At 48.1% G+C, this 69,162-nt stretch overlaps 3 protein-coding genes, 1 non-coding gene and 1 pseudogene across 4 annotated transcripts; 3 read left to right on the top strand and 2 right to left on the bottom strand.

Annotated features, from left to right (window-relative positions):
* The first annotated feature begins 8,551 nt into the window (after window positions 1-8,551).
* LOC136537738 (uncharacterized) lies at window positions 8,552-11,297 on the top strand. Its single transcript, XM_066529695.1, has 2 exons — window positions 8,552-8,683; window positions 9,344-11,297. Exon 2 carries the CDS (start codon window positions 9,353-9,355, stop codon window positions 10,685-10,687), a length of 1,335 nt encoding a protein of 444 aa, XP_066385792.1. The 5' UTR covers window positions 8,552-8,683; window positions 9,344-9,352; the 3' UTR covers window positions 10,688-11,297.
* Window positions 11,298-36,488: 25,191 nt separating this feature from the next.
* LOC136537737 (uncharacterized) lies at window positions 36,489-37,200 on the bottom strand (annotated as a pseudogene).
* Window positions 37,200-45,649, top strand: LOC136537736 (leucine aminopeptidase-like). The gene is made up of 4 exons (XM_066529694.1): window positions 37,200-38,319; window positions 40,447-40,680; window positions 40,804-41,130; window positions 45,161-45,649. The coding sequence occupies exons 1-4, from the start codon at window positions 37,336-37,338 to the stop codon at window positions 45,449-45,451; spliced, it is 1,836 nt and encodes a 611-aa protein (XP_066385791.1). The 5' UTR covers window positions 37,200-37,335; the 3' UTR covers window positions 45,452-45,649.
* Window positions 45,650-45,888: 239 nt separating this feature from the next.
* On the bottom strand, window positions 45,889-45,961 carry TRNAE-CUC (transfer RNA glutamic acid (anticodon CUC)). The gene has a single exon. It is a non-coding gene; the product is annotated as a tRNA-Glu (tRNA).
* Window positions 45,962-46,533: 572 nt separating this feature from the next.
* On the top strand, window positions 46,534-48,055 carry LOC136537734 (glycine-rich protein A3-like). Its single transcript, XM_066529693.1, has 2 exons — window positions 46,534-46,987; window positions 47,373-48,055. The coding sequence occupies exons 1-2, from the start codon at window positions 46,666-46,668 to the stop codon at window positions 47,606-47,608; spliced, it is 558 nt and encodes a 185-aa protein (XP_066385790.1). The 5' UTR covers window positions 46,534-46,665; the 3' UTR covers window positions 47,609-48,055.
* The last annotated feature ends 21,107 nt before the right edge of the window (window positions 48,056-69,162 follow it).

Below are 69,162 nucleotides of genomic sequence, written 5' to 3'. Positions count from 1 at the left end.
AATAAATGGTTGTGACTGAAACTGAAATGAACATTACTGGTACCTCATCTAGTAGTTGTGACAGCATGCGGTTCTCTACTTGGGACATTACTGGTACCTCAACTAGGTTAGTCACCTCCTAAACCAATAATAAAGTTAGATAGTTACATTTGCACATGTAAAATGTATGGTTGTGGCTGTGCACATACCTGGGAATGACTCACCTCATAACTTGGTTGTTGCTCTGGCTTAGTTGTAGTTGTAGTAGCAGTTCTAGTTGGTTTTTTTATTTTCTTAATAGCTGGTAGGCCTACCTTCTTTGCTTCACACCTAGCTGAGTTATGACCAGTTTGTCCACAATGGCTGTAGTGCATGATTACTCCATGTTTGGACAGCCTTGGTCCATTAGGACCTTGAACTTCATGTGCTGCCCTTTTTCTTGCCTTAGGTGGTCTGCCTACCCTCTTCTCATACTTAGGTGGCTGCACTTCTGGACCTCCAACATTCTCCTAGGAAGAATTTTCAAAACATGGATATATGTTGTAGCCATATGCATTTTTGAATGCATCAATGGAGTAACAATTTGGGAGCACTGAATCTTCTAGGATTCTTTCATGCTTCAGGCAAGAAATGGCATGGCTGCATGGTATGCCTGTCAACTACCACCTTCTGCATTCACAATTTTTGCCCATAAGATCAACCACATATTGCCACTCTCAGTCATGAACTTCAAAGATACCATTCCCACTTGGTATAGGATAGCATGTGTTGGAGAAATCAGCATGCCTAGCTAACTTTTTTTTGATCTTTGGGCATATGGCCATTCCTACCCATTTCTCAGTCACTTCTTTCTGTTTATTGTAATACCTGACCATTAGTTGGGACTTGATCTTCTGTATCATGGTCAAGATAGGCAGTTCTCTAGCTTCCAAGATGTAATTATTGAAAACTTCACAAGTGTTGTTTAACAGGATATCATATTTCAGGTACTCACTGAAAAAGGCTATAACCCAAGTGTTTGGTGGCATCTTCTCTAACCATGCATAGGCATCCTTGTTGAGCACTTTCATTTTCTCCATTTCCTGGTTCCACCTTGTTACTATACTTGCTCTAGCACATGCCCATAGTTCATTCTTCAAGTTTTCCCCTTTGAAGTGGCCTTGGAAGTTTGAGTATAGATGCCTAACACAGAACCTATGCTCAGAGTCAGGGAAAACTTGCTGGACAGCAGGGATTAGTCCTTTTTGTTTATCTGTCATTATGGTCCAAGGAGTGGTGTTGTCTATGCCAAGATCCTGTTTTAGTGTCTCTAGGAACCACTTCCATGATGCTAGACACTCTACCTCTACCACTGCCATGGCTATAGGAAAGATACAATCATTTGGGTCTATGCCTACAACAGTGAGTAGCTGCCCCCCAAATTTAGTCTTGATGTGGCAGCCATCTAGACATATCACTGGCCTACATCCACCGAGGAAACCCCTCTTACAAGCATCGAAAGACACATAAAGTGAACTGAAGTAGCCATCAAGCAAGTTCAGAAAGAAGCTACTACCTGGATTTGACTTCCTGAGTTCGTGACCATAGTTCCAAAGAAGATTGAATTACTCCACTTCATCTCCATAAATGATGTTCCATGCCATCCTTCTTGCCCTACTCAACTTCATCCTAGAGGGGGTCAAGTTCAACTCCAACTGAACTGTCCTTCCAAAATTGGTCAGGCTTATCTTCTCATTAGCCCTAAACTTGTCCAAGTACTTGTTAGCTAGCCATTTTGCAGTGCACCTCTTAAGCACCCATTTCTTCTGACAATGGTGATCACCAACATAAGATTTGATCAAGAAACATTCCATCCTAGAATCAAATGAAGCATACAAGTACCATGGACAACCAACATCACAATGAGCTTTGATTCTGGTCTTGTTATTCCATGGCATCTTTATCTCCACCCTATGTTTGATACTGTATTCTATAATAGCCTTTCTTAGCAGTTGTACTGATGCAAACTTCATTCCAATTTTGAAAATAGGGTTCTGTAGGTCCTCTGGCCTGAAGGTCTTCAAATTCATCCCAACCTGGCCCTCTTCCTCAGCTGGTAACTCCAACTCATCCTCATCAGATGATAGCTCATCCCATTCCCTAACCGTTGCCATCTTCTCTTTGCCATATGGAGCATTTCTCTTCTTCCCTTGGCTGACTACAATGCCTTTGGCTACACCCTCATCAACCACCCCATCATCAACATTGTCATAGAATAGGTCATCATCATCATCATCAACTTCATAGTCACTGTCTAAGAAGTACCCATCTATACTACCATCATTGTCACTATTGTTGTTGTTGCCCACATCATCTCTTTCAGGTGGCGCCTTCCTAGGACTTAACATTTTGGGTAGTGTATCAATTGGATTCAACACAATGTCTTTGTCAAATGAATTATAGATATCAAAGTACATCACAAATTTTTTGATCTTATATGCAAATTGGTTCATGATTTGTGTATCTGCATCTGAGTCTACAATTCTCAAACTAGTAGGCACAACCATCTTAGGCAACAACCAGTACACCTCCACATTGTCAAGTCCATAACCTAACATCACACTAATCTCATCAACTGCGAAAAAACGCCAATACTTCTCTTTGATATGGTCAAACCAATCAACCTTGCTATCAAGATAAATCTGATATTTACCAGACCCACAGAAAAATCCCCCATGATGTATTTCCACAGAGAACTCATCATCATCAGGCCCTAAACATTCAGATAAACCTAAAGTTCAGTGTTTTGCCCTGACAACCCAATCTATGCATCAAATCCATGTACTACCACACCAAGTTTGCGGCACTTACCATAAACAGGTGCTGGTTCCCCTTCCAATCGCCGGCGACCGGCCATGGTGCCGTGTCGCGCCGCGCCACACCTCCCACGGCTTCAACCAAACCTCTTTATTTTCCTTATTACTACCAGAATCTTGTTGTCCATGGAGGGAGGCACACGGACACACCTGATTCTTGTGATGGCGACGACGTCCTTGGCCTCAGCCTGCTCGCGGCACCCGCTCGCGAAGCGTGGCGACCGCGCCCCTCACGAGGCCGCTCTCGCCCCCATCTGACCCCCGTCGAGCACACCCCTCATGAGCACGCGGTGAGATGGGGAGGCAGGCAACGGCGAGACTAGAGGGAGGCGGGTGGTGATGAGATTGTGGGGGAGGGGGGTGGCGAGAATGGAGGGGCCAGCGGCGGCAAGACTGGGAGGGCCGGGCGGCGGTGATTTCATGGGCGGTGGTGGTGTATCAAGAGAATACGAGAGAGAGAGAAGACCGGCATGGGAGACTTTAGGGATGGGAGGGGTTTCAGCCGTACTGCACCTAGGGACCAAGAAGTGACCGTCCACGTTCGTCGGGGGGGGGGGTTCAGCAAAAATCCCATGATGATTGCGATGCTGGTGCCTACGTGGCTTGTCCACCTAAGCTGTTGTTGCCTACGTGGCCTAATCTTGTGCTGTTGGTGACAAAAAATATAGATTCAGTACCTAGTTGGTAGGTTTTTCAGTTTGAGTACCTATTTGAGAACCACATAATAGTTTGAGTACCTGTGGTGCATTTTACTCATGAAATAAATACCACTTATGATCAAGTGCAATTTTTTGTTGTGGTTGACTTACTTCATCCTTTGATCAATGCTTGCATGAGAGCATCAATGTGAGAATAGCACTTGAAATACCACGATTAGCTCTCTTTTTGGGTGTTGTTTATTTTTCTTGATCAATTCTTTTGATTGCTTCAACTGAGCATCTCAAATGTCCCTTGAATCACCACTTTCATGTTAGCCTTCCAAGTACGACACTTGGTTTACCTACTCATAGGCGACAAGCCCCTATACTAGGGAGAAGTGACCTCTCTTCAAGAACCATCCTTGACACTCACTTGAAATAACTTGATTGATTGATCAAAGTGATGGACTTAACTTGATGAGTAACCCTGATTCCTTCTTTAAATCCTTTTCTTTCTACCAAATGATCTCCAATCATATCTAGAACTTAAACTTCATCTTCAACTTGAGTTTGATCTTGATCTTCATCTTGAGTACCAAAAGTGTGCAAAGTACACTCCACAATCAAATGGCATTGTACTCTTTGCTGATCATGCTTCTAGATCATCTCAAAACCAAACTTAGGTGCCTCAATTACTTATAAACATATTTCTAATTTGAGGACCTTTCAATGGGCCATACATGGGTATTCACATCAAGAACAATGTCGGATGTGCCGGTACTGTTCTGCCTAACCCTCGTACGGACGCTGACAGGCGCGTCAGTTCACCACGACGTCCGCCGGGACGGGGTGAAACGCTACGACCGACAGATGATGCCTGCGCATGGCGCTAGTGGCGAACAGGGCTGCGACGTGGAGCCGTCCTTGTTGACATCTATAGGATCGACAGGACCCGCATGAAGGAGAAGAAGGACCCGACGACCCTGAAAGCCTTTTTCTCTCTCTGTCTCGTTCCTCTCCTCTTCCTCTGCTGTAACTCGCGCTTTTCCTTAGCCTATAAAAAGGGAAGCAAGACGTCACATGAAGGGGAGATCGAGATCCGCACGAAATCGAAACACAAGAGCGCGACACGAGCTCACGGCTGAGCGGTAAGCGAGCTCTCAGCATCCGTTCACTCCTTCCACTAGAGACATGAGATCCTCTTCATCTCTCGCTTATTTGTAACCCCTAGTACAAACTAAGTGCCGTTAACACGAGCAGCAGCGAACTGGACGTAGGGACGTTCCGCCCGATCCAATATAAACCCTTATGTCCTCTGAGCACCCATCCGAGTCAGACGCGTAAATACAAATTTACTCGTCGGTGGTCTGAAAACACCAACAATTTCAATTTCTAAATAAACTTGTTAAAAAACTAGATTCAAAGATATTTCTCATGATACTAATTATATAACATAAATATTAATATTTTTTAATATATATTTAGTCAAAGTTATTTCTCGAAAAACGAAAACGATAATTATTTTTGCACGGAGGCAGGCAGTATATACATGCTAGCATAGTAGCGTCCTTCCATATGTACAAAGACCACGTTTTACATGCATGTGCCGCCAACAGTATATTATTGGAGCATCAGTGCTGCTAGCATGACCGATCCATGCTTGGCATGGCAGCACAGGATACATGCATAGCGAGCCGACCGGCGTGCGTGTGACATCGAAAAGGAGGGGGTGCATGCGTCGCCATTTTTGCCCGGCGACGAGAGCTAGAGGACAGGACGGACTAGGGAGCGTGGATAGATAGACTATGCCGCTCTGGTAATATAAGCCAGTAATACAGTAATTTTACAATTGTTTTCAATATAAGCAGGATATATCCTTTCTTTCAAGTAGCTTGGCATCAGTTGAGACTCCTTTAGAACGTGGAGTTTTTATAAAAAATATATATAATACTTTTACAGAAATCAGTTTTTTGCACATAAAAAATAGAAAAAAAATCATGCTAACGGGACTCTATGACTATGAGGCCTATGACTATGGGAGATCAAGGGAGACGGGCGTTTCGTTTGGTGGAGGCGTTAGGATCGCAGGTGCGGCGACATGGGGCGGCTTGCATAGTTGCATTGGCTTTATACAAAGGAGAAGAAGAAGAAGAAGAAGAAGAAGAAGAAGAAGAAGAAGAAGAAGAGAACCCAACTGGCGTACGTACGTAGGAGTGGGATCCATTCCAACCAGATAGAACAGAGGGATGTATGTGGGTACCTGTGGCCACTGCTCACTCGTCGTCTCGTCGTCGTCCTTGCATGCATAGGCATTGCAGCAGTTGTATTTGTATATGGATGGATGGGCATGGCTCATCTTTTCTGTTGCTGGGACATGAGGGGTGCCCGTTTACTTCCTGGGGATGCTTGATGCTGTAGCGGACTAGTGGCCCTGTGCCCTGTGTCTGCGTCGAAGTGGGGAATCGTACGTCCTGTGGGAACTTTAGAGTGGGAAATCGATATTTTTGTATTTTATCTTATCTTGTGCCTGTAGGGCATGAGTCTCCCGTGGACAAGAAAGTTTTTAACAGTGTCCCACTTATAATTAGGAGACTCTTTTGTGTGTGTCTCGTGTACACAAATTGAACTTTCTACTAAAATATAACTAATTTGTTGTGATTTTATTTACGTGGACTATATTAGTTGTTTTGCATTTACAATAACCTTCTCATCGAAAGAATGCATTCTTGCATAGTATTGAGTCGAAAGATCTTGAATTCGACTAACTTCATATAAAAAAATTATAAATATTTATATCACCGGATTTTTTTTTCATTGAATATATTTTAGTAGTATATACCTATTTTTCGATTATAATTATTGATAATTCTTCTAAGAATTTCCCAAACTTTAGATGCTCCGACTGATGGGAGAACTATAATTGCTCCCTTTTTAGGACAAAGGCAATAATTGCTCTCTTTTTAGGACAAAGGCAATATGTGGTGACGCTTCTCATACAGTTGTACTGGTTGTCATGTTTGCCTCAGTTACGTTTCATTCTCCTCTTCACCGACGAGTCAAAAATTCTTGAGGCAGTTTGGATCCTATGAATTGAAATCAATATCTACAAAGTGGTTCTCATTTTACTATAAGATTACTTTCCAAATCCTCTTCCAGTGAACCAAACAAAGTCTTAGTTAATTTGGCCTATCCACTACGTACGTTTTTTTTTTGCTACTCTCTTTGTAAAAAAAATACCTTATAGGTTTAGTCGTCTAAGTTAAATTATCATAAGAGTTTATAGAGTAAACTATTAATATTTATGACACCAACTAAATATAGTTGGTAACATGAATATCATTTTTTATATAACTTTGGTAAAAAATAACAGTTTGACTTTGACTAATAAACCTATAAAATATTTCATTTTGATATGGATGGCACAAGGAGAGGATATTTTTTGGGTTGCACTTGCACGTGAGACGCGGCCGATCCGATGGCGCGGAGCATTTTGGCTTTGGTTTGGGCTTGGTGCAGTGTGTGTTATAGAGGTAGACTCGCAGGCATAGTCTAGTAGCTAGTAGGGTAAGAGATGGGACTATTCATGGGCCAGGCCGTCCTCGGTGCAACCTGCAAGCGCACGCTGCTACTCTAATTCGGCTCGTGCCTACGTGGGCCTATGACGGATCGGCGACACTGAAGAGTGAGAGGTCGATCGATTCCTGACTGCACCGCACGCCCGAGTTCTCACTTCTCTCACCTTTGTGGACAGGCGGCGGTCAAGTTGCATGTGACCATTCTTTTCAGCTTTCACGTCACACTACCAAGTTCAGAAGGAAAAAAGGGAAACGCTTGGCTCCAAATCACAAGCAAAGCAAAAAAAAAAAAAAAAAAAAGCTTCCGACACGTGCTGCTCTCCACTGGCGGAGCGTGGTCATAGTGGGCCATGGCCCCCCTTCCTCCGTGATTTGCAGAGGCCCTGTCCGTGAGCCGTAAGTCTTACATTCGCCCTAAGTCTGCATACATTGTAAGCCGGTGGCCAGAGTCAGACAAGAATGTCTTTATATAGACATAGAAATCGTGTAACATTTCCTCCATCTAAAAAATAAAAAAAACAATTATGTAGCAGTGATCCCACCCGCTCGGCTCAGCCGTTACTCCATTAGCATGTGTTTATTTGCTTCTGTTGCTATGCGCCGTTTTGAGTCTCATTGATTTTTCTATCTTTTTTTCCTTCCTACCTTTTCAATCGAAAAATTCTACATGTGTATTAGAATTGCTAATTGAGTAATATATATTGGGGTTGTCAATCGATATCTTATGTTGCCTTTTTATAGAATTTTTTATGCTCAGCTATTGTGTTGTCAAATGTATTTTGTATACTGTGGCTTAATTATAAGTACTTTCATTAATTTTGTTCACTACTTATGTACATATAGATTCAATTGACAAATGCCCCCCCTCCTTATTTTACTTCAGGCTCCGCCACTGCTGCTCTCCATCTCAAATCACAGTCCATTTTAGTTTCACTCATTCTAAGTCAAACTCATCAAAATTGACTAAATTTGTAGAAAAATACGTTAGCATCTATTACAACAAATTAGCTCCCTTGAATTCTAAAAAACATGTCTTGATGATTTATTTATCTGAACTTGTACATGTGAATATATTTTTTCTAAAATCTTAGTTAAACTTAGAGAAGTTTTACTTAAGATAAATCAAATTGAATCGTAATTTAGAACGGATCACTCTCGAGACAAACAAAACTAATTCAATAGCATGCTGCAGGGTTTCCGGATAAATTAATTAGATTTTTTTTACAAAAGAATAGATGATCTACCAGAAGGGTAAACGTACTATCATTTGAGAAGTAGGGTGAAGAAATATATTATTATTATTGAAGGAAAGGGAGGAAATGTAAATATGCCCCGTACACGAGACCCATCGCACGTCACCCACCGAGCGCGAGGTGTACATGGGCCGAATCCTCGTAGCAAGCGTGAGAGACTCAGAAACTTTGATTCGGGCATGCGGCCCACGAAGAGAGAGCCAGCTTTAGAGGGCCCGAGACCCGAATGGCCATCCGACACCTGTCCTGCATCGACTTTCTCCAGACTCCAGTCTCCCCCGCTTCGCACACCTTTCCTCCCCTCGGGCGGCCGGTGGAGCGCCGACGGGCGACGGCCACGCGCCCACGCCCTCCCTACTGCGGCGAGGACTCGATCTTCTAAGGTCTGTCTTTCCGCCCCCTCAATTTGCACGCTCTACTTATACCTAGTCATCGTAGTATCGATGGGTTCGGCCTTGTAGATTAGGCCGCTCTGGTTCCTGTCCCAGACCTAGTTCCAGAGACCGGCTGGTTCGCCGGATTAGGTGGTGTGCTGCTGGTGCGCTAGAAGATTTTGGTTACCTTGATTGGTTTGGCGCTTGGGGTTGAGGGCCGTTAAGGAATCGTCGTTTTCTGGTGTTTTGATCTAGGACAGATCAGTAAGGGATTGTGCGGAGAAATTAGCTCTAACCCCTGTCGAACAGTGTGGGGTATGTTATTTATTGCTAAATTTCTTGAATCATGGGGAACATGGTTGAGCACCATGACAATGTTTCAGGTACAACATTACCGTGAATTCCTGGCTCCTACAGATGCTGTAAGATTGTATAGGATTGTTTAGGTTATATTGAATTGTTGTATAGGATTATTCCGGGTGCATACATATGTACAGTTTCATTACAGTGTGTCTCTATTGGGATTTATCTTCTTATTCGGGTTGCATACAGATGTACAGTTTCATTGCAGTGTGTCTCTGTTGGGATTTGGGACCTAGCATTAGATTGCATTGGTGGAACCATTTTTTTTGGGACTTGACGTAGTACTGCATTTTTTTTTATTTGCAGGAATCGGTAATGGAGGAAGAAGAGGAACCACATCTTCCACTAGACATCATCTACAAGATCCCAGAATACATATCCGATCCAGTCTCACTAGCGCGTGTTGCTTCATCCTCCAAGTTATGGCGCTCAATCATAAAAGAGACTGCCTTTCTTGATGGCCTCATGACACGGCACCTCGACCATGGTTTCACCTCGTCCCTCCTCCTTGGCTTCTTCTACCAGGACAGCGCCGAGGCTCCCGACCACTTGTGGCAGCATCACAGGGACAAAAATCGCTGTTTGGCTCCGAGCTTCATGCCCACATCTGAATTGTTACCATTTGCTGGCTGCAAAGAGGGTTACAATCCAACCAGTCCACTGTCCCTTGGCAACTTCATTCAGGGTATTAATTCAAGCCTCAATTTTTATGAGCCTGTTGCATCCCAAGACAGCTTCCTGGTCCTCTGCCATCACTCGAAAGACGCCGAAGGTGATCCCAAGCCAGATGTGGTATGCGTATGCAATCCTCTCACCGGTAAAGTGTTTCATCTTCCTGGCCTTCCATACAAGCCACCACACCACTATGCTTTGCTTGTCACTGATGATATCAACCTCGATGGGCGGATGGCCCAATCCTTCCGACTGGTCGCCATTTGGAACATAGGAAAAAAGTTTATCTATGTGTACTACTGTTCAAAGAGTAGAGCATGGTGGAGGCCTGCAGACTTCCCTGATCTAATGGCTGGCCTGTTCCTAGCGTCATCATCCCCAGCTGCTGCTTCCCATGGTGCCATCCATTGGATCTGCGGGTGCTGGAAAAGCTTGGCGCCCAGTCATGTTGTGACGCTACATGTCGACGGGGAAGAGCTGTTATACCTGGAGCTCCCATCTGAAGCAAAGCGCAACAAGACACCGTTGCTGGCAAATTCTGTGGATGGGGGGCTTCTGTTGCTGCTCATGAAAGGTCTTCACATGTCGGTGTGGAAGCATAAAGGTACTGGTACTGGCAATTGGGTTCGTTCTGAGATGGTCAATATGACAAGTTCCTTGCCGATGCGGGTGCGTAAGATGCATGCCAGCGCAAAGATCAGATTAGAGATTTTCCGAGGGAAGAGTGGTGTGGTGGTGCTATGGATCGAGGGGGAAGGTCTCTTCACGTTCAGCCTTGGTAATCGGTCAATGAGGAAGATTGACAACGAGCATGTCACAAAGAAGTACCGGTTCTGCCCATATGAGATTGATTGGCTATCCTGTCTTGCAGTCACAAACCTCATCAGCGATGGCTCACTGTCGCTTGACACAGAAAGGGAAAAAGCTCAATGCAAATGGAGGTCTTTGTTGGCAAACAATATTCCGAAAAGCAGATGACCATATAATGTCAAGGTATGAGTTACATATGGTCTGTCAGTGGCATGTCAATGATGGCTTCTGCATTACATTTCTAGTTCCAAGACAAGAGTCTACTGATTGGAGGACAAGATGGGGTTACCATATGATGTGTGAAAAAGAGATTGCTGCAACGGTTGATGTATTTGCGGGTATTGGCGGGTGTGGTCACTTTGTTCTAGTAGTGGACTTAGTTTTGTGCTATTCCTTTTAGTATTATACCTATATGTCAGCTCGAAGCTTTTGTAAAATAAAAGGCGGTTAAAGTTGATAACTAGTGAAGGGCGGGCCTGGTGCAAGCGGTAGAGTCTTACCGCCTGTGACTGGAAGGTCCCGGGTTCGAGTCGCGGTCTCCTCGCATTGCACAGGCGAGGGTTAGGCTTGCCACTGACACCCTTCCTCAGACCCCGCACAGAGCGGGAGCTCTCTGCACTGGGTACGTCCTTTTAAAGTTGATAGCTGGTGGTTAGGTTGGTTTGTTCTGCCGAGCTAAGGCCTAGTGCTTTGTGAAAATCAGTTTGGAACTGAATTAGAACAGGTGGTGACTTCTGTAATTTTGTTGCAATTAAGTAATGATGAAATACGTTTTACCTGTCCAGGGAATTACGTTTGCAGTTGTTTGTTACGATTGTTGTTAGCACCAACTGTTTGAAACTTAAATCTTGTGGTACTCTCGGTATCATTAGATTCTTTCACAGCACTGCGACTGTGATTGGCTGATTGCATGTACCGAGGTAAGTTCTGTGCTGCATCGTCGTTGTGCTTGGTTAACTCTTGACTCTGCATCCTGGTTAATGATGTCAAACCTTGGTTAAATATGGCCTGTTATCAGTGGCATGTCAATGGTGGCTTCTGAATTACGTTCCCAGTTCCAGGTAAGAGTCCACTGATTAGAGAATGTTTGCTCCAATACAAGGGTAGATTTCTTCAGCCTGTTCCGGAGGCCGTATCGTATCGTGGATTATTTACTGCTGGCTGGTTTGGTGTGAGAGAAAAACACTGTTTCTGGCTGGAAATTTACGATCGTTTACGAGCAAGCGAACAGGCTGCTTATTTTTAGATCAGTGCAATTGAGTACCTCAGTCAGAGTCGTATTGTTAACTCTTCTTTTGTAGCTAGGCTGTTATAAATTTGTCTTCCTTTTATAGCTAGGTTGCTATAATTTTGTCATTGGCATGAGGAATTCTAAAACTTTATATATGTTAACCGTTTTAATATGGATGGTAAATTTCTTACACCCATACTTTTTTCCCTTGTCTCTCACTCCCACTCTTATCCTCTTCATGGGTGGCAAACATCAATCCACAGCACAGTTTGAGGCCTTAGAGCTACAATATCTTCGTTGGCGCCATATGTCACTCATAATATGGAACTGTGTCTGAACTCTTCGGTAATACTTACTACATCTGTCCACGAAAGAATGCAATTATGAAACCGTGTCAGTCAAATTAGTTTAAGTTTGACTAAGCTTATAATAAGTAGTATTAACAATTATGTCTCCAAATAAATTTATTACGAAAGTATATTCTATAACTAATCTAATGGTACTTATTTTATCTCACAAGTGTTAGTACTTTTTCATATAATTTTAGTTAAAGTTTGAATTGTTTGACTTCTCGAAATGTGAGAATTGCATTCTTATGTAGACGGAGGGAGTACAGACTATTTCTCTAAAAAAATAGTTACCGACATAATTGTTGAAAATTGTGACCCACAGCAGTAAACTGGCGTATAGCAGTACAGCCATGAAACTAAGTTGCTAATTGATGTACTGTGTCTCCTCTTTGGTCTCATGCATTGCGCTTCTGTTATTAATTGTTGATTGTTGATGCCTTGCGCTTTTGGGCTTTTGTTTGTTGAATGAATACACACCAAAGTTAGAATCTTGGGTCGGCATACCCTAAGCTAAAATTCTAGATACGCCTTCGAGGTACATCTAGCAGCGTTCATGATATGCTATATTTCTAATTTATTTTGTGATCCTACCATGGAGTTTTGCTGACGTGTTGATTACCATATCTGCTTGCAACTTTGCTAGTTGCTGGGAGTGTGTTGTCCGAGCTGTCTTTCCTGTTTTGCCGGGGTTTTCTTTTCTTAGTTTCTTTTTTTTTCAGTCGGAGTTGTTTCAAGTCGGAGTGGTGGAGGTTTTCTCTGCCTGTAATTACTTTTGTACAGTTTTTTTCTTTTTTATCGTCTAATAAAATTTGCGGCAAAGTTTTTGCGTCTTTTCTAAAAAAAAACTTTGCTAGTGAAGGAGTTACCCTTTGAATTGAAATCCATGCACTTGTTCACTGGATGCAGGCCCCTCAACAGATGTGGATCTTCGTCATCACCCTCATCGGGGAGACCATCCGTCTCGAGGTTCTGGGTTCAGACACCATCAACGTGGTGAAAGCAAAGATTCAGGATCGGCACCGCCTCCTCTATGATGGGAAGTGGCTGGACGACAGGCATACTTTGGACCATTACGAAATCCACAGTGGATGCAGCCTCATCCTAGATCTCAACCGCTGAGGGATGCGAATGCCAATCTTCATCAAGATGATGACAGGCAGAAGAAGAACCATCACCCTTGATGTCCAGAACACAGATACCATCAGCACTGTCAAGGCTATGATCTATTATATGGATGACATTCCATTGGACCAGCAATGCCTCACGTTTGATGGCAAGCAGCTGAAGGACGGATGCTCTTTGGCTTATTACAACATTGGCAGGGAATCAACCATCTGTCTGGCACGGATGCAGGTGCAACTTATCGTGAAGAACCCCAGCGGCGGCAAGACGCTGAACCTCAAGGTCGCCCCATCAAAAACTGTTCGCAATGTCAACGCAAAAATTAAGCAGCAGATCCAACTCATCCTTGATGACCAGCTCACGGAGGACTCTCCTAGTTTAGCCGATTACAACACCGAGAACCAATCAACTCTGCACCTTGATCTCCACTTCCAGGGCGGCACGCCGATGCCGATTTCATCAAGATGGTGCACGGTAGCGAGAGAATCTGCCTTGTGGTCGCGAGCTCAGATAGCATTAAGGACGTCAAGGCAAAGATTCAAGATAGAATCGGGACTCCCTCTAACAGTCAGCTCCTCACCTATCATGGGAAGCAGCTGACGGATGACAGATTTACGTTGGCTGATTACCACGTTAGGAACGAATCAGAAATCGAACTTGAAGATCACTTGGGCACAGGGATGCATATTTTTGTGAAAACTCTTGCCGTCAAGATCTCGATCCCTCTCAATGTGGACACATTTGACACGATCAGTGTGAACAAGGCAAAGATTCAAGATCAGCAGCGTCTCATGATTTTCCGGAAACGGCTGGAGGACAACCGTACTTTCTCCGATTATAACATAAAGGATGGAAGCACTATCCAGCTCAAACTACGGTCATGGGGTAGCATGCAAGTGTTCGTCAAGGATGTTAGGGGCAACACCGCAACACCATCACTTCTGAGTTCGAGAGCTCAGATACCATTGCTGATATCAAGGAGAGGATTCATTATATGCAGCACATTCACCCTGGAGGGCAGCGTCTCATCTATGCAGGGAGGCAGCTGGCCGACGATCACACCCTTGCGGACTGCGGCATCTCAAAAGATTCCACGCTGCATCTACTACTACGCCTTCGTGGCGGTCAATGAGATTGACGCCAAATCGCTGCCCTTCTCTTTAATCAAGTTCTGCAACATGTGTGGTAGTAAAAATAGTCCAGAGTATTTGATAAGAAGCACTCTCCTGTGTAGTCGTGTGTTATACTTAATTGTAAGTGTTACATACAGTGATTCATACAATATTCCAGCTTGGTTTGCTTCGTTTATATATGCAGCAGGTCATGATTCTTGTCCCTAATCTAGTTGCTCATATGCTACTGCCGTACATGGTGCTGTTAGATTGATCTCCCGGCCAATAAGCCCAACGACCTATTGGGCCTTGGTCACGCGTCCTGATCGGGGGCGCCCAACCCTACATAGTTGGTGGGCCCCGTCGCACTGCGCTATATATAGAGGTGGGGGCCGACGGCTCGAGGTACGAGGTTCGCCGTGAGCCGCAAACCCCACCGACAAACCCTAGATCGATCTAAGAGGGCGCGCAGCCAGCGACGGGAAGCTCCGCTGACTTCGCCGTCGTCACTGCTACGCCGTCCGTCTGCACTGCATTGACGTCCGTGCAACCTCTACTCCACCCGTCACTGTCCGTGTGCTGCCTCCATCACCGAAGCTGAGATGGCCAGCTCAACCGCGACTCCCTCCGAGGGCTCAGGTTCAACACCAGCATCCCTCTCCTTTCTCTCACTCTCTGCTTGTTCTAGTTCATCATGTTCAACAGCACATCCGCCTAGATCTACCCTAGTCGATCCACAGAAATTAACAATGGTATCGGAGCCTTTCTAGCGGTAGATCTGGATCGGGGAAAGAAAGAAATCGAACCCTAACCCTCAATCGGGTACGGGAAAAATGTGAACAGATTGAGACATGGTCTCAACATCGAACCCTAACCCTAAATCAGATCAGGTACGGGAAAAGTGGACACGATTTCAACAAAAAAAAGGAAACCCTAACCCTAGCAGTTAGTTAGCCTAGGGTGTAGATCTCGGTTTTCCGAATCAAAAGCAACGAAAAATGAATGAAAAGAAAAGTGAATTCGAACTCGATTCGGATTCAATAGAAGCAAACCCTAACCCTAACTCTAGAGAGCTCGGGAAAAGGAAAGAAAGAACCGATTTCAAATCGGGGGAAAAAGAAAACAGTGGCCATCCCAACCCTAACCCTAACCCTAATCGGCAAATCGGGCCGAAAATCCGAACAAACGAATCAAAGAAAGGGGAAGAAAGGGAAGGGGGTGGCCTACCTCGCCGTCGCGTGGCACCGCAGTCACGCCAGCGCGCGGGAAAAAGAAAGGCTGGCCGGGGCTCCGCTCGCCGGGATCCGACCACAGGGGCGCCGCGGCCAGGCCGCTCGACGGCGGCACGCTCACCCGCTGGGGAGCGCGCACGCTGGCGAGGGGGCCGGCGACGGCGCCGGGACCTCGCTGCTTCGCCGTGGTCGCTCGCTCGGTGATTGACTGAGGAGAGAAGGGGAGAGCAGTGAGGCAAAGAGAGAGAGTGTGCGAATGAAAATGGTCGCTAGGGTTGGCTGACTGCGGCCAGGGGGGTTTGATCCTCCGAGATCGATGCCTGGTCGTCGGATTCAGATCGACGGCCAGCGTCGCTCCAGGCCGAATAGAGCCCAGGCGGGCGATGCTGCTCGGCCGGAATCCCGGCCCAGGCCTAGGTTGCGGCCTGGGCGCGGGGAGGCGCCGCGCGCGTCCGCGGGATCATAGGCTTTTTGGCTCTGGGCCGCGCGCATTGACATGGGCTTTTTGGCTCTGGGCTGCGCGCATTGACATGGGCTTTTTGGCTGGGCCACGCGCACTGTTGCTGGATCGGGCCGAAATGGCCAAACAAATAGTACAGTCACAGTTTTTTGATTTTCTTATTTTCCAGAAAACAATTTGAACAATTTGAATTGAATTTTTATGATAATTTTCTGTATAAAATTTATCCAATGATATTTTTTTGTTCAGTACATAGTAAAGTTGTTTCTGAAAAATAGGAAAATGATTATTGAATGTTAATGTTTTCGCTGCGTATTTAAAGTAATTATGGACTTTTAATTAAATTTGAACCAACGGGAGAATTTGATTTTAAGAGCCAAGAGATAAATATGAGTTGATTATGATATTGTTATTTTCTGACCAACGTTGTTAATAGCAATATTATAATTTTAATGATTATGCATTATTTCTATTTCTGCCCAACGGTGATATAGATTTAATGTATAAAATAATTGTATGTTTTAATTTTGACCAACGTTAAACTAAGGCATGCAATTATTGTTGTTATTATTTATGTTCTTATACTATTTGAATTGTGTTTTCAGGAGGATATAACTTGATGAGTTGTATCAAAGAGATCCCCACTCTAAAAGGTGATAACTATATTGAGTGGAAGAAAAAGATAGACCTGGTTTTTATCCTCGCTAAGGTGGATCCACTGGGTTGTCACCACACCATGCCCCAGAGAACCTGTGGCACCGATGAGGGAGACAGATGAGACTGATGCTGCATGGCAGAACAGAGAGCAGGATTTTGCTCCCATAAAGATGTCCTATGACCTTGAGCATAGGAAATGGGTCACTACCAACAAGAAGTGTTTGGCAGTGATAAAGAATACGATTGAGCCTGCTATTGTGGGCTCAATTCCAGACTGTGACACGGTCACAGAGTACCTAGAAAGAATAAAGAGTCGGTTTACTGGCTCTTCAAAGACATATGCAACCCAGCTAATCAAGCAGCTGGTAACAAAAAGGTACTTTGGTGGCGACAGTGATATTAGAGAGCACATACTGAGAATGAGCAATCTGGCATCTAAGCTTAAACCAATGGATTTGGCACTCAAGGATGAGTTTCTTATTCATTTGATTTTTGCTTCTTTGCCCAAAGAATTTGACACCTTTGTTGTTAATTACAACATACAGCCTGAAAAATGGGATTTAGAAAAGCTCATAGCCATGTGTGTGCAGGAGGAGGAAAGAATAAAAGTTTCACAAGGTGGTACTGTCAACTACCTAAAAGATAAGAAAAAAACTATAATAATAATTCTTCCTCCAAGTCATCTAGAAAGGGTCCCATACAACAGTCTCAGAACAAGCAATTCCCAGTGGATAAAGACCAGTGTCTCTACTGTAAGAAGATGGGATATTATAAAAAGAATTGTTCCGATTTCTTAAAGATAATTATAAAAAATAAAGGTGAGAACATCATTACATTTATAAATGAATCCTTGTATGTAAAGTTTTCAAAATCTACTTGGTGGATTGATTCAGGTGCAACTATTCATGTTGCTAATTCATTACAGGGATTTCGTTCGATGAGAACTTTGCAAAGAAGCGAAAGTTTCATTAAAGTTGCAAATGGAGTACAAGCAGATGTTGAGGCTGTTGGCGATCTTCCACTAGAGCTTGCTGATGGCTTCATACTTATTCTTAGAGATGTTCTTTATGTACCTTCTTTGCAAAGAAACTTGATTAGTGTATCAAAGTTGGACCATGATGGTTATGATTGCTATTTTGGAAATGGCAAATGTCAGATATTGTTTAATAATAGATGTATTGGTCTTGCCTTCCGACAAGACGAACTTTATTTGTTATCACTTCATGAAAATGTGAATTTTGTATGTGATGTGAATGAAAATGTATCCTCATCGAACAATGCAAATAGAAAACGAAAAAGAGCTCACGATGCGTTGTCGAAATTATGGCACATCGTTTAGGCCATATTTCGAGAAAGAGAATAGAAAGACTAGTTAAGAATAATATTCTTCCTCCATTAGAGCTCTCAGATTTAGAACAATATAGAGATTGCATAAAAGGAAAGTATGTAAAGAAAATTAAGAAAGATGCTAAACGAAGCGTAGGAATTCTACAGATTATTCACACAGACATATGTGGTCCTTTTCCTGTGAAAAGTGTAGATGGTTATGATTCATTCATAACATTCACAGACGATTACTCTCGCTTTGGCTATATTTATCCAATTAAAGAAAGAACAGAAGCGTTGGATAAATTCAAAATATTTAAAGCAGAAGTTGAAAATCAGCATGATTTAAAGATTAAGATAGTCAGGTCTGACCGTGGGGGAGAGTACTATGGTCGGCATACCCTATATGGACAAGTTCCTGGACCTTTTACAAGGTTCTTACAAGAGAATGGTATAGTCGCCCAGTATTCAACACCGGGCGAACCTCAGCAGAATAGAGTAGCTGAAAGGCGTAACCGTACCCTGATGGATATGGTGCGTAGTATGATAAGTTACTCCACTTAACCGATGAGTCTATGGATGGAGGTGTTAAAAACCGCTATTCATATTCTCAATAGAGTACCAAGTAAGTCGGTGCCCAAAACACCGTATGAGTTGTGGACAGAAAGAGTACCCTCACTTAACCACTTGCGTGTGTGGGGGAGCCCTGCTGAGGCTAAAGTTTTTAACCCAAACATTGGGAAGCTAGATCCTAAAATAGTGAGTTGCTATTTCATTAGCTACCTAGAAAAGTCAAAAAGTTTTTGTTTCTACTGTCCTAACAGACATATAAAGTTTGTGGAAACAAGACACGCTGTCTTCCTAAAGGATGAAATGATTAGGGAGAGCATGGTAGCTCGAGAAATTGACCTTGAAGAGAAGCGGGTATATGCACCCACTCCGATCATTCATGAGCTATTTTTCTCACTACCTGCTGTTGCTGCACCAACAGTACAAGACATTGTAGTGCCAGTATCTGTTGTTATCCCGCCTGAGGCAACAATAAATGATGATGAGGAACCTGTTCCTCAGGATTCTAAAGAACCTATTGCCACACATGAGGGGGAGCAACAACAGCCTCAAACAGAAAATGTGCCAAATGAGGAGGCCCCTAGAAGGTCTCAAAGAGTTAGAAAATCAGCTATTCCTGCTGATTATGAAGTGTACAACACTGAAGAATTTCAAATGGAGGATGATCCCACCTCATTTGAAGAAGCCATAAAAAATGATCATTCATCAAAGTGGCTTGAGGCCATGGAAGATGAGATGAGATCAATGAATGCAAATAAAGTTTGAGATTTGGAGATAATTCCTAAAGGAGCCAAAACAGTAGGCTGTAAATAGGTCTAAAAAATAAAACTTGACTCTCAAGGGAATATAGAGAGATATAAAGCCCGACTTGTGGCAAAAGGCTTTACACAAAGAGAAGGGATTAATTACAATAGGACCTTTTCTCCAGTCTCATGTAAGGATTCCTTCATAATCATAATGGTATTAGTGGCACATTACGATTTGGAATTACATCAGATGGATGTAAAGACGGTATTTCTCAACGGAGACTTAGAGGAAAATGTTTACATGGCACAACCGAAAGGTTTTGTCATGTAAGGAAAAGAACGTTTAGAATGCCGCCTAAAGAAATCCATTTATGGATTAAAACAAGCTTCAAGACAGTGGTACTTGAAGTTTGATCAGACAATAAAGAATTTTGGGTTTAAAGATAATGTTGAGCACAATTGTGTCTACGCAAAGTTTAAGAATGGGAAGTTTATCTTCCTTGTCCTGTATGTGGATGATATTTTACTTGCTAGTAGTGATGTCAGTCTACTACTGGAAACAAAGAAGTTTTTGTCCTCAAAATTTGATATGAAAGATTTTGGTGAAGCTTCGTTCGTTCTAGGGATCGAGATTCACCGAGATAGAAGTAAAGGGGTATTAGGACTGTCACAAAAGGCATACATAGAAAAAGTCTTAAAGAAATTCAGTATGCACAAATGTAGTCCCTCACCTGCTCCTATAGTCAAGGGCGACAGATATGGGGATTTTCAATACCCCAGGAACCAATATGAGATCGATCAAATGAAAGTGGTTCCATATGCTTCAGCTGTCGAAAGCTTGCAATATGCTCAAGTGTGTACGCGCCCTGACTTGGCATTTATTATCGGGTTACTTGGCAGATTCCAGAGCAATCTTAGAATAGAACACTGGAAATTGATAAAGAAAGTCTTGCGTTATTTGCAAGGAACGAAAGGCCTCATGATGACGTATAGAAGATCTGATTCACTCCATATAGTGGGATATTTAGATTCTGATTATGCGGGAGATAATAGAAAATCCACGTCTGGATATGTGTTCACTCTCGCAAGAGGAGTTATTTCATGGAAAAGCTCAAAGCAAACCGTCACTACATCATCCATAATGTATGCCGAGTTTATAGCGTGTTATGAGGCAACGGAGCAGGTGAACTGGCTAAAGAAGTTCATACCCGGTTTGAAGATGGTTGACGACATCAATAGACCACTGAAGTTATACTGCGATAATAATCCAGCAGTACAGTATGCTCACAATAATAGGTCAAGTGGTGCTGCCAAACATATTGACATAAAGTATTATGTTGTGAAGGATAAAGTCCGGGATCAAATGATAAGTCTTGAGCATATAAGTACCGAAAAGATGCTCGCGGATCCGCTTACAAAAGGCTTACCACCCAACGTGTTCAGAGAACATATAGCCGGCATGGGTTTAAGAGAAAGCCTATGATTCCTGAACTATAAAGGGCCTAAAAGTTAAAGTAACTATTTCAGATCAGAGACGTGCATTGTAGCTGTTAAATCTATCGGCGATTGACCGTGACGATGAGACATGCTCTATGCATCATCTGTGAAGAAATGAGTAAGGATAAAATGATTGAAGTTTAAAGTTTAAGGATAAAAATAATAGTGAGATCAAGGGAGAGAATGTTAGATTGATCTCCCGACCAATAAGCCCAACGGCCTATCGGGCCTTGGTCACGCGCCCTGATTGGGGGCGTCCAACCCTACATGGTTGGTGGGCCCCCGTCGCACTGCGTTATATATAGAGGTGGGGGCCAGTGGCTCGAGGTACGAGGTTCGTCGTGAGCCGCAAACCCCACCGATAAACCCTAGACCGATCTAAGAGGGCGCGCAGCCAGCGACGGGAAGCTCCGCTGACTTCGCCGTCGTCACTGCTACGCCGTCCGTCTGCACTGCATCGACGTCCGTGCAACCTCTACTCCACCCGTCGCTGCCCGTGTGCTGCCTCCATCATCGAAGCTGAGATGGCCAGCTCAACCGCGACTCTCTCCGAGGGCTCAGGTTCAACACCAGCACCCCTCTCCTTTCTCCCACTCTCTGCTGGTTCTAGTTCATCATGTTTAACAGCATATCTGCCTAGATCTACCCTAGTCAATCCACAGAAATTAACAGGTGCATCTGGACTCTAGCACTTCTTTTTTTTTAAAAAGAAAGATTTTATTAATTTTCAAGTGTAATAATACATCATGGTTATACGGAGTCTTGAAAAGGTTCTTACGGCATCTGCTTGATAAGAAAGAACACAGACTTTTTTTTTAAAAAAAAAAAAGACATACACAACACAATCTACTGATACTCACTCCAAATACTAGAATGTCTCTTATGTTTTTGGAAGAATATGCCTTTGGTCATTCGCGTCAGGTGTTGCGAAGTCTCCACAACAAAATCCGAGAATATACTTTTGGCCATCTGCTCCAAGTGTTGCGAAGTCTCCACAACCAAATCCAATGAATCCCTGCTTCTGAAGAATAGTCTACATATGAAGTTACTTGATAAATGAGTACGTAACCTTAAACTGCAAAGGAGAGTAATATTTCTTTTCAAAAACTAAATTATTCTTGTATGACTAAAGAGACCAACAAGTTGTGACCTTTCCTAACAAGACAATAGACTTCAACACTATGCCTATGCTCCCTCTTAACCAAGGGCTATGATGTTCTGGTGTTGTGGGTATTTTCTATGTTTTAATTTGTGCCTATATAAGATTTTCAGGCCTACTTGGCCAAGCAAGTCTGGAACATGCTCCTGCTGGAAGGGCTTCGTCAGAAGCTGGCTGCACAGACAACAACCCGCGATACGATGACCATCATTTTGCAAGAACGGGAGGCGACGAAAATCACAGCTATCATCACCTTGTGGAGCCTCTGGACAAATAGAAATGTGGTCCGGGAAGAAGGAAGAAGGAGAAGTGATGGGGATATTGCCCGAGGAATCAAAGCCTACTGCTATGAATTGACTCAGATGGTGGCGGAGAGTACCCAGAGAGCAGCTCATGCTGTGAAATGGTCTAAACCCCCATGATGGAGTGTTGAAACTGAATTGTGATGCTTCATTCAAGGCTGAAAATATGTCTGGGAGCTGGGGCTTTCTGATCAGAGATCACGATGGAGATGTTGTACTGACGGGAAGAGGGAAACTGAACCATGCTCTTAGTGCCTTCCAAGCTGAGTTGATATCATGTCTGCAGGGTGTTCAGGTAGCGGCAAATTTGGGTGTTGGCAAACTCATCCTGGAAACAGATGCTTTGATGGTCCAGCAAGCAATGAGGTCGGACACTTTTGATACAATGCCTGAAGGTGCGCTGGTTGAGGAGCTCAAGTTTTTAGCTCATGTGAATTTTATTTATTTTGAATGTAATTTTCTTAGTAGAGTTGGCAATAGGGCAGCACATGCTATGGAGCACATGCTATGGCTGCTCTGGGTTATGGTTGCATCGAAGGGGAGGAACTCATCACAAGTTCTGTCACTGAAGATGTTCTTGTAATCGTTTCTGATGACTTATCAGTTTGAGTAATGAATTTGTCAAGATTTAAAAAAAAGATTTTCAGGCCTAGTTTCCTTATAAACTAGGCTAATTATATTCTTCTTAATTGAAAGGCAGAGCTCTTGCCATTACTTAAAAAAAAATACATAAGCCTAAAGCCACCAGTCTTAAGGAAATCAGCTGTGTGAACTCTGAATTTATCTGGAGTAGGTTTGTGTAACCGAGATTGGCTCATGGAATTAGTAGATTGATTAATCATAGTAGCGAGTACAAGTATGTTTATGGGCAACGATCGCTAAGGTTAGGCTTATGGAATCAGAACGAACACTAGGATCATTGCTGAACATAGATCAACGATCAAACCTACTGTGCACATGTGGGCACAAGTCCGGCAGCAGCAAAACTGTGCAGGCCTAAAGTGAGCCCAAGATAAGCCTGCATGCAGACAGTCTTCTTTTGGTGGTGTTCTAAACAAAATTGGCTCCCATCTTTTCTTTGCAGGAAACGACCATGGAGAATGGCGCGATGCTGCAGCTTCCGGCAGAAATGACCGACAAGATCCTGTCTCATATCAGTGATCCTGCCTCCCTAGCTCGCCTTGCTTCAACATGCAAGTTTTGGCGTAATATCATAAAGGACAGAACCTTCCTTGATCGCCTAATGAGGCGCCACCATGACCATGGTTTTACTCCGTCCCTGCTTGTTAGCTTCTTCTACCAGGACAGCACTGAGTCTCCTCAACAGTTATTGCAGCATAATAAGGGCAAGTGGCGTAGTTTGGCACCGAGCTTCATGCCCATGTCTGAATTGTCAAAATCCATCGGCAGCAAAGTCAGTTGCAATGCACTCACACCAGCTAAGCTTTGTACCTTCATTCGGGGTCTCGGTTGCGATCTCAACTTATACCAGCCCATTGCATCGCAAGACAGCCTCTTGGCCCTCCGCCGCCAAGGCACCAGTGACCAAGCCCAGTCGGACAAATTATGTGTCTGCAATCCTCTCACTGGTGAAATCTTCCACATACCTTCGATTCGAATTGCATCACCTGACATGTATACCTTACTTGTCACCGAGGATGTCGACCATGGCAAGTGCGTATCTCAGTCCTTTCAGCTGGTAGCCATTTGGATCATCAGACAAAGGAGGTTTTTAATTGGATCCTACTGCTCAAAGGTCAAACATTGGATGTGGTCTTCAGAAACTCCTGAGCTAATGCCTGGCCTCTATGTGGTGCAGTCACCTGCAGCCACTTTCTCTGCGGCAGCTCGACTAACTGGACCCTCACTCACATTGCCACACGCTGCATATCGCCACACATCCAACGTTTTCATACCTAGAGCTCCCTCTTCATGCTAAACGCAGCAAGGCGCCATTGCTTGCAAGTTCTGCAGATGGGGGGCTTCTGTTACTCTTATTGAATGGCCTAGAGATGTCACTGTGGAAGCATGGCAGTGACGCCAGCAGCTAAGCGAAGATCAACCTGGCAAGTTCCTTGCCGATAAGGGTGGTCCAGATGCAGGCCAGAGCAAAGATCAAGTTGGAGTTGTTCCAAGGGAAGAGTGGCACGGTAGTGCTTTGGGTTGATGGTGAAGGCCTCTTTCTTTTCAGCCTGAGCGATGGAAGATCGGTAATGAGCGTGCTACAAAGAAGTATACGCCCTGTTCGCTTGGTTTATAAGCCGTACTTTTTCAGCTAACAAATAATATTTTTCTCTCACAATAAATCAGTCAGCGATACTCAGCTAAGCGAACGTGACAATAACTTCTGCCCGTATGAGATCGATAGGCTATATCCTGCCTCTCAATCATGAACCTTGTCGTCGACGACTCCTTGCTGCTCGATACTGGAAGGAAAACGATGCAACACAGATGGAGGAAAATAGTGGCAAGACATGAAATAGATTAATAGAATAAAGAACATTTTGATGTCATGACATGGCTTCTGTGCCCGCCACCGCGCAGCGATTTTTTTTAGGAAGATCCGCGCGGCGATTGGGTCACCTGGTCGTTAGCGTCGCTCGCGGTGGGTTCTTGTGGGCCGAGCGCTTGGAACTTGGACGCCGGCCAACCTGGGCCGGTCCAGATTCGTTTTCCTTAAAACGTGGCCTGGGCCGAGTTCTCTGAAAAATCATTCTTTTATTTATTTATTACCTATAAATGTATGTACAATACATTATACATATAGTAATACAAGTAGGAAACAATATAGAACAAGTGGCACGTGGACAATGCAATCTACATGGCAATGAACGCTACACACAAACAGAGGCACGTGGACAATGCAATCTACATGGCTACGAACGCGGCGGCGGTGTCGAGCAGTGGCGGAAATATGTATAACAAATATATGTCTCAGTAGCTTTTCAATGTTTTTACATATATATATTTAGTACTCATATCATCAAAATAGAGTGAAATGATAATTTTTTAGCTATGCAATCGAAATTTGTATAGGTATTTAAAAAATCACTATGCTTTTGGGGGGGGGGGGGGGGGGGGGCGCTGGTTCCGCCAGTGGTGTCGAGCGCGACTGCAGTCGTCGCGCCAAGCTTGTCAGCCGCCGTATCTCCGTCTTGGTCTGCAACTCAGTTCTTTTCGATTACTTCGTCATCTCTTGCTGCTTTGGTTCTCCGACGCAGGTGGTTGACTGCCGCCCACACGGCAAATGACAAGGAGACCAGCAAAAGCTGTGGCCCACGGTCATCGTGGCTACACAAAAAACACGAAAACCCGGAGCTCACTGCATTTTTTTTTTTTTTTTTTTGGCTCCGTTCGTTTAAAGGAATTCGAAGGAATCTGAAGAAATTTGTGAGAGAGTGAACGATAAATTTCGGCCATAAACAGTGAATTCCGGCTAAAATTCACACAAGCCGAACGGTCCCTTTGAATGTGAGCCCATCTGACCACCGCGGCCATGTGACCACCGCGGCCGCGCCCATGTGACTGAATATGAATGTGAGCCTTCTGTATAGTTCCGTTGGTTCCTCGTGACAAAATTTGTTAAATTTGCATCCTTCCACCCAGCAGTTTCTACGTGTACGTCAACACACATGTAGGTTGGTTCAGGTTCAGGTTCAGGTAGTCCAGATGATGTTGCAGAACTTTCAGAACAAGGTTGCAGTTATTAGCAAAGCTTATGGCAAAACATATACATGGCACTAAAGGCTGTTTGGGACTGCTCCACGAACTCTGCCCATAAACTTTACCGTGGAGCAGCTTCACAAAAACCAACTCAGAAGTTCTGCGACGGGAAAACAATGAAGTTTACAGTTTACCCTATCGATTATGATTGTTATGAGTGCAACTTGCTCTTTTTTTAAAACTAGCAAATATGCCCGTGCGTTGTAACAGGATAAAAATTATCGTCCTTTCATTACCGATTAATCCATAGCTTTGTAATGTTTATTTACTTCTTGAATAATTGTGTTTTTGACTCTCATTCATGAGCAACTGCAATAAGCTAAAGTACAATTCGTGATGTGCATATAAAAAAATATTAAATGAAACTATTTCTTCAACAACTGCAACTCTCATCTAACTCTATTTGTTTCGGTTTACTGCAAAATAGAAGAGAGGAGAAGCTGGTTTACCACTCTTTCTTCTAATAAGTGTTCTGTTTCCCACCTTCTCCAACACATGTCTGGTCTGTTTGGCTTACCCCATATTCAGTTTGTTCGGCATCTTTTTTCAGTCGGAACAGTGTTTTTCTCTCAGAACAATTCAGCAAGAACAGTATTTTCAGCCAATTTCAACCAAAATTCTGTCAGCAGAACGGGACCTCTATCTCTTCTTTGTCCATCAGCTTATCTCTCCAGCACACTGCGCACCTGATCTACAGACCGAGATGAAACTCCAGGTGACCTTTTCACGTGGGACAGCGGCTGCACAAGACGTAGGTGACGCTTCTGGGCAAGCGTGGTCGGCAATCGGCGCGATGAGCACACACGCAGGACAGCGGCTGTGCAAAGGCAACCGCCACGCTCGAACTTGGTCCGTGAGGGGCGGCGCAGCGCGCTGTGGCTTGAAGTTGTTGGTTGGGGGCAGTACCCTTGGTTCAGCGTCAAAGCCAAAATTCATCAGCAATGTTAGTAAGGCTGGAGATATGTACGTAGAGGTGCAGCCATGGAGGTACGATCGTCACGGTCTATACAAGGCCATATCTCAGTTGGTATCTCCATGTCAATTTAATTAATGGATCAGAGGTCCAGACTCCAAATCAATGTAAAGATATAATATAGCTCAGCGTAATTATGGTAATATGCAATATGGTACTTGACGACGCGTGTCCGGCCAGGATTCTAGATAATGATGACTAACAACGTTTCTGCTACATGTTGTATAGAATAAGGACTATGCAAAAAATAAATTTGCAATTTCTACATAGCGACAGAAAAGCAAATTTGAACGTATTGGGATCGTGTTCCGCCATGAAAAAAATAGAAGTGTAAAGTCCTTGATGAACAAAAAAAATGAAAAACAAAACAGAATTAAAATCAGGAAACTCTTTGTGGTTTATTCGGGGTCAAAATCTATTTAGATTAGGAGTGTTAGTCAGAGAAGTCTTATACATATGTCATACATATAATAGGAGGGTCCTAGACACATATGGCCATGTTCGGCTTATCCCATATTCGGCTTGTTCAGCTTCTTTTTTCAGCTAGAACATTGTTTTCTCTCATAACAATTCAGCTGGAACAGTTTTTTTCAGACAGTTTCAGCTAAGTTTTAGACCAGCGAACGGAGCCATAACAGAGACAGTTTCCGCATTTAGGCGACCAGGACTGCAAGAGACAGACGTCGTGCCGTGTTCGAGTCCTTGTCCAGATATAATTTGTTTTGTTTTTTCTTTTTCTTTTTGCATGGCTGTTCCGTTCTGCTACTATAAAAGAGCGCACAGTTAGTTAGGGAGGCCAGGCTAAAATAATGGTACCAAAAAAAGTGGAGAAAATTTTGCCTCTTTATTTAATTTTTTTTAAAAGTTGGTACCATATTGTAATAATATTCACTTGGGAACCTTATGAGTTTTTTCCCCTTTTGGTATCGTGTTAAATCGTGATGCTGATGTCTGAGTTGCGCTTAATACAATACAGTCTCTCCGTGCTTCTGACTTTCTGGGTTGTTTCTACATTTTTAGGGCAGTCACAGTAAAGAAATTAGTAGTTTTTATAACATAGGATACCATATAAAAAAAGTACTGTTTTTCAATTCATGGTTTCTATGAATAATAATTATTTTCTCTTTCTTTCTCATAACTCTACCTTCTTCCTCCAATGGGAGTGTGGCACGAGCCCTCTAGAAACTGGTGGTTTCTCCCCAATAACGATTTCATGATTTCTTGGTGCATTGGGTCAAGAGAAGACCTGATTTCTTCATGAGAAAACCATTTCTAGGATTTTTGCTCTCTTTCTTCATTAATTACGTTACCATGTCAGTATTTTACCTACGTGGTAAGTCATTTAATGAGGATAGAAACCATCGTCAATACACCATTGGAACTGTCCTCATGGGATTGGTGCAAGTAATGCCCGTGTACCCTTTTCAGGTTGTCAGGTTGGTTAAATCAGGCATGAGTTCATTCAATTTCTTGATGCATATTTAAGGTTGCTCACTGAACTTTAGTATAGTATTTTTCTCTCACAGCAAATCAGTTTCAGCTGGCTTATCAGCTAGAATCTTCGTAGGGCCTGTTCGCTTGAACTTATCATCCGACTTATCAGCTAGAATCTACAATATTTTTCTCTCACAACAAATCAGTTTCAACCGACTTATCAGCCAGCTTTAATACCAGCCGAACAGACCCACGTTGCAAGCAAACTGACATGAAAGGTGGCAAAGGAGATAAAATATATATCATATACTATACTTTAATGCAACTAAGAATATATTTAAGGCAAGCATCTGTAATTTGATTGATACATACATCGTCCGATGTAGGGTCCGTCACCTTTTTCATTTGCGTAATGAAAATAAAATCCTTTTATCTAAAAAAATACGATTTCCCCCCAGCAATTTGGTTGGTACTCCTGGCGCTATGATACGTTTTCCTCCTTTTAGAAAGATTTTTATGTGTTCATCTCTTCTTTAAGAGCATTCCTGCTTAAGGCATCTGTAATTTGATGGGTACTACTGTATATTTTTTTTCCAGCAATTTGGTTGGTACTGCTGGCGCTATTATAAGTTTTTCTCCTTTTTGAGAGATTTTTTAGGTGTTCATCTCTTCCGAGGAATCAATTCCTTCCATCCGATCAGGGCCCTACAGGCTACAAAGCCAAGGAGAGCTCAAAAAGGGGTTTGTCTGCTCGACGCCTCGACCCGACCAACAGCGACCCACCGAAACCCCTCGGCTCGACTTGAACTTGACTCGAAGAAATGTTTTTATTTTTAACACTTTTTTAAATTATTTTTAAATTTGACATTGATTTTTTTATTTTAAAATCTAATACTTTTGGTCGCGTATATTGCCACAGCGTAGCCAAACAACGCTGACGCGCCATGCATCACGGCACGGCAGCGGTGATGACGTGACACTTCCCCGGGCCCTGGCCGTTGACGTGGCAGGCGCTGCCGCGCCGCAGATCTTGGTGCGGCAATGCCGCGCCACGGCCCACGGCGCGGCGAAGCCAAATACAGGACCGCGAACCGGCCTCCCTCCCCCCACTATCTCTCTTTCACTCTAGTGAAACGGATCGAGGGGGAGACGCGCTCGCCGCCGCCTCCGAGGCTACCGCTCACACCTCCCCCCACCCCACCCCCGGCGACCACCCGCCTCCCTCTCTCCCTCTCTCCTCATTTCTCCCTCTCTAGGCCGCTCCAGGAGCCGTGCCCGTCGTTGGCGCAGCGGCCTCTTCCCCACCGCTGGCCAACCTCTCTCCCCATTGTCTCCTTCACCTGCACCCCCCTATCCCTTCCTTGGCGGGGCGGCGGTGTGCCGCACCCCTCTCCTTCTCTCTCCTGCTCCTAGAAGAAGCCCGTCGGTGGCGGCCACCTCGTCGCTATTGGTGGATTTGGCTAAGCCCCAATCTTTCCCTCGTTGTCTAAGGTACTCCCCTTGTGTATTTGTTGATTGAATCGAAATTGTTGTTACTTAGAGTTAAGATGCAAAATTAGTTTGAATGATTAGTTAGTATAGTTAGTATAGTTAGTCCCCCTGTTCGTTGATGCTGAAATTTGGCCTATGCTGATACTTATGTTGAAATATTGTGAGAGGAAAATATTGTTTTATGGCTGAAAAGTAATTCTGAATAAGCTCAAGCGAATAGGGTGAGTATAGTTAGTTAGTTTAGTTAGTATAAGTAGTATAGTAAGTTAGTATAGTTAGTAAAGTTAGTTAGTTTAGTTAGTGATGTTAATGAGTCTAGTTAGTTATTGTATTTAGTATAATTAGTTATTATAGTTAGTCTTGTATAGGTGTTAATATTAGATTAGCTAGTCTAGTTGAAGGATCATGTCAGCAAGACGTCCATCGTTGATGACTTAGCCTTATTTTAGAGTTCATGTACTACTCCAATTAATGTACTTTGTAGCACTTGTGGTTGAAGACTTTTGCTTCAATTTGTAAACTTAATTAAGTCATGAACTTGTGCACTTGGTCGACTTAATTAACTTCATGTCGAACTTATGTCGAACGACGCTTATCATGTCAAACTTATGTAGTCAAGAACTTCGGTCTTATGTACCAATTTGTGAACTTAAACTCTTGGTGATTTATTTGTGAACTTATGAAATTATATTTGTGAACTTGTGGTCTTGGTCAAACGAATCTTATTTGCTTCAAATTGCTTCAAACAACCTCGATGCTCAATCCTTAGAGGCTGGTTACGCTGGAAACATCGTCAGGCGCTGTCGCGCCATGAAGGATGGCGCGACAGTTCACCGCATTGTGGTGGATGGCGCGGCAAAAGCTGGGCCACACTGATCCCACCACATGCCTTACATGCTTAGCATAAGGGGTTCGACAAGTTTCGTACTGCTGCCTCTCCTGTATGTGTAAGTGCATCTAGCCCTTTAGTGGGTTTTGGTAAATTGAATGACAACACAATTAAAGGTCTAGTAAGTGTGCTAAGTGTTGAGCAGGAAATTGAGTCTATTGCATATACTTGTGGGTTGTGTATTAACAAGTATATACAAGGTTCAACTAGTAGGCAAACTTGATGATATGCCACATTGTGTTAAAGTAAATGCCAAACTATGTATTGTTGTATTGGAAGTTTTTGGAAGCAATCTAGTTCAATGAAAGCAAACATACTTGGTAAATAACAATGTATAGTGGATATAAGTCGGTCTCTACATTGGTTTGCTTACATGGATGAATATATGAAAGATCAATTGGAATGTCAAGCCAAAATGAGAAGGGAATAAGGAATTGTGAATTAGCTTGACCATATTGATGTTGATCCATGTATATCTCTATGTGAGACAAACTGAAGCTTGATTGATCTCAACATTCATATCTAGAAAATATTCAAGCAAGGATCAAAATATTGAAGAAATGATTTTCAATGGATGCTTAATATAATGTGACTTAAGTATGGCTTGATAGGGTGAAGATAGCAAGGAAAGGGCTTTGAGGTACTAAGCGAAGGTGAAGGGCAAGCGACGTCTTAGCGACCGAGGTACCATGGCTAAGGTGAAGAAGAGAGTACTTGCATTGAGTCGAGGTACTAATCAAGCTATGATGGGTCATATTGTGTTGAGGATCAAATCATTAGTGGAAGTGACTTGAAGCCATGAAGATGAACTCATATGTATGGAAATGGTTTAAGTCACATAATCAAGGTATAATGAGAATGAGGAAAACATATTCGATAATAGAAGTTCTCCATTGCCAAATGAAGTGGCAACCAACTCAAAGGCATTTACATTCTTTTATGCTTTGAATTTGAGTTTAGGGAAAGCCGTACTATAAAGAGGGATTCTAGTACAGTTGGTCAACTGTGCAGCCAGATGCTCAAAACTTTAGATCTACATCCTCTTACCCAGCCAAAGCAGCCAGCCAAAAATCTCCAGATTCTACCTATTTTGGCTAGGGCGGCAGTGCCGCCCATAAACGACCGTTGGGACCCAAGAGGTACAAATACCATTTGGATCGGCCCACAACAGAGAGCCTTCTTCTCCAACGGTTCAGTTCGAAACTGAACAAACCAAAGCTCACCTCTCTCTCCTCCATTGTTACTCCTTCAAGCTCCCAAGCAATCCTTGATTTCCACCATCAAAACTTAAGAGAAAAGGAAGCAAAACTCGATTGGAGAGCAGATCCACTGATTCCCAAAGTCTAAGAGCATTTGGTTCATGTTTGGCTGGCGGTTCTAGGGTTTGTTACTCTTAGAGCTTGCTCCTAGCCGGCTAGGCGTCGCCTTTGTGCTTGCCAACTCGTGTGGCAGCCTTGGGAGGTTTGTAACCTCATCCTACAGCTAAGAAATTACCCCTCACTTCAAGAGTTCATTCTCTTGATTTGAGAACGAGGGCAAGGCAAGCCTTGGTGGTGAGCCAATCCTTTTGTGGATGCCTCAACAACGTGGACTTAGGCAAGCCTTGGTGGCGAGCTGAACCACGGGATAAATTTTGTGTCTTGCATGCTTCACTTTGTGATCTTGCTGGTTCAGCTCTTTGCTAGCTGTTGTTAGGATTTGGTAGCTCGATCCTCTCTTGTGTGAGATTTCTGTGGTATCCAGTCTTCGAACTACATTTTGTCTTTCTGTTACAGGATTGAGCAGTTGAGAGGGTCAGGTTACTCTCTGTAAAATCTCAACACTATCTGCTTTATTTTTTAAGAGCGGCAGTGCCACCCTATAAGGCCGGCAGTGCCGTCCTCTGTTCTAATAGAGTTTCGAGTTAAATTTGCAGGATTGAGCAACTGAGAGGGTCAGGTTACTATTTGTGAAATATCAACGCTGTCTGCTTTATTTTTGAAGATCGGCAGTGCCGCCCTATAAGGCCGACAGTGCCGCCCTCTGTTCTAACAGAGTTTCGAGTTGGATTTTTACAGTCCTATTCACCCCCCTCTAGGCCTCTTAGGCGACATCAAGGTCCTTTCAGTATGTGCATCAATTCCTACTCGTACACGGACATAGCTATAGACATTCCATGCAATTGCAATGTTGTCTCACATGGGCCTTCGTAGTTTGGTAAATGTATACATTATTCGTTAAATGGGTACAATATATCAATACTTGAAATGAAACACAAGATAACACAATGAAAGGTCTAGTACATAACAACATTGTTCATTACTAAAGCATAGAACTACCAAAAGGCGCAATCCAAAATCCTCAGTCAGAAACATACTGAGTAAGCAACTCGTCGTCCGAGTACCAATTCTCTACCACAATCTCGTTGTTGTGGCTAAGCTCACCTGCATTGCCCTAATCCGTCTATCGCCTATAGTAAGCGGCCTCCACTTCATCTACGGCCTAAGACAAGAACACGTCCTCCTCCGCCTCATTCATGTGCCTAGGCTACCTATATTGCCCTGATCTGCTTGTTGCCTGTAGTAAGCGGCCTCTATGACCTGAGAGAAAGAACACGTCGTCATCCTCCTTCGTCTGTAAGCCCACCTCTACTAGAGCGATGAGCTCATTTAGTCTATCAGTGTTGTCCTCAGCCTCCTCTGCCTGCAAGCCCGCCTCAGCTAGAGCGATGAGATCGTTCAACCTGGCAGTATCGTCCTCATCCTCATCCCCTTCATCGGACAACACAATCGGAGATTGAACGGTGCGACTAGCTCTCGTTCTGTGATCATGTAACTTCTTTTCCTCAAATCTTGCACGCTGCATCCAATCTCTTCATGTATGAAATGCAACAAGTTAGCAACACGATTATATTACATTTAAAAGTAGGCAATGAAAATAACAAGGTTATCAATAACTCACTGGCACATAATGCAACAACATGGTCGTTCAAGACCTGCATCTGTACTCTTTCCTCTTCCCTTGTCTCCATTCTTGCCCTCTTCTCCTCTAACGTCCTCCGTCTCTCCAACTCCTATTTATCAAGCCTAACACCGATCGGGTTATAAATACCGTGCTGTCTAGCAAACTCACGCATGTTCTTCTTCCGCTGTTTAACGAAGAGGTCAACGTTGTCAGGTCCATATCCCCTTTTCCGTGCAATTACTTGCATCCCTTTCAGTTCATCCAAGAACTTAGCTTGACCATCATAAGATTTCCACATGCATTTCCTAGTGCTCTGTTCAAACAAAAAATTAGATCATAAGTCTTAGCAAAAGAAAAAAAATGATTTCATGTTTTTCACAACAATAACCAACCTCATCATAGTCAACCATATGGCCGCAATAATGGCCTATTCTAAGCTCTGAAGAGACTAGATCGTAGTTAGATTTAACACTACATTCGCACATGACAGGAGGTGCTTTGAAAATTAGCCTTTCTTTTTTTTTTCCTTTGCCTTTGGCGGCTCTTCTAGCCATTGATTCTTAGGACCATATAGCCACTCCTTGAAACGATACTTCTCCATTGAAAACACCTAAAAAAGATAACATTAGTACATGAACACATATAGCTCAACATTTCAACAGATACACTTTTCACTTACTTCATGCTTGTGTGGACATACAAACTCCAACGTATTCCTAGGGTTTATCATAGCTCGATCTCCGTATTCGCACAGAGAAGGTTCCTCGAGTCGTCTAACTGCGGCTAAGTGCTTCACCTTAGGCGTCATTGGTGGGGGGATAGGAGGAGGTGGAACCCACCACTCGAAGTGCTCACGTGGATGTCTCCCTCTCCACCAATCATCGAAAAGGAGGTACCTTGGGTTAAACTTGTTCGGATCGCCAATCCATTGAAAGAAAAAACACCTCTCATGGACCTACACAACAAGATTCTAATAAAATATTAGTAACCTAGTAATACAAATAAAGAAAAAAAGGTACAAAAAAATCACTTACATTAAAACGACTGCATATGTAGAAGCAACGTGCAGCTATGTCTTGATGTCTCGATTGAAACGCGTCGACCGGACGACCACAATCACAGTTAGGGACAGGGAGGTCAGGATGGACAGGGGCATATTTGCTAGACGCGTCGGAGTATAATTCTCTAGAACGACCCTGTTTTCACCACAACTGCTTCCGATACATGTCTTCCATCTAATAAAACGGTTGTAATTTAACATCAATCAAAACATCACAAATTAATGTAAAACAAAAAAAGTACTAAAGTAATGTAAAGGTGAACCATTTGCATTAAAACAAAGAAAATATAACCTACATAGTTGTAACTAATAGTTGTAACTAACTAATTAGCCTTCCCATAGAGAAAATTAACTAATCTTTTCCTCCAAACCATAAGTAGGAATCCTCCATTATCAATCCCTAGCTACCAATCCTACTATTCCTCTAAACTCTAGCTATCAATCATAATCTTTGAATCCACAGTTCAAACAACAAATAAGAGCATGAATACCTTGATGAAGACCGAGAAGAAGCTTGGGAAAGGAGGGAGGTAGGCAGCTAGGGAGGGGGGGGGGGGCGCCCAAAGGGAGGCGAACGACGGCAGCACGACCTCCTAGAGGCCAATAGGGAGGGAGAGAGAGGACAGGAGAGGTGGTCGGCAGCGTCGCGGCCTCTAGGAGGCCGCCTGGGAGCGAGGGACGACGCTGGCGAAAGGTACAGGCATGGGACGTGGGCGTCCGGCCTCGACGCAGTGACAGACAGAGGGAGGGAGGGAGCCAGGGCACATCGCTTAGACGTGATTTCACCGCGCCAAGATCTGCGGTGCGGCAGCGCCTGCCACGTCAGCGGCCAAGGTCCGGGGAAGTGCCACGGCATCGCCGCTGCCGCGCTGCCATGCATGGCGCGTCAACGTTGTTTGGCCACGCCGTGGCAATAGGCGCATAAAAAATGTTAGATTTGAAAATAAAAGAAATCAATGTCAAATTTGAAAATAGTTAAAGAAAGTGTTAGAAATAAAAAAAAATCGTCTCGAAGACCCAACCAACCAAACCCTCCAGTTCCATCGACTAGTTCGAACCAAACCCTCGCCCAGTGTCTAAGTCCCGTCTCGTTCGCCGAGAAAATGAAAATTTTGCCCTTATGAGGAGTGAGCTTCGCTAGAATGCCCTTAAGTTTATGGGCTTCGCCAGAATGCTCTTATGAAATGTGTGATTCACGCTATTTTGTCATTTTGTGTTTTTTTTAACTTTGTAAATTTCTGACGCTATCTTTTTGACCAGGCATGACCGTTTTACCCTGTCTCCTAACTTATCTTTTGCTCTGCTTCTCACAGTCACGGCAATTTCTTCTTTCTCTCCCGTTCTCTTCGTGTCGACTGGTGTTCGGGCGGGAGCCCGACGCGGGCCGCCGTCGACAGGCCGCGCGTACACGCACGCACTGGCGCACTGCTCGTCAGTCTACTCCACCTGCCGTACTGTACCGTACCCAACGGATCGTCTCGGCTCAGACGAGCCACACCGACCCCCCGTCGGCGTCGTCGGCTTCGGCGGACGGACCAACCGCAGCCTGAGCGCCCGCAACAGGTCGCCAGCGAACGAAACGAACCAGAAGCGGACGTGGTGGCGGTCACAGGGGCACAGGGGAGGCGCGTCGTCGTCGTCGTCGGCATCCGACGCTAGCTGCGCTTGCCAGAGGCTACTATTCTGTTTAAAACTGTGCGTACGTTGCTCCAGATTCTCCTTCTCGCAGCGCATGACAGACAGCAACAGCAGAAGAGGAAAACGACAGAGGAAAAAACAGAGAGGCGACGGCGAGCCGATCGAAAGCACACAGGACAGGGAAAAAGGCTCCGCCATGCTACGCGCCTACGCTACTGCAGCTGCCACGCGACTGTCCGTTCCCCTCCCGGCTCCAGTTGCTGGGATGTCCGTTCCTAGGCGCCGGCGCTTGGATGCCGCGGCGTGGCGCCGCCGGATCACCTCCATCTCGTTGCGCCGCCGCGTCGCCTCCTCGTCCACCACGAGCCTCCGCATCAGGATGTCGTCTGTCAGCGACTTGCCGCGGAACACGCGGCGCGCGCCGCCTAGCTCGCCGACGCCGCCGCCCTTGCCCGCGGCCCGCCGCGGCGTGCTTCAGCTCGGCCGCGCGGGGCGGCGGCGCCACCAGCGGGCTCACGCCGTACCCGGACGCCGACTCCGACGACGCGCGCGACTAGCTGTAGCTACGGCACGGCGCCGCGTCGGCCTGGAAGCAGTAGAGCGACTCGCTGTTGTACGAGGAGATGGGCGCGCAAAGGCACACCCGCGTGAACGACGCCGCCACGTTCAGCGACGAAGACTTGCGCAGCTTCCCGGGCCCCGCCGCCGCCGCGCCCTTGCCGGCGGCCGTCGTAGTCACCCCGGCGTCGGGCCCCCGCCCGAACATCGGTCGAGAAGGAGAGAGAACGGGAGAGAAAAGGAGAAATTACCGTGACCGTGTACAGGGATAAAACGGTCACGTCCGGCTAAAAAGGACAAAATTCCCATTTTCTCTCGTTCGCCACAGCAGGAGCGAGCAGCCATGGCGCCGGTCGATCCCCACTCCTACACCGACGGCGCGCACCCGGTGGTCTCGCGCGCCACGCTCACCTTCTACCTCGACTTCGCCGCCTCCACCATACACGCCTCCGCGCTGCTCACCCTCTCCGCCCCGCACTCCGGGGACCTCCTCCTCGACACCCGGGCCCTCGCCGTCCACTCCGCCTCAACCGACGCCGACACGCCGGAGCCCATCCCCTTCTCCCTCACCGCGGCCGCCGACCCGGTCCTCGGCACGGCGCTGACCCTCACCCTGCCCCCCGACACCACCTCCTTCCGGCTCACCTTCTCCACCTCCCCCGCCGCCTCCGCGCTGCAGTGGCTAGCCCCGCCGCAGACCGCCTCCGCGCAGCCCTTCGTCTTCTCGCAGTGCCAGTCCATCCACGCCCGCTCCATCTTCCCCTGCCACGACACCCCCGCCGCGCGCATCACCTTCTCGCTCCTCCTCAACGTGCCCGAGCAGCTCTCCGCCGTCGCCTCCGCGCGCCACGTCGCGCGCCGGGACCCGCTGCCCTCCGACCACCGCGGGGCGTGCGACGACGAGCTGTGGTGCGCCCCCGGCCGCATCGTCGAGGAGTTCCAGATGGAGCAGTCCGTGCCGCCCTACCTCTTCGCGTTCGCCGCCGGCGGGATCGGGTTCAGGGACCTCGGCCCTAGGACGCGGGTGTACGCGGAGGGAGGGGACAAGGTGCTGGACGAGGCGGCCAGGGAGTTCGCCGGGGTGGAGGAGATGGTCAAGGTTGGGGAGGGGCTCTTTGGGCCGTATGAATGGGAGAGGTTCGATCTGCTCGTGCTGCCACCCAGCTTCCCCTATGGAGGCATGGAGAACCCCAGGATGGTGTTCCTCACTCCCACGGTCATCAAAGGAGATGCTGCAGGGGCTCAGGTTGTGGCGCACGAGCTCGCACATAGCTGGACTGGCAATCTGATTACTAACAAGACCAATGAAGATTTCTGGCTAAATGAGGTGAGTGAACTCACGTTGTTGTTGATGTCGTCACTGTCAGCCTTTACTTTGCAATCAGTTGTTTTCCTCAAAATTCAATGTAGTAATCTATATGCACACGTCTCCTATATTCCATGTTATGTGGAATATCTGACCTCGCTACTAGCTTACCAACTGATCGGAACTATTTGCTGCAGCAGCGCTGTGGCTGCACAGCAAGCCCGCTTGTGTTTCCTGTAGCTTGTAATAGAAAATAAAACAGCAGCAACCCTTGCAGCTACCGAAAAGCAGAGCCGAGCAGGCCCTTAGTCTCCCATGGCATTGAATATTTGTGTGAGTCAAGTTTAGCCAGTAGCTTATGTATGCTTTCCATTATGGATCTGAAGTGTAAGAACCCTAGTTTAGATTAGGAGAATTTTACTATACAAGAACTTTGTCTCTTTACCACCATATAGACCTTTCTACTATCTTAGTCTCCCATGGCATTGAATATTTGTGTGAGTCAAGTTTAACCAGTAGCTTATGTATGATTTCGATTATGGATCTGAAGTGTAAGAACCCTAGTTGAGATTAAGAGAATTATACTCTACAAGAACTTTGTCTCTTTACCAATATAGACAGAGAATATATGCTTCTTTATAGCACTATACATTTTCTGCTAGATTAGTTGCACTCCAGTAACCCGGGTCTGGTTCTATACTGGGTACTGCGTCACCATGACTCCGAGAAAGATTTTCTAATGCTTTTACCGTTTCTCTGACCAGTGTGTGAAATGTTAGGTGGGAGATGCTAGAGAGCATATTTTTCTGAAACTGTGTGAAATCTTATGATTTTCCCTCTTCTAATACAGTTGCATTTTTGTTGCTACTTAGAATAGTATTGCACATTTGCCATTAAAAATGTGGAGCTGCAAACTTGCCATCAGAATGGAATGGATTGGGCCCTACCGTTCTTGCCACTGGACTGATAGGTTTGACTAATGTCGTTTTTTGGCACAAATGCCCCTAGATTTCCATCGTCACAGGAAATGGGGTCGAAGGCGGTGTTCCTCGACTCGGGAACATCGTCCCCTCCCTGGGTATGTGGGCCCCTTTTTGGCTCTACCTTGTAAAAAACTCTTGCAAGTAGTGTACCATGTTCCTTGACCCCATTCCTTGGCCCCATCGACCTTGGATGGTGACTTTCAATTTTCCACACAAGATGGTTGTCGCTACTCCTGGACTGATACCACCATCGCCTCTACCAACAAACCGAGGTCCATTGCCATCTGGCTTTCCGCCTCCACATCCTGGCCCTTGTGGCCACACCTTGACGACAATGTCCTCTTCCTCACTCCCTCAGCCCTCGCGTGAACCATGCAGCATGGGCAGTGCGTTGCTCTGAGATGAACGGTTGTGGTGTCACCAATATCGGTTCTCACTTCTCAGAGATCCAGATAAAGGTCATCGTTATTGAACCTTGTGTCCACCTTCCAAACCCAGCCCGCAGTTGATCCCTTGCTCCTTGCTGCCACCACTTCATTGCTCATTCTCCACTCCACCGGTCATTTGCTTGAAGAATCTGACAGTAGTTTGCGCAGAGATCATATCTGAGGGCGATGCCATTCTCTTCTGCCTTTCCCGTGCATGTCACCATCCACTGCAGCCACTGGCTTCCGTGGGTAGCAGGGAGCCAGCAACAGGAGTAAAGGTGTCAGATGGGTAGGTGGAGCCGTGGAGGTACACCATGGGGAGTAGCAGGAGGGCTGGCAAAGGGTTGGATTTGAGCGAGCATGGGCCAGTGATGGGAGAGCTGGTATGCAGGCAGGTGAAGATGGAGAAATAATAAGGGGCAGTTTTGTCTTCGACCCTAATGTAGTATTTTCCTTTGCCATTTTTTTTTGCAAAAAAAACAAAATAGGAAATAACGACCGAGTTAAAGCAGTGTCAAATCAGAACTTTGATGGTTCAGTGGCAAATTTGAACTTGGACCCTTTTTTAAGGACAAGTTTGCAGTTGGGGTGTGTGTGGTAACAGAGGTAAATATGCAACTTCCCTTGGCTATGATGATGCTCGTTATCATGCCTAAGTGCCTAAAAACTTATATAATATATATATTGTACACTTGTGTATTGACATTTCAGTCTCATATTGTTGTCACTTGATACAGGGATTCACAACATATGCTGAGAGGAGGATTGTTGAGGTTGTGCAAGGGGAGGAGCGGGCAGCCTTAAACATGGGGATTGGATGGAGGGGATTGAACAGGATGATGGAGAGGTTTAAGGATAACATGGAGTTCACCAAGTTGAAGCCGAAGATGGCAGGGATTGACCCTGATGATGTGTACTCTGAAGTGCCCTATGAGAAAGGTTTCCAGTTTCTTTGGAGAATCGAGCGTGAGGTGGGTGGGAGTATGGAACATTACAACTCTTCTACTGTACCTTGCAACATTCTTTGGGTAAAATTACTGCAATATTGGACTAATTTCTAATGTGTGATGTCTTATGCGTGTTGCTTGTATCAGATTGGCAGGCCTGCTTTTGACGAGTTCTTAAAGAAGTACATTGCAACCTTCAAGTTCCAATCAATAGATACAGAGACATTTCTTGAATTCCTCAAAGCCAATGTATCTGCTATAGAAAACCAAATTGACCTTCACCTGTGGGTTGAGGGGACTGGTATCCCTCCTGATGCCATGGAACCAGATTCAGCTACTTACAAAAAGATCTGCTCCTTAGCTGCAGAATTCAAATCTGGAAAACTTCCTAGTGAAGATGAGGTGGCAAACTGGAGTGGGCAAGAATGGGAACTTTACTTAGAAAATCTACCAACAGATGTTGAAGCCTCACAGGTATGAGTTCTTATCAAATACCAATGTTATCTCTCATTTATTGGTACGTCTGAAAGTTACCCTGGTGCTTGTGATGATTCTATTCAGAATATGATGACTGCCATAGTACAAACTGTTAGGCTTTGGCATGTGTGTTTCAGGTCTATCATCGGCTGTTGAGCACTGCAGAATGTTGCATTGCCTGTTCCAGTCAATCAGAATCCCTCCATTCATAGCATCTGTGTTCTATCTATTCCAATTGAGTTGCTTAATTTACTTTGCAAGACAGCATCCATGTTTTATTGATAAATCACTATTTAAGTGGAAATTATACTGAACTGGATTATACATGAACGAGTGGCAAAAGCATGTAACACAACTTGCTTGGGACTTAGAGGCGTTGTTGTGGTGGTAGAAGCATATAGCCTTGAATGAGTCTATAAATGCATTGTGCTTGTTAGATGTTGTTGATTTATTTTGGCTTTGTCAGTTAGAGCAAGCCCAGCGCAGGCTAATATGGATGTTGGCTTCAGAAATAAGTGACAGCACACCTAGATGGAGTTCTGAAACTACTATCCTTCCATCACGACCCAACGCTAAGTTCTGCCCTGTCCAAAAAAGTTACTTTTGCTTTGCAGTGCACCTCCCTGACCTTTTACCGCACGTGTTCTCTCTCTCCACCGAGATTCGCATGGTCCTAGGTTCTCCATCGCACGCTTGCACAGTAGCTTCTGCTATCTGTCAGAACAAGCACTGAGTACCCCTGCAGGGCTACTGTTCAAGTCGATCTGGACATTCAATGCAGACGTGGAGCTTGAAGCTCCCAGCTAGCATGGAGCGTTGAGGCTGGCCTTAGGTAGCTGAAAGATCAAATATCTGTTATGTGGAGGAGATTATACTTCTGTCTTTTCTTCTGTTTACGACCTTAACTTCAATTTTAGGAGCTCTGGTTTTCTGTTCATCTTTTGTAGAATCTCTGTAGATCAACACTGAAAATTACATTGTCTTTTCCAGTTTCCCCACTTTTTGGATGGTGGGTTAGTGGGTTTAAAAAATTGTTTGGAGATTGTATGGCGGAATACCATTTAGTCATGAAGAGACTTCTGTAACTAGATCATTTGTTTCTTTAGCAAACTATAAACATGGTTATATCTATATAAACCGTATTTTTGTTCATTTCTTTTTTCGAAAACTTCAACGGGGGGGGGGGGGGGGGGGGGGGGGGGGGATTTCTCCCCACCTGATTTTATTGACTTATAGCTCTTGCAACATGATTACAAAGATGTTTACAAAAGGGGAGGAACTTTGAGCTCAACTATATTACATTTGTCGTAATGTTCAGCACCTGATTAAGGGACGAGCACCAAGTCTCAATGACTTTTTTTGCTTTTCTTTGGCATTCTCGCTTTCCACTGGATAGCCTCCGCCTTGCAAGATAGCAGCAGGTTTCGGAGGTTGAGGTGTTCATTCCGGAATACCACACCGTTTCTCCTTTTCCAAAGTTGCCAGCAGCATAAGGAGATGAAGGTGCTATACTGATCGATAGGGAGGTTTGGAAGCCTCTGAACGCAGTGCAGTTGGTCTGAAAACTGTGATTTGCCTGTAGCCCAAGTGCTGACCAAAACTGAGTTGCAATTTGGCAGTGGAAGATGATGTGGTCCGGAGTCTCTTCATCCATGCCGCAGACTGAGCAAGTGGGAGAATCCATGATCTTTTTGTGGTAAAGATTTGACTAACACTGAATTCTGCCCTTGATCAGAAGCCAGAGAAACATTTGAACTCTTGGGGGGGGGGGGGGGGGGGGGGCTTCCAGATGAAGCTGGACGCCGGGTCGCTGTCCTGTCCCTTTGCCTTGAGTAGCCTGTAGATGGTGGCTGTGTCAAGTTTATCCGGGGTGTTCTTCCAGATGAAGCTGGACGCCGGGTCGCTGTCCTGTCCCTTTGCCTTGAGTAGCCTGTAGATGGTGGCTGTGTCAAGTTTATCCGGGGTTCGGCTGAAAGGGGATAGCCGTTTGTCCGGCTGATGGGAGAGCGTTGTTTGATGGATGATTTCATTGAGCTGAGTGAGCTCATGCTGTGCTTGAGGAGATAACCGATTTACAAAGGCCCCTTGAAGATTTGATGTGATGGCCTGGTGAACTGTTGATTCCTTTAGTGTGCAATGACTGTAAAGTCTTGGGAAGCGATCAGCGTGTGCATCACCTCCGATCCAGACATCGGACCAGAAAAGAGTAGATTGACCATCTTCGATCTGGACTGTCGTCGGCGCCTGGTAGAGCGGTAGCAGGGAGCGTAGAAGCTTCCAAGGTTGTCGCACCTCATGTTTGCAATGTCCGCTCTCTGCCTGATCCATGACGCCCATGCTGAGGAGTTTGTACAGTGCAGCCGGTGGATCAGGTTTGGCAGCAGGCAAATGTTCTGAGTGCCAAGATCCCTGATGCCCAGGCCCCCCAAGTCCTTTGTGGTGCAGACATTTGGCCAGGCAACCAGGCACTTGGCTGCTGATGTCTCCTTGTTGCCTGACCAAAGGAAAGATTGCCTGCGCCTATCTATTTGCTTGATGACTTCCGGTGGAACTTGAGTTGCAGACATTATATATACCAGCTGACTGTCCAGGACCGAGTTGATGAGAACCACTCTGCCCATGCTGTTGAGTACCGAGGCCTGCCAGGATGACAGGAATCTGTCTGTTTTGTCCACATAAGAAGAGAAAGCTGACTGAGGCAACTTAGACGCAGATAGAGGCAGGCCCAAATAGTTCTGAGGGAAGTTTTGCTGGCTGCAACCAATTTCAGCGGTGCATTGGTCGACCAGTGCCTGATCCATGTGAATGGGAACCAACGTGCTTTTACTGAAATTGATTTTCCTGTGGGCTTCAGAGAACTTGTCTAGAATGCACTTTAATTCTTGGACAGCAGCCAGCTCTCCTTTGAGCACAATCAAAGTGTCGTCAGCGTACTGGAGCACCACGCAAGGCGCATCGTCGTCTATGGGGTGTTTGACTGTGGTGGCCGTCTGGATCATAGCCTGTAGAGTGTCAGCCACCAGTAGGAAAAGGTACGGTGACAGCGGGTCACCTTGCCTGAGACCACGCTTACAATTTATCCATCTTCCGGGGCATCCATTAACCAACACTGCTGGTTTTGATGATGAAAGGATATCTTGCATCCAGCTGCACCATACTTGCTGGAAACCCCGAGCACCCAAGATGTGGTTCAATCCTTCCCAGTTTACCGTGTCAAAAGCCTTAGCAAAATCTAGTTTTAGGACAAGAGAAGGTAGCTTCCTTTTGTTGCAGGCCTGAACTACTTCTGCAGCAAACACAAATGTCTCAGAAATGGACCGGCCCTGAAGAAAGCCCGTCTGATGCAAGTCGATCATCTTCCCAATTTCTTTCTGCAGCCTTCTTGTGAGAACCTTAGCAAGGATCTTTATGGAGCAGTTTTGCAGGCAGATGGGGCGGAAGGTGTCCACAGCTACTGCTCCTGTCTTCTTCGGTATCATTACCATGTATGATCGGTTTATCCGTTCAAGCTGAGCCTGGCCCTGATGGAAAGCTGCAAGGAAGGCCATCACATTGTGCTTCACTGACCCCCAAGCAGCTCTGTAAAACGACAGCCCAAAACCATCCGGCCCCGGGGCACTGTTCCGATCCATTGATTTCAGAGCTTCTAGGGTCTCCTGCTCAGAGAATGGGGCAGTGAGTTCAGGTGACGGCCGATAGCAATTATGGAACAATGCGGCGACACATAGCTGCCTTTTTGTACCTGAGCATCCCGTAACATATAACTTGATTGAAGAAAGTTTAAAGTTAGCTTGTTCTTCACTATAATGACGTACAAAGTAAAGGAAATGGGCTACTGTTCATCCGAGGCTGTCCAATGTTCATCAGTTTATATTATATGAAAGGCTTTGGCGTGTTGTTAGTTGTTATACATAGCATGTTATTGTTGTGTACCAGATCTTCTCTTTCTAATACAGCTAATACATCACAACTCAATGAGTAATTTAAAGATCGACTGACCACATGCCTATATCTTGTCTGCATGCAGGTCACTGCTCTTGACGAGCGGTACAAGCTATCTGAAAGCCGTGACTATGAGGTCAAAGTCGCATTCCTCCAGCTGGCGATCCCTACCGGGTGCAAGTGCTACTTCAACGAGGTTGAGAAATGCTTGAAGCAGGTGGGAAGGATGAAGTACCTCCGCCCGCTCTACAGCTCACTGGCCAAGTGCTCCAGCGAGGAGAAGATGCTGGCCCAGAGGATCTTCTCGGAGGCTCAAGAGTTCTATCACCCAATAGCTCGCAGTGTCGTGGAGTCCATTTTGTCGAAGCATAGCTAAGCAGGCCAAGACTCTTGTTTAGCAAATCCATCGTTCACGGCCTCACCCGATTCACGGTTGGGTGCAATTGAGATCTGGTGATTGCTCAGTTGCTTCTTTCGCATAAAATTATGGTCTGCCCTGGAACTAACTTAGGAAAAACTTGAGACTTGTATTGCATCTTGATAATATTATAATATGTGGGGACTCAGAACCGTAGTACCTGAGTAATGTATGTTCTGGGATTTTGCTTGTGCTTAAATATTCTGGGATTGCAAGGCTACTCCTTCCATGCAGCTTGGGAATGATGTGAAATGGGCTATTGACGAAGTGATCATTGTGTACTGTGCTTCACCCTGCAATGCTGCACCTTTTTAAACCAGAAACAGTATCTTGTGAATGAATCTGAAAAAGTGGCATGTTGGTTCAGGCAAAAACAAAAGGAAGCCAAAAAAAGATTCCGTTGCCGGGACTCGAACCCGGGTCTCTCGGGTGAGAGCCGAGTATCCTAACCAGCTAGACTACAACGGATGTTGATTAATGCTTCCATGTAAAGTTATATGACGTATAAATCAAATAACGGTAAGTCATGGTCAGAATTAGGGAGTAGTGAAGTACCGAATCCGTTTCAAATTACAGTTCGTTTGACTTTTTTTATCTCAAATTTGACCACTCGTCTTATTTAAAAATTTGTGCTAAACATCACTTCTTTTGTCGTGGCTTGCTTTATTAACAAAAGTTCTTCAAAAATGACTTAAATTTAACTATATTTGTATAAATTTTTTGAATAAGATGAGCGGTCAAACTTTAGATCAAAAGTCAAATGAATTATAATTTGGAAAGGACGGAGTACTTATCTATCCGGGTGTCCGTTCAAACGTTGTCGCCTCAGGTCAGACGGAATTCTGACTTTAGGTAATGTGTACACACCGAGACCGATCCCGCTGTTTCTGCCGACTCGTGGGCCGGGTGACATCTGCTAGCTTCGGCAGAAAATGTGGCGAGAAGTTAGGGCGCGCGCGTCCCCCTAACTTCACGTACAACCACATCACGAAATTCTAAAAATAGCAGATTTCGCCGAGAAGCATGCTTGCTGCACATATATCTCTTTCCAATCCGACCGTTGTTCGCCATTGCCGCCGACGCCGTTTCGTCCCCGGAAGCTCTCCCTGGTCACCAAGCTCCAACAGGTAACCTGTCTTGTGGTTGTTGAGGCTTGAGAGGAGCTAGGCGGCATGGGGGGCGGGAAGGACAGCCACGATCCCTCGAACGCGGACAAGGGATTCCACGGAGGGTACCCGGGTGGATACGGCCAGTACCCCGCCGGCTACCCAGCTCCTCCACCGGGCGGCGCATACCCTCCCGGCCCCGGACAAGGGTATCCGGTGCCACCTGGTGGGTACCAGCCTCCGGGTGGCTACCCTCAACCTGGCGGATACGGGTATCCGCCGTCGCACGGTGCGTACCCTCCGGGTGCAGGCGCCTATCCTCCCAGCGGATACCCCCATCAGCCGGTCTACCCGGCTGGTTATCCTGGTCACGGTCCACCGATGGCTGGTAATGTCCATTAATTCATCTCTTTATTAGTAATTAATTAACTTGGTTGTTTAGGCTTTGGCATTGTTGTTTTTAGTATATATAAGAGACGTTGGATAGCAATAACATTCATTAGTGTAATTAGTACAAGTTATTTCATATATAACAATACATTTTCTATTGAACAATTCAGGGACAAGTCAGATCCCCACCTACAAATGCTACAGAAACATATATACATTGTTCATTATACTCCATTGTGGCCGCAGAATTAATCCAGGGCAGAAACATATATACATTGTAAAATGATACTCCGCTGATACTCCTTCACATTTTGTATGATATTCATAGCGTCATCTTATCTACTGGAGTCATACGATTCAAACCATTACAATAAATTTGGCAGGTCATGGTGCTATGTATGGAGGAGGCCACGGTGCAGGGGGTTCTGGAGGCTTCGGAGCGATGTTGGCCGGAGGTGCCGCCGCCGCAGCGGCGGCGTATGGAGCTCACAAGGTGTCCCACGGAGGCGGCCACGGGATGTATGGCCACGGCCACGGCAAGTTCAAGCATGGCAAGTTCAAGCACGGCAAGTTTGGCAAGCACAAGAACAAGAAGATGTTCGGCCGCAAGTGGAAGTGATGAATGAACGGGGTAGATGAAACGAGTAGTATATATATACAAACCACAGCTACCGCAATTGACGGCTTAATTAGATTCTTGATCAGCAAACATATATTGAATCCCGGCCGGTTATGCTAATTTGATATGAATATGGGAAGTGATTCCCTAATAGTTTGTACGGATGTTGGCAGTCTGAATTTAAGCATCGAATGCGTGTTTGGCGCAAAGCAGAGCTGGTTGGCGTCTTCCTTCGCCCCGGCAGCAGACTAGCAGGTCTATCGAGCAGCAGCTTAGTATTACTAGCGGTAGCCGACTACTAAAGCTAGCTGCTAAGCAAACGGCCCAGCGCTGCGCCTCGTGCTTCAACACATGTTAGTAGATATATAGGAGTAGAATAGAAAGGTTTTATAGTACAATATATACACTGTCATGAACTCATGATAAAGCCTGGCTTCGGTCCTGCATTGAGCTCATGCTTGATCACTGCATTGGTCAATGCAGATGGTGTAGATCACTGCATTGGTATTGGTACATTTTTCAATTTCTTGGAGTGAATACTGTGAGGTGTTTAGCCTCGGCCTTCAGCCAATAATTATCAATATCCTAGAGTGTATATTGTGAGAGGTGCTCTTGATTACCTAGAAAGACTGTTCAGGTTCCTTTTGTGCATATTTTGCCATGTTGGTGGTACCCCCAAACACACTTTGCGCGTGGAAGTACTTTGTGTGGCAAGCATTCGGAAAAAGAATGACATAGTACTAATTTTTTTTGAGCAGCTGTGGCACCTTCATTATAGTTTAGGAAAGCAGAAAACAGTTTATATGCAATTCCAACAAGAAGGAAATAAAGAAACCAACCAAGAAAACAGACATATAGTACTAGATATTAATTGACAAATATAATGTTTAGCAAGAGACGCACGGGCTCTCTGCAATTACACATCCATCTCTCAGTTCATGGAGAAGGTGTCCACTTATACAATTTACTAAACTTACTACACTTATACAGCTTATCAAAATCCTGACCCTCATTCTCGCGGGCAGTCCACGTTCCATCTCCGAGCAGCGTATGCACAAAATAATGCATCCTGCTGTCTTGTACTTCTTCTTCAATGAAGTACAAGTTGAAGCTCACGGTCACACTTTGAAGATCTGTGGCGCTTGCAAGCACGAACTGCAAGAAGCCGAGTTCGCAGCCAGTTCCTGTCAATCTAGCTAAAGAGATATTGCTTGATTCCCAGTTGTCTGAATGATTGCAGGTGAAATTGAAAGCTTCATCATCTTCTGAGTCATATTCATCCTGTTGCAGCATGGAGATCGATATGATTCAGTGAGATGAAAACACTGGATAAAAACTAATAATATATAAAAAGCTGCAGGCTTTCTTAATTTGGCGTTAGGATAATGTGCTGCTCACAGTCTTGAAGCCCATTCAGTGGCGGAGCTAGGAATTTGCGGCGGGGTATGCTAAATGTACAAAATTCCGAAGCAAATATGCAACGACTGCTCGGTGCTGCAGATGGGGCGCCGCTGCCGCCGCCGGTGGCCCGTGGTCGGCTCCTTCGCGCTAGGACTCTGGAGGCGAGCGGCGAGGGGGAGGGGAAAGGGGCGAGTCGGCCGGAGTGGAGAAGATGGCGAGGACGCGAGGTGCTGCCCGCCTACGCCGGTCGCCGGAGTGGGGGAGGTCCGGAGGTGGCGCGTGGCGGCGTCGTGCTGCCGTGCGTGGCTGCGTGCTATGGCACGGAGCAGCGAGCGCGTGCAGGGAAAGGGGCACCAGGGGGCAACACAAGCGACGCAGTGTATTGTGGCCTTTGTTGCTTCCGTGGGCTGCCAGATTGTCAGAAGCGGATGCTGTGGGCCTATTAGCCAGAATGAAGCAGCCTGTTTGGTTGGCTGGTTCATATCGTTGTTGGTTCGTGAAAAAGTACTGCTGACTGGTTTGTATGAGAGAAAAATACTGTTCCGGCTAAAAATTTACGATCGTTTACAACAAGCCACAGCCAAATGAACAGACTGAAAATATATATAAAGATTTGTATACATATTAATTTATTCTCTTAAATCTTGGGTATGCAAGGCATATAGGGGCATACCCCTGGCGCGGCCACTGAGCCCATATATGGTGAATCGTCTAGCTTTAGACCGAGATATTCGAGATTCTTGAATCTTGTGAGGAGACTTGCGACGCCATCTCCAAAGGAATGTCGCTGACATTCCACATCAATGCTAACCAACAAAGATGTGACGTTAGGAAGCTGTGGTATGTTATTTTTGATCAAGTCAATGTGACGTTCTTCAACCTGACGATCAAATCAAGGGTCAGGAAAAAAAACAGATGCAAAGCCAACAAAAAGAAAGAGTGTGAAACAAACATAATATAGTGCCGCAGTCTCACAAGACATAAGTACCCATGGAACGTAGAGATGCACGAGCAGGCATCTCAATGATGAGCTACATCGCTTCAGGAGGCAGATATTACTACTATTTTCATCGTCATCGTCGTTGTCGTCCTCCCCCTTCTGGGTTATCAAGTCAATCTTTAAGCGCCACACGCACGGCAAGGGGCCATGGATGAGGCCTCTGTTTGGGGAATAAGTGAGCTCCTTAAGCCCTGGCGCTGAAACCGTGAGCGACTTGAGATCCCCGCACTCGTTGATCTTAAGATATAGGAGCTTCGGCGTCGTCAGTTCCAGCAACTCCATATCATCGACAGCCAACAGTTCACCGGCATCGAGCACCAGCTCCTTGGTCCAAGCGCACTCGAAGTTTATATACATCATGCTCAGCTTCTGCAAGCTTGGGCAGCACATCGATGACGAGAGGCGAGCAAGAAGATGGCCACTGCCCGCTGCTAACTCCACGAATTCGAGCGTGAGGTACTTGAGTGATGTGAACACCGCGGTGCGTGGGAGTCGGACCTCTGCGTGGTTTAACCCCAAATGCATGCACTCTAGCTTTGGGGAGCTAGGAAGAAGCTATGATCTCCACGAATTGACTCAACGACCAATTGGGCCTTAGATTCGTGCCCTGATCAGGGGCGTCCAACACTACATGGTTGGTGGGCCCTATCTCACCGCGCTATTAAAATAGAGGTGGGGCCGGTGGCGCTTTTCACGAGGTTCACCGTGAGCAGCCACAGTCACCCCACCAACAAACCCTAATCCGATCTAGAGGGTGCGTAGCCAGTGACGAAAAACTCCATTGCCTCGCCTCCACCGGACAGCATCACCGGACTTCACTGCTACATCGCCACCGCCTTCACCGACTCGGAAGGAGCCTGGGTCATGGGGTCTCAGCATATTTGTAGGAGGAGCCCCCTAGCCTCTGCATAGGGCGAGAAGGCCGTCAGGGGTTCCCCTGACTTTTTATGTGACCCTCGCGCTTCCTTTTCGCTCGGAAGGAGGGGTGGAATGTGCCTCGCTACCCTCGATGGGCACGAGCGGTGGCACTTCCGGTGAGCTGTTATCGGGTAGTCCGAGTGGAGGCCCGAACCCTGTTCGTTAGGGGACGGCTAGCGGTCCAGAGACACACTCCAAGAGTACCAGAGGATTTCTCTAGTGGGTGCCGAGGCCGTTCATTGGGCCTCGGTGGCTCGGTGCCTCCCTACGGTGGGATCCCATTCGGATACTTTCCTGTCGGTCTCAGACATGACTTTGGGCGTCCCAAGCATTTCGCTCGCTTGGGTCTCGGCCCCGTATAGGCTCGCCTACAGTCGCCCCTGACTCTGTTATCCTAGGGCGGCTGTCGAAACCCTTTGGGGTCCAGCCTTCGAACCCCTGGATCGTAATAGGCTCAGTGCCCGATTCCTTCCTATGAAAGGAACAGGCCGCGGGAAATATCTTCCCTATCGGCTCGGCCGCGGGTGGCACGCCTTTTGAGGCAGTTTCTTGGGGAGGCGAAACGACGCCTGTTGTCATAGTGGCCGAGCGCGACGTGATGGACGGGACGCAACTGTCCTCGCATTTAATGCGGGAGACGTGGGCGCGTGGGCCGCCGAAATCGGCTCGTGGTTAACCACACCGAACGGGGGAAAACCTCCCCGATTTCATCGCCCGTTCGTTTCGCCTCCTCCCTGCATAAATACCCTAGGAATCTCGCCCCTCCTCGTCTTACCTTGCCTGCATTAGCACCGTCTCTGTCAAGCCGTCGCCTGAGCAGCGGGTGCCGGGAAGAGGAGGAGAGAAGAGCGAGCCTAGGGAGAAAGCGAGGAAAAAGCAAGAGCGTGGGAGGGAGAGAGAAAAACTCACCACCGTGCCCGATTCCTCCATTGCACCCATGGCCGGCAACATCGTCGTTGTCGAGGCGGACCCTTGGGATCCGTCGGACGTCACCGAGGAGATGCTCCAGTCGCTTGTCGGCGGTGGACTCCTCCGCCCGGTGATAGACCCTAGTAGGCCGGAGTGGATTGCTCTGTACGGCGAGCCGAAGCCGAGGCCCTGTGACGGCTACGTCGTGAGCTTCGTCTCCTTCCATGAGCGTGGCCTCGGTGTCCCGGCGGACCGGTTCATACGGGCGCTCCCGCACTACTACGGCGTGGAGCTCCACAATTTTAATCCCAACTCCATCGCTTAGGCGGCTATCTTTGTTGCCGTCTGCGAGGGGTATTTGGGGATCGCTCCCCATTGGGATTTGTGGCTCCACCTGTTCCAGGCGGGGCAAACTACCAAGCCGACGGGCACGTCGGGTAAGAGGAAGGCATCGAGGGCCGGAGGCTGCACTCTCCAAGTGCGTCAGGACCGCCTGCACCTCTACATCCTGGCCCAACTCACGTCCTCCAACCGCCGGTTGTACACGAGTTGGTTTTACCTCCGCAACGATGACGAAGGACTTCCCCCTTATACTGGGCGAATTATGGGGAGTTGCCCGAAGAGGTGGAAGTGGGGCGTCTCGAAGGTCGACCAGCCTAAGCTAGAGTCGCTCCTGGAGGGGTTGGCGAGGCTACGGAGCCATGGCCTCATGGTCGCTGTGGTCGTGGCCGCCTTCCACCACCGGAGGGTGCTGCCGCTGATGGCTTGGCGGCGACGGCTATTCGAGATGAGGCTGGGTGAGCCTGTTGAAGGCACCCGGATGTCTTCCTCCGCCCTCTCCGACGAGGAAATTCACCATCGGGTGGGGGAGACGGTAGATGCGAAGTTGAGGGGCAGCAACCTGACCCCCTTCGTGATGCGACCATCGCGAGGGTTCCTTTCGCTAGTAAGTCGAGTGCCGCTGTGGCCTCTGAGCCTCTTCAATCTCTCTTCATCCCTTGTTTTCTCATGCGCGTTTGTCATTCCTTTAGGGGATGAGGGACGTGCGCTCCTCCCCGCCGCCCGTTCTTGAGGACGCGGGGCAGCGGGCGATCAACCGCGCCCACGCCGACGCGTAGAAGAAGCGAAAGGACACTAAGGCGGCGAAGTGCACGAAGCACATCCTTGCGCGCGAGGCATTGGATAAGCGCCGCCGTCAGCAACAGAAGGATGGTCTCCCGTTGGAGGAATCCCCATCGACGTCGTTGTCGACGGAGGCCTCGGACGGGAATGATAAGGGTGAGGGAGGGCAAGGTCCCATGGACTACCTTCCTGATGTCGTGGGGGTGGCGCCTGGGGCATCGGCAAGCAGCTTGGCACCCCTGGGAAGGGGAGGAGAAGCAGACCTGGGGCCGGCAGTTGCCCGCTCCGGGGCCGAGGTCGATACGCCCGAGGCGCGGGCGTTAGGCAAATGCGCCGTCAGCCTGGTAGGCTCGGCGGTCGTGGCGGAGCAGGTAGCGGTGGAAGGAACGCCACCGCCCCCACAGAGGACTAAAGGGGCGCCGGGGTCCGCTGAGGACCGACTGGTGCCGATGGATATAGATGTGACGCCACTGCCGCCGCCTCCGCCGTTGCGGATGAGGTTTGCTGTGGCGAAGCGGGGGCCACCCCGTTCTAAGTAAGTGTATTTTTGACAGGGTCGTAGTATCTTCCGTTCGCTTTTTTGGTCTTGCGCTGACCCTGTAGGTTAATTTTCTTTAGTCGAAAGTGGCCTGCGGATGACCTCCCCTTGGCGCCCCTCAAGGCGCTTAAGGCGAGCCCCGGCTCCTCTGCCCACTGGGTGGTGGAGGCACAAGCCGCCATCCAACGTGGCACGGTGTCGGCGAGGGTCGACCCAAAGGAACCGGCTGCCCAAGGAGGGGTTGCTGAGGTGGCCCCTACGCGGTCGGATGGGGCCGTCGTGCCCTTTGTTGCCGAGGCTCCCGGGGCCTCCGAGGCTGGGGCGATGAAGGCCCAGGTGCCTACGACCACCGAGACCACAGTGTCCACGGTCGGCGTTTCTACGTCTGCCGAGGCCACAATGGCGGAGGCCGGAGCCCCTGAGACCGCCGAGGCCGTGATTGCAGAGGCCGGAGCTCTCGAGGTCACCACAGCCATTGTGATGGTGGCGAGGCCGTCTGTGCAGGAGGCGGAGATGCAGGCGGTGGAGGCCTCGGCCGTGCCCTTAGCTCAGGGCCCGCCGTTGTTGCGGGAGAGCACCCGAGAGACGGAGGTCTATCTGATCTCCTTTGACGATACTTCCCGGGTGCGGGAGGTGGTCGATGCCAAGGAGACCAATGTCGTGGAGCAGCCGGCGCCGCTCTTGGGCGAGGGAAGTTCAGCCCTCGTGCGGGTGCGACCCAAGCCCCACGGGTGGGATCACCCGCGGGTACTGTGGCGGAGCCAGGATGACCCTAAGGGGGAGCCTCTGTTTGCCCTCGAGGACACGGCTGAGGGCGGGCGTTGGAGCACCTTCGAGCAGTACCGCGAGCTGGTGGAGCGGTCGCTACAGACAGCGCTGTCCGTGGTGGCCGACGAACTGCTCGGAGTCGCCCAGGTTCATGTTTTCCTTTCTCGCATGACGTTGTTCTTTTCTCGGTTTTGTCGCAATCGACGACCTCTGCTCTACCTCCTCGGGAGCTCGAGACCTGGTCCCTCGGGAAGTCAGTCTTCCTCCGGCAGGAGAGGGGAATCTGGGAACAGCTTCAGCGGTAGAGGGGCCTTCTTGCCGATGCTAACGAGCTCCTATCGGCACGAAGCGCGGAGGTGGAGGACCTCCGCCTTCGCTATGCCAACGCAAGGGTCGAGGCAGCCACAGCTCAGACGTAGCTCGCCCCCTTGGCGGCGTGGATCAAGGAGCTAGAGGAGGAGCTTACTCGTGCCGTCAGCGATCGGGATGCCTTTAGATCCTGGGCGGAAGAAGCGACGGCCTCGGGCAAGGCCCTCGTCGGGCAGCTGGGGGCAGAGGAGAGTGCGCACCAGCTGACCAAAGGCGCTTTGGACGAGGCCCTTGCTTCGGTTGAGGCCTCGCAAATCAAGGCTGTAGTTTTGAGGGGGATGGTCGAGGGTGAGTTCTAGTCCCCCTGTTTTGTTTCCTTCTCCTTATGTTCGCTCCCTAACTTCTTTGTATGACGCAGAGCTGGGGAGTGAAGCTTCTAGGGTGGCGGCCGAGACCCGACGCTGGGAGCAGAAGGCCAAGGGTGAGTTCCATGGGCTTCCGTCCTTAACTTGTGTTGTTTTTTCTCTGGCTCGACCTCATTCCATTTTCCGCGGTGCAGAGTCGGAGGCGGAGTTCGCTCGGGCCGCCGAGGCTTCCAGCGCAGTGCAGACAGTGCTCAACACCGAGATTAAGGAGCACAAGGCGCTAAAACGTGCCACCCTTTCTGCCTGCGAGGCCTTGGAGGTCAAGGGGGTTCAGTCAGACAGCTCCCTTGGGAGTCACTTGATTGCGCTGAGTAGCTAGGTGTGCGAGCGACTCCGAGGGGCGCTGCATACAGGTGTCAAGTGGGCGATGGCCATCATCTCCTGTCACTACCTTGGCGTCGACCTCCCGACCATCAGTGATGGCTATGTTCTGCCTGATGATGACAAGGAGGCCAACACGGCGGTCACGAAGCTGATGGAGGCGGCGGAGGGCCCTGGCACGGCGCTGGAGATGCTCTTCGAAGAGGAGGTGGTTCCTCCCCTACCATCTGCCGGTGCTGAAGGCCCCGAGCCTTAATCTGGGCCTTGGGGGCTATGTAAAGATAGAACAGGGGTTATTTTTGTATCATAACGTTTGTGGCCGTCGAGGCCCTTGTTTCTGAAGTATTTGTGTTTCTTAGTTGTTTTTCTCATGCTTCCAAGCCTTTGTCCTCTGTTGCTTCTGATCAGTTTTCGTTTTGCAAAATACCCCTTTGGGGCCTAAGCCATCCCTTGAGCGAGAGGTAGTGAGGGAGTGCCGTAGCCCGGGGGCGTAGGCCGTCTCGTGACTCTACCGGCCTCTTGCTTAGGAAACAGACCTTGGTCCGAGGAGTCTTTACAAATGATTCATCAGAGCTTGCTAGAGTCTTGGCGTAGGAATTTTTTGCGAAAAACAACTAAAGAATAGTGCGTGGGACCTAGGGGTAGTCCCCCATCTAGCCCCCGAGGGAGGCTTGGTTCTACCAAGGTGGAGCCAAGTCTCCCTTGTCGTGTTAATTGTATTGCCGAGACCTACGATGGGCTCGGGGGGTTTCTCGAAAAATAAGACCAACTAAAGAACGCTTTTTAATTGTATTTCGGGAAACGACATATACAATGCTTGGAAATTTAGGGATAAAAGCGACGTAGTTGTTCTATGTTCCAAGCATTGGTGAAGATTTCGCCCTTCTCGTTGGCCAGCTTGTAGGTCCCGGGCTTCAGTACTTGGGCGACGATGTACGGTCCTTCCCATGGCGGGGTCAGCTTGTGGCGACCCTTGTTGCTCTGTGCTAGCCTCAACACCAGGTCGCCTACCTTCAAGTCTTGGCCTTGGACGCGTTGGGCCTGATAGCGCCGCAGGCTCTGCTGGTACTTGGCCGAGTGTAGTAGCGTGACGTCTTGGGCTTCCTCCAGCTGATCAAGGGCGTCCTCTCGGGTGGTGCGGTTACTTTGCTCGTTATAGGCTTGCAGCCTCGGGGAACCATATTCTAGGTCGGTGGGGAGGATGGCCTCAGCCCCATAGACTAGGAAGAAAGGCGTGAATCCCGTGGCTCGGCTTGGAGTATTCCTCAGGCTCCAGATGACCGACGGGAGTTCGGCGAGCTATTTCTTGCCAAACTTTTTCAACCGGTTGTGAATCCTTGGCTTGAGGCCTTGTAGGATCATGCCGTTGGCACGCTCTACTTGGCTGTTGGTCCTTGGGTGTCCTACGGCCGACCAGGCCACACGGATGTGGTGGTCATCGCAGAACGTCAGGAACTTTTTGCCGGTGAACTGCGTGCCGTTGTCAGTGATGATGGTGTTGGGGACCCCAAACCTGTGGATAATGTCAGTGAAGAATAGCACCGCCTGCTCGGATTTGATTCGATTGATCGGACGAGCCTCGATCCATTTGGAGAACTTATCGATTGATACCAGTAGATGGGTGTAGCCCCCGGGGGCCTTTTGCAGAGGCCCGACCATGTCGAGCCCCCACACGGCGAACGGCCATATGATGGGGATGGTTTGCAGGGCCAGGGCGGGGAGATGTGTCTGCCGAGCGTAGTACTGGCATCATTCGCAGGAGCGTACTAGCTTGGTAGCGTCGGCGACCGCCGTTGGCCAGTAGAACCCTTGGCGGAAAGCGTTCCCTACGAGCGTCCAAGGCGCCGCATGGTGCCCGCAGGCGCCTATGTGTAAGTCCCAAAGCAGGGCCTGGCCCGCCTTGGCACTGATACAATGTTGGAGGACACCTGAGGGACTTTGCCTGTACAATTCGCCATTGTAGAGGGCGTAGGTCTTGGCTCGGCGTGCGAGCCATCGCACTTCGGTCCTATCGTCAGGGAGACCCCCCTAATTAAGCCAACCAAGGAACGGGACCCGCCAATCCGCGTCCTGATCTGTCTGCAGAGGCTCGGCGTTGACCTCCATGACCTTGGGCTCGGTCGAGGGGGTCTCGGCAGCAGAGGGGGCGTCGGGCTTCGCCATGGGCTGCACAGGTGGTCCCTCCTCTATTGTTGAGGTGCAGCCGATGGAAGGTTTGTGGAGGTCCCTAGCGAAGATGTTCGGGGGGACCGGGGCTCGCGCCGAGGCCATCTTTGCTAGCTCGTCGGCGGCCTCGTTGTATTTCCACGCGACGTGATTTAGATCGAGACCATCGAACTTGTCTTCTAGGCGTCATACCATCTTGTAGTAAGCCTCCATTTTGGGGTCAAGGCAGTTTGACTCCTTCATCACTTAATCTATGATGAGCCGCGAGTCGCCTCGGACGTCGAGGCACCGTGCCCCAAGCTTGATGGCGACTTGCAAGCCATTGATGAGGGCCTCGTATTTGGCCACATTGTTGGAGGCGGTGAAGTGGAGCCGCACCATGTAGCGCATGTGTACTCCAAGGGGCGAAATGAAGAGTAGGCCCGCGCTTGCCCCGGTCTTCATTAGGGATCCGTTGAAGTACAAGGTCCAGCATTCTGTCTGAATTTGAGCAGGCGACAGTTGGGTATCTGTCCATTTAGCTACGAAATCGGCCAAGACCTAAGACTTGATCGCTTTTTGAGGCGCAAAGGTCAAGGTTTCCCCCATAAGCTCGACAGCCCACTTGGCTATCCTGCCCGAGGCCTCCCGATTATGAACTATCTCGCCCAAGGGGAAGGATGATACCACAGTCACCGGGTGCGACTCAAAGTAGTGGCGCAGTTTGCGCCGGGCCAGGACTACGGCGTATACTAGCTTCTGGATGTGGGGGTAGCATGTTTTGGTCTCGAAGAGCACCTCGCTGATGAAATAAACGGGTCATTGGGTGGGCAGAGTATGCCCTTCTTCCTATCTCTCTACCACTACGGCGGCGCTGACCACTTGGGTCGTTGCGGCGACGTAGAGTAAGAGGGCCTCGTCCATGGCCGGGGGTATCAGGACAGGAGGATTGGTGAGTAGCCTCTTGAGTCTCTCGAGGGCTTCCTCGGCCTCGGGGGTCCTAGAAAAACGCTCGGACTTTCTCAAGAGTTGGTACAGAGGCAAGCTTTTTTCGCCGAGGCGTGAGATGAAGCGGCTCAGGGCCGCAAGGCATCCCATGACCCTTTACACTCCCTTGAGGTCTCTAATTGGTCCCATGCTGGTTATGGCCGAGACCTTCTCTGGGTTGGCTTCAATGCCGCGTTCCGAGACTATGAATCCTAAGAGCATGCCTCAGGGGACCCCAAACACACACTTCTCGGGATTGAGCTTGATGCCCTTCTCCCTAAGGCATTTGAAGGTTATCCTTAAGTCATCGACGAGACCCTTGGCCTTCCTGGTCTTGACTACGATGTCGTCTACGTAGGCCTCGATGGTCCACCCAATGTTGTCGCCAAAGACCTAGGTCATGCATTGTTGGTATGTGGCACCTGCGTTTCTGAGACCGAAGGGCATCATGACGTAGCAGTACATGCTGAATGGTGTGATGAAAGAAGTCGCGAGCTGGTCAGACTCTTTCATCTTGATCTGATGGTAACCAGAATATGCATCGAGGAAAGACAGGGTCTCGCACCCTGCGGTGGAGTCAACGATTTGATCGATTCGAGGTAATGGGAAGGGGACCTTTGGACAGGCTTTGTTCAAACCGATGTAGTCTACACACATTCTCCATTTCCCATTTTTCTTCTTGACCAACACGGGGTTAGCCAACTACTCTGGGTGGGACACTTCTTGATGAACCCGGCCGCCAAGAGTTTCTGTATCTCCTCACCGATGGCCCTGCGCTTTTCCTCATCGAAGCGGCACAGGCGTTGTCTCGTGGGTCTAGATCCGGCCCGGATGTCCAGGGCATGCTCGGCGACCTCCCTTGGTATGCCCGGCATGTCCGAGGGACTCCATGTGAATATGTCGGCGTTCACGCAGAGAAAGTCGACGAGCACGGCTTCCTATTTGATGTTAAGGGAGGCGCTGATCCTTAGCGCTCGGTCGTTGGGGCAGGCGGGGTCGACCGGGATGAGTTTGGTGGTTTCCGTGGGCTCGAATGCCCCCACACGACGCTTGGAGTTAGGTACCTCGCCACTAAGTTGGTCAAGGTGGGCGATGAGGGTCTCGGCCTCTGCAAGAGCCTCGGCGTACTCGATGCATTCGACGTCGCAGTCGTACGCATGTTCGTACGTGGACTCGACCGTGATGACGCCGCTAGGGCCTGGCATTTTGAGCTTGAGGTAGGTATAGTTGGGCACTACCATGAACTTGGCGTAGCACGGTCGCCCCAGGATGGCGTGGTAGGCTCCCCCGAACCTGACTACCTCGAAGGTGAGGACTTCCTTGCGGTAGTTGGAGGGGGTGCTGAAGCAGATAGGAAGGTCGATGCACCCGAGGGGTCACGTGCGCTTCCCTGGCACGATGCCGTGGAAGGGTGCGACATCGCCTTGGAGCCTCGACCGATCGATCTCCAAGAGCTCCAGGGTGTTGGCGTAGAGGATGTTGAGGCCGCTGCCTCCATCCATAAACACTTTAGAGAGTCGGGTGTTGCCAATGATCGGGTCGACGACCAGTGGGTACTGCCCGGGGTTCAGAATATGGTCAGGGTGGTCATCTCGATCGAAGGTGATCGCCTCTCGAGACCAGTCGAGGTACTAGGGGGTGGCCACCTTGACCGAGAAGACCTCTCGGCGTTCCCTCTTGCGCTGCCGCACCGTAAGGCAGGCGGAGGGCCCACCGAAGATCATGAAAGCGTTGTGTACCTCGGGGAACCCGTCGTCCATGTCTTCGTCCCGGCCACCGGCGCCCTTCTGCTTGGCGTCGTCGTCAGGGAGCCCGAGCTTGGCATAGTAACGTCGCAGCATGGTGCAATCCTCAAGAGCGTGCTTGACCGGGCCCTGGTGGTAAGGGTAGGGTTTCTTGAGCATGTCGTCGAAGGGCCTGGGGCCTTTGAAGCCTCGAGGGTTCTTGCGTTCTGTGGCTGCGACCAGATCAGCCTCCAGGATCTCCTGCTTCCCCAGGGGCCCCTTTTTCTTTCTCTTAGGGAGGTGGGAGGCTGAGGCCTCGGGGGCCTCGTCCCTTCGCTTACCCTTGGTGTCGGTGTCGGGGAAGATGGCTCCGACAGCCTCTTCACCCAAGGCAAAGCTGGTGGCGATATCGAGAAGCGTGGCAGTAGAGCGCGGCACATTCCGACCTAACTCTCGGACCAAGTCCCGACAAGTGGCGCTGGAGAGGAAAGCTTGGACGATCTCCGAATCGCCGACGCTGGGCAACTCGGTGCACTGTTCAGAGAAGCGCCGGATGAAGTCTTAGAGAGACTCATCCGGCTTCTGGCGATAGTTCTTAAGGTCCTAGGAGTTCCCAAGGCACACGTATGTGCCCTAGAAGTTCCCGACGAAGATCCTAACCAAGTTGCGCTAGTCGTGGATTTGCGAGGGAGGAAGGTGCTCGAGCTAGGCTCGCGCCGAGTCCGATAGGAGCAAGGGGAGATTGCGGATGATGAGCAGGTCATCGTCCATGCCACCCAGCTGGTAGGCCAGGCGATAATCGGCAAGCCAGAGCTTCGGGTTGGTCTCGCCGCTGTACCTTGCGAGATTGGCCGGCTGCCGGAACCGGGTGGGAAAAAGAGCAGCGCGGATGGCCTTGCTAAAGACCCGAGGGCCTGGCGGTTCAGGGGAAGGACTGCGGTCCTCCCCACTGTCGTAGCGACCGCCCTAGTGTGGGTGGTAGCCCCGAGCGGGCCCCTCGTTGTCGTGGCGTCGTCGCCTGCTGACCACCTCATGGTCTCCCTGCACCTTGCGTCGATTGCCGAGGCGGTCCAGAAGCATGGGGACCTTGTGGGCTATTGGCGCCCGGTCGGGCTCGGGGCGAGCTGGGGCTTCCCTCTCCTGCCGAGGCGGCGCCGTGGGCAGGTTCGAGGCGCCCCCGTGCCATCGGGAGGCGGAACTCTCAGCCTGCTGAACCGCAGCGGTCTCTAGGAGATCGCGGAGCTCGCCGCGGACCCGCCGCCCCTCCGTGGTAGAAGGCTCGGGTATTGCGCGGACCAGCATTGCCGCAGCCACGACGTTCTGGCTAGCGCGATTGAAGACTGGGGGTTGCTCACTCCCTTCGTCGTCGTGGATGCGGTGATGCACATCGCGGGCCCTCCGTCGGGCTCCCCCGCCTTCGTCGTGGCCTCGCTGTTCTTGTTCGAGAGTGTCTTGAAGCTGCTGCAGAAGGAGTTGGTCTTGTTCGACCTTGGCCTGGAGTTCTCGGAGCTGCTCTAGGTCTGGGCGCTGAGGTTGTGCAAGAGCAACGTTCTCATTTCGTACGGCCGGCAGGGCCATGCGTGGGGGCGTGGCGGCGCCCGCCCCTAGGCAAAGCGGGGAGCGGCTGCCTGCCGCCTTGTCCTCTTCGCCTACCCTCGGCATCCCAAGCCCAACGTGGAAACACTCGCGAGTGGGATCGTAAGTGCCTTTGTCATCGGAGTCGGAGTAACCAAAGCAGTAGTCGCTTGTGGCCAAGAACTGGCGCAAAGCCCCAGAGTCGTGGAGCCCGGAGAAATCCACTTCGGGCCATGCCGCGTCCTCATCCGAGGAGTCGGTGTGGGCGCTTAGGTCAAGACCGAAGCGCTGGTAGCGCTCTGAGGGATCCTCATTAGCGGCAGCGTATGCGTAGGCGTAAGAAGCGGTGGCATTTCTCAACCCAAAGGGGTATGGGGATGGTGCCGTCGCTAGATTCTGCTCCGCCGGGGTCGGTTCTTCAGGGAGTGGGGGAGCGGAGCTTGACGACTAGGCATCGCCGCGAGCCACCGGCGATTTTCCTTTGTCCAAGCTCAGGCCAGACAGGTCCCCAGCCAGGGACCCCGTACTAACAGCTAGTCGTAGGATATCGGTGGGGAGTGGCGTGCCGCCCCAGGTTCGCGTAGCGTCGGGGTGGCCTTGCTCGCGTCGTGCCTGGTGAGCACGGCGAGAGCGGCCGCCCGGGCGCCGCCTGTGCCTGGGCTGCCGGTGCGTAACTTCATCGTCGGACGGTGGGGCTCGAGGAGTGAGGAGTACCATGTCATACTCATGCCCTAGAGACATGAACTCTAGGCTCCTAAACCAAACCACGGTATCGAGACGCAATGGTCGTACGGGGTCTGCCATCCGGCACCTGCTGGGATGACGAAACTGACACGTAGAGGCCCCTACCTGGCGCGCTAGCTGTCGGTGTTTCGGACCGGGGGGTCCTCAACCGACTAGTGAATTTATTCTACGTGCTCCCGATCCCGGATGGTGATGCAAAGAGACACAAGATTTATACTGGTTCGGGCAATCGGTACCCTACGTCCAGTCTGAGAGATCGAACTTGTATTCCTTGCACCGAAGTGCTCGTAGTAGGGGGTTACAAGCTAAGGGAAAGATGGAACTAGTCCTAGGTCTTGGCAAGGTGTCGTGTGGGCCGTCTGAGACGTTGCTCTCAGGCGGCGGGAATGTGTGCGTGTGTGTGTGTTACAAGGTGTCCTCCCCGGTCTCCCCCCCTCTAAGTGGCTCAAGTCCTCTCCTTTTATAGTTGAAGGGAGGACAGGGACAGTACACGTATTACTATGCGGCGTCGTGCCAACAGGGGCGGCATGTCCGAACCCTGTGGCCTGTTCCTGTGGCGGTGTGGTCGTCGGAGTGGTCCGTCCTTGGAGTACCGGGGTGGCGTGGTCGTCCCATCAGGCCCCGTGCGTCGTGGGAGCCCCGGGAATGCCTCGGAGTGGACGCGGCGGCGAACGTGCAAGCTACTATGGACGGACTGTGCGCGAGGCCGAGACTTGGTCGGTGCCGAGCCTTGTACTGCGGTGGGGGGGTCTCGGCAGGCTCGAACCCCAAGATCGCCGAGGCCCTGGTATACAGTGCCGAGGCCTTGAGCGGGCGGCCGATCATGGGTACAGCGTTTGGACACAGTGGCCGGTAATCCCCGTCGTACCCTGTCCCAGCTGGTATGGCGCTGATCGTGGACACAGTGGTAGGACACAGTGGCCGGTAATCCCCGTCGTGCCCTGTCCTAGCCGGTATGGCGCTGATCGTGGACACAGTGGTAGGACACAGTGGCCGGTAATCCCCGTCGTGCCCTGTCCTGGCCGGTATGGCGCTGATGCGACCTCGGGTCACGTCGGCCGTCCTGTGGCGTTGAGCCACCGTGCGACTGAGATTGCGGGAGTGGTCGAAGCATTAATGAGACATGACACGCTGTCGGGAGGGTCGGCCGAGGCGGGGGGCGACGGACCGCGGACGAGCCGGCCTCGAGCGACACGGAGAATGAGGACTCGTGCGAGACGGAGATCAGGCTCCTTGCCGAGGCCTCGGGCGAGAGGCCTCGCGCGAGACGGAGATCAGGCTCCTTGCCGAGGCTTCGGGCGAGAGGCCTCGTGCGAGATGGAGATCAGGCTCCTTGCCGAGGCTTCGGGCGAGAGGCCTCGCGCGAGACGGAGAACGCGCCTCCTGCCGAGGCCTTCCATGGAGAGCCTCGGGCAAGACAGAGACGGCGTTCCCTGCCGAGGCCTTCCTAGGGAGCCTCGCACGAAGCGGGGTTTGCGTCAGGATGCCGAGACCTCCTGCTCGAGGCTCGAGGCGAGGAGGAGGACCCAGTGGGCTCGATCGTGGCGGGTGAGGGGCCCACGACTTGCCTTCTAGCTTTTATTATTATTTTATTATTTTTTAGATGGGACTCTAGCGACCCATTTGATGTTTTGCTTGGGGTACCCCATTCTAAGGTACCCGACAGCTGGCTGGTTTGTGTGATAGAAAAATACTGTTCCGGCTGAAAATTTACGATCGTTTACGACAAGCCACAGCCAAACGAACAGCCCATTTTTTTTAAAAAATGTGGTTTTTAAACTTGATGGAGGTGTGGGTGTGCGTGGGTGGGTGTGTGTGGGGGGGGGGGGGGGGGGGGGTCGAGCCAGTACCCTGGTCACCCCCGGACAAGGGTGTTTGGTCCCACCTGGTGCAATAACATTAGATCATTGCATTGGTACTAGAGTGTATATTGTGAGATGTGCACTTGATTAGCGTGAGAGGTTTAGCATCGGCCTTCAGCCAATAATTATCAATATCCATATCCTAGAGTATACATTGTGAGAGGTGCTCTTGATTAGCTAGAGAGACTGTTCAGGTTCCATTTTGTGTATATGGGCCGGGGGCGTATGTTGGTAGGTACCCCAAACACACTTTGCGCGTGGGAGTACTTCGGGTGGCAAGCCTTCGGAGCTGGCATGGATTGCTTCATCAATGAAGTCGTAAAAAAAGAATTTCGTAAACAAAAAGAGATGGACTTGCCACACGAAAAAAAAAAATAGATTAGCAGTACAACAGGAATTTAAAAAAGCAAATTTATTGCTGTGTGATTTATTTTTCATAGAAGAAAGCCACAGGCAAACAATGCAATATAAGTCGCAACAAGAATGACAGTACTAATTTTTTTGAGCAACTGCAGCAGGCACTCTGCCCTTTCATTATGTACAAAAGCAGAAAATAGTTTATATACAATTCCAACAACAAGGAAATTAAAGAAACCAACCAAGAAAACAGACATAGTACTATATACTAATTGACAAATATAAATTATAATGTTAGCAAGAGATGCATGCACCATCTCTCAGTTCATGGAGAAGGTGTCCACTTATAAAACTTACTACACTTATGCAGCTTATCAAAATCCTGATCCTCATTCTCGCGGGAGGTCCACGTTCCATCTCCGAGCAGCTTATGCAGAAAATAATGCATCCTGCTATCTTGTACTTCTTCTTTAATGAAGTACAAGTTGAAGCTAACGGTCACACTTTGAAGATTTGTGGCGCTTGCGAGCACGAACTGCAAGAAGCGGAGTTCGCAGCCAGTTCCGGTCATTCCCCTAAAATCTGCTTCGCGGAGGTTAGCTAAAGAGATATCACTTGATTCCCAGTGGTCTGGATGATTGCAGGTGAAATCTAAGTCTCCACAAACATCATGGTCGTAAAATTCATCCTGTTGCAGCACGTCGTTGATGATGGCGATTTACTGTCTGAGGTCGCCGGCCGACAAGAGCACCGGCCACCCGAAGAAGTCCAGTACGGGTAAGCGCTTCCAGAGGCTGCGCCACCGCTTCAACAGCACGCTCGTGCGTACCAGGTCCCTCACGTTGAGGTGCCCAACCTGAGGATGAGCTCGCGCAAGTCGTTGTCCAGGGCGCTGATCCGATCGTCTGAAGCTGAAGGGATCGGGGGAAACGAACGACAAGGCAGAGCGGCGGCTGAAGCTGAAGGGAGTCTGGGGGAGTCTGGTGCAGGTGCGGCTGAAGCTCAAGGGAGTTCGTAACAGATATGTTCATGGAGGTATGCTTTTAAAATCTAGACTTTCAGCTCGGCGTCGTAGTAACTGGCTTCGAGATTACGCGTCTCGACGCTATAGTAATTGGCGCCTAGGTCTTGTGCCCACGCTGACGCCGAGGCAGACATGGCAGCCAACTCGGCGCCATAGATCAGCTTGGCGCCGACATCTTTAGCGTCGTACCTACCTGACATGTGGGCTCCCTTTACTTTCCCTCTTCTTCCTCTTTCCTTCTCTCTCGTTCATGTGACTCCCGAGCCCGCCCGTCACCAATGTCGCACCACCACGCCCACGCCTGGTCCTCCAAGCCAGCCGCTCCGAGCCCGGCCCGGCAAGCCCCCCGCGTGCCGCCCCCACCTCCCAACCCCCCCCCCCCCCCCCGCGTGCCGCCACGACCACCGAGCCGCTATGGCAAAACCGCCTAATCTAATGCCTATCAGGAGTACTTGTCTTCCATTAGACACTAAGTACTCAAGAGATGACACTAAACTACGTAGTTCCGTCGAGTACATCCCAAAGGAGAACTCAAAAATCAACATTTCTTCATCAAGATCATAAATGAGAGAATACCGCTTACAACATTCTGAAATCATTTCTTACATTACTTTATTACAGTAACAGAATATTACCTCAATTGATTATAATAGAGAAATATAACAATGTTATCAGAATTACAGAGGAACCAAGATTAATTTAATGACATGGTAGAGCATTAACATAGTGGACATTTTTATACAAGAGATGCTAGCAGATTTTATATCTTTTTTATAAAAACATTTAATGAGGGTTATAAATAAACACTACGGTCGTAGCGGGAAAGTAATCCTCTCTGAGCCCACCAAGAGGTTTCCACACACAAGAATCAGCTCTAAGTATCACCTGGTTACGTGCAACAGGGGGAATTAAAACCCTGAGTACTCGATTATACTCAGCAAGACTTACCCGATAGGAGGAAAACAAAAGACTCTAAGAATATGTAAGGCTTATTTGACTTGTGGGTTATTGCATCTACGGAAGCATTACTAAACGTGCGTCCGTATAGTCAATTTTATTAGCAATCATTATTAGTTCATTAACTAACCATTTTATGTAAGCACATATGCTACTTTTAAGCAGGTGGTGAGCAATCAGAATTATTTTACCATCTTTCATATTCTAGCTCTTACTACGGTGCTAGACCGTAGACAAGTCAGTACCGTCTTACGGAAATGACGATTCGCTAACCAATGTATCCCAGCGGGGTACCCCAAAACACACGCCTCGTTTGTACCCCAGGCACAAACAAGACCAACTCATTCCACTTCTATCACGGGGTCCGGGTCTCCGTCCAAACTTAGACTCCAAGCCCCCACACTGGAGACCGATCAGTTGGTCCAGAAAGAGTCGGAACCTACGACAAGAGCGTAATGAGCCTTCCCGCTCCCATAAGTAAATATGTGCTCAGGATAATAAGTCTGTGACCTAACTACCATCCACAGCAACGGACGGTCCTTAATCGACAGATGTGGAACAAATACAATCTGATCCTCGCTCGAATGCCTAACCAAGTCCAGATCCAAAGTACCATTCCGTCCGGTATCCCATTATCATCCATATATATTCCATGTGATAGTAATATAACAACAACAATAATATCTTTCCTATCACTTGCGAGTGATAGGTAATCACTCGACTTCTGCCGAATCCTATAGCATAGCAATCTACACGATCCTGACATACTAGTAGGACTTATAAGATAAGGATATATATATGCAAGTGGGTTTTCATTGAACTCCTTAAAACTTAATGCACAAGCATAAAATAAAGTGCAGAATAATAGGGGTTATGCAGATTTGTTTAGGTAAGATATAACCAAATGTTAGCATCCATCATGGTGACAATATCATCAAGGCACTATCTTTTCCGCTACTTCAGTCGACTGCATAATCCATCATTGTTCCTATTATGATATATGTGGATGCAACACATAGATATAAATAATCAACGACAATCAAAACTCTTAGAAATACGATTACGCCTCGCAAGCTAATGAGATAGCTCTAACATGCTAGGCTACGTATCCATGTTGTTGAATATGGCGTTGTTTTCCAATAAGTGTTTTAGTTCTACAATCTCAAGGTGTTTCGACATTTTATTGATTAAATATATATTTTTGAACTAGGGCTCATTTAGCTTCTTTAGCAAACTAATTATTATGGAACTACAAAAATTATAGTGAACACCTAATAATGTTAGAAATTTACTGTGAAAATTTTAGAGTCAACACTATCACCAATTTATCGCAACAATTCGTACAAGTTTATATCTTACAATATTAAGTATCTTAAATTAATTAGATAACTCCTAAAAATATTATAAAACTATGTGAACAAAATATACTAGCAGATAAATCATGATTTTAGGAACTTAACAAAATTGGTTTCATAATTTTTGGTTAACTACACAATTTTATATTGAATTTACAAATTTACCTTAGAAACTAAATTAGAAAATGCATTAGAAAAAAAAGGAAAGGGCTGGCAGCAACTTCTTCTGGCCCGACAGCCCAGCGCTGCGTGGCTGCACGCGCGTCGCGGTTGCCCAGTACGGCCCAAGGCCCGGGGCGCCCGTGCGCGTGGCTGTTTTGCAAAAAGGCCCCCGAGCTTTCAGAGATTAATACGACTACTATGCGCACTATTCCTACCGTCAGTGACTTTGCAACCAAACCCTTGGATATTTTTGCCTTTACCATGGGGAGATCCCTAGAAACCCCGCGCGCACCAGCTCGGCGACCGACGACATAAGGTAGCTACATCGGGCAACGTAGGCTCGCTTCGACGGGAGTAAGGAGCCAACCACCATCTATAGCCAACACACACAAGGATGGGTGGCGGTTGGGAACTCGGAGGCACACTGTCATGGGCTGTAGCGGTGAGCGGCTATCCACGGAGGCGGTGCGATTGTTTTAGCGGCCTAAGATTCTATCGAGGTGGTAGAGATAGCAAATAAGCACCAGTAGCTCACCGGGATTCGCGCTGCGGTGGCAGTTGAGGTGGAGGAGTGCCGAGGTGGCCTGGCCACGTGCGTGCAGTGATATCGGTGGTGCTCCAAGGTTGACACCGACACGTTAGGTCCTCACTCATGTCGTTCCTAGTTAAACAAAGATGAGCAAGAGCACGAGGGGACCAAGGTGAGCTCATAGGAATAACTAGTTGAACCCTTACCGAGGGGTAGGGCCTTACCCCCAAGTCATGCTCTGTTTCGAAGGCATGATGACCGACGGCCATAGAAACACCAATTTCATCCGTGTCGAGGCACAGCAAAGCTTCGATTGGGGTCGCCTGGCTAGTGGACTCCCTAGGCCACTTGCTGGTGTAAGGAATTGAACTATGAAGCTCTGAGCTAAGCGAATTAAGAGGCAGAGCACGCGGTGCACCCAC

Source organism: Miscanthus floridulus, chromosome 2 (assembly GCF_019320115.1).
Source record: "Miscanthus floridulus cultivar M001 chromosome 2, ASM1932011v1, whole genome shotgun sequence".
In the NCBI taxonomy this organism is placed as follows: domain Eukaryota; kingdom Viridiplantae; phylum Streptophyta; class Magnoliopsida; order Poales; family Poaceae; genus Miscanthus; species Miscanthus floridulus.
The sequence above is the reverse complement of the archived record's forward strand: the minus strand, read 5'-3'. Positions and strand labels throughout refer to the sequence as shown.

Coding starts and splice junctions, on each gene's coding strand:
- LOC136537738 (XM_066529695.1), top strand. CDS start 9,353: ATGGAGGAAGAAGAGGAACCACATCTTCCACTAGACATCATCTACAAG.
- LOC136537736 (XM_066529694.1), top strand. CDS start 37,336: ATGGCGCCGGTCGATCCCCACTCCTACACCGACGGCGCGCACCCGGTG. Junction 40,681..40,803: donor TTTGGAGAATCGAGCGTGAG/GTGGGTGGGAGT, acceptor TGCTTGTATCAG/ATTGGCAGGCCTGCTTTTGA. Junction 41,131..45,160: donor CAGATGTTGAAGCCTCACAG/GTATGAGTTCTT, acceptor GTCTGCATGCAG/GTCACTGCTCTTGACGAGCG.
- LOC136537734 (XM_066529693.1), top strand. CDS start 46,666: ATGGGGGGCGGGAAGGACAGCCACGATCCCTCGAACGCGGACAAGGGA. Junction 46,988..47,372: donor TCACGGTCCACCGATGGCTG/GTAATGTCCATT, acceptor TAAATTTGGCAG/GTCATGGTGCTATGTATGGA.